Below are 72,089 nucleotides of genomic sequence, written 5' to 3' on the forward strand. Positions count from 1 at the left end.
CTTACAATGGAGATATTGTCTAACATGACTACGATTTTTAGCATATATACTGCCTTTCACAGAAACACCATCAGGCCCAGTGACCTGCGATGCTTGTAACCCTTTTCTACCTCGTATAATTTTGAATTCCACCACCTCTCCATCTCCCAAGCTTGGGATGCATTTTTCAGGGTTATTCTTTTTAATAGCAGTTCTATGCACGAATATGTCTTGCTGGTTGTCACACATTGTTATAAAACCATAATTTTGCTTAACATTATACCATTTTACTATCCCTAAGATCTTAGTTACTATGATCTTTTCCTTTTCCGAGTGGCTGCTGTTTTCTGTCTCGCTGCGTCTTTGCTCTCTCCTTCAGTCGCTCCCGTGTTGGAATTGTCGGGGCTGCTGGTGCCTGCGTGCTCTTCTCGGGGTCGCGTTCGGGGCTGCGCGGGCCGGGCCGGGCCGCGCCGCTCAGTTCTCCGTGCGTCGCCTCCTCTGGTCGCAGCTTCGCTGCCGATGCCGGGCACTGTACCCACGTCTTGGCCGGGCCCCCGAGCGACGACTCCCCCGCGCCCTGCTCCAGCGCGCGTCTCGGCTGGGCGCGGCTCCGCTCCACCGCCACCGCCGCCAGCCGCCGCCCGCGCGCCGCCCTTCTCGGTCGGGCGTTCCCGGGGCTCGCTCCACCACGCGCTGGGCTGGGCCGTGCGGGCACCGCCAGGTCCCGCCGCTCCCGCCGCGCCTCGCTCCGCCACCGACACTGCGGCTCGCGTGGCTCCGCCCGCACGCGGGAACTGCCTCGCTGCTGCTCGCAGAGCGCTCGGTGCACGTGGCCTGGGCCGCACGGTCCCTGCGCCAGGCTTCCCTTCGCCAGGACACAGCTGACATTGCTCAACAGTCTCGGTAACTAAATAATATTCATGAAAATATTCTTCCATCGGCATATATTTTGACTCCAGTATTAACTGTGTCCAAACGGTTTTCCAAAAGCCCTTGGTAAGAATTAAATCCCAAGAAACATAGAAAAAGTTCTTAAACAACCATGCCAGGAAGTGTTTCAGTTCTTTTTGAGCTTGGATCAAGCTAAAATTTACAAATCGTTGTTCAAGAATCATTTTAAGTTTAAGATAAATGTCCATATGCGGCTCTGAGAGCCAAGAGTCTTCCCACCGTTCCTCCATAGTTTAGATATGGAATAGCAAAGCAAAACCAAGAAGAGGAATCCAAAGTTTCCAGGGTTTACTCACACAAATCAGTCGCTTAGGGATCGGGGATCGTTCTGCTCTCAATTCTCCACCATTTGTTGCAGTGCGGATACTGCAACATGCATATATCAAACCAGGAGTCCCGTGGAAAGGAAATATATATGGACAGACAGATTCTTGCTAGATGTTTCAGAGATGTTTATTTCTCCAGCCGCATGGCCGGAGCTCTGCCCAGGAACTGTTCCAGTCACGGGACCAAGGGTCCTTCTGCCCGCGCAGGGGAACACAAACCAACCAATGGGAACGAGGCTGAGCAGGGGCAGGGAAACTCCGTGTCTGTGCCCTCAGGGCCCCTCTCCCAGGGCTACACGGCGGGGGAGGGACCCCAACAGTAAAGTACACAGACCAAGGAAGAAATAAGAGACACTACTAATAACTTATCTAAAGCTGCTGAGCTGACACAGATGGCCTGGAGACATCTGAATGACAGTCAATCTCTTTATACTATAAAAGCCCAATCCCAACTTTTAAAAATAGGATTTTCTAACATACCCTTTGGAGCGTCTGTGCAGATTCTTTCCTTGAGTGGGGATGCCCCTCAAGATTACTTCTTGTGACTTGTCCACAGTCATTAGTATGTAAGTAACATCAATCTCTTCTTAATAATTGTTTTTGCTAGCTTTAATAAAATTGCTTTAATATAATTGCTTCAATATTGCTTCAAAATTGTGCATTATACTATACTAGCTCCTGTACTCTGTAGTAAATAATTCTGATTAAGTTATTTTTGTCAAATCACTATCATAATAAATATTTATATAAATATATCTTAATCCTGTGTGAGAAAGTTGTAGAAAGGTTCAAACACAACTCTGGAATTCCTTAGACTTAAGCTGTTGACAGTCTGGGGCTAAGATTGGATCCAGTTGCACCTAGGCTGCTCTCTGAGAAAGAGTTGAGAAAGCAAGGGAGTCCTTTCTGCACCTCATACCTCAGCAGAAGGGCTCTTCTGATAAAGTTTGTCTGAAACTCCCATTCTGCCCTGATGCTGCAATCCTCATTTATTGCAAAGCAGCATAAAGTGAAAAAGACACTATCCTTCCTACCCCTAGTCTGCTGGCTGTGTAGCCTATAGGACTTGACCTCAGAGAAGAAAATTCATCATTCCTTTTGTTATTAGGAAAATATAAATGTTTCAGGAAAGGTCCATACAACTCATTTGTCTTAGCAATATCCTGCTATTTAAGTTTGTACAAAGACAGTTTTCAAACTATTGCATCGAAACTCATACATCCTTCAATGTGTCACACCTTTATGCCATTGGGACTGACCATGGGACTTTTCCATTTTCTGTTTTTTTTACCCTAGGTGGTTCCCCTCATTTATTTAGCCCTTTGCTCTTACCTGCTGGCCAATCCTTATGAACTTCAGCTTCTCTTTTACCTCAGGTACATAGCATCAGCTTTGATTCTGTGTTTCATGATTCACATAGGAACAATAAAAATTCTGCTGCTGTGAAGAAAGTGCAGTATTGTTTGTGAAGAGGCAAAGTCCACAGCACATTATAAATGATAGGTATGTTCATTTTGTGATTGTTGTCAGCCACTCCAGAAAGGAACAAATATTCCATATGAACCCTTAGTGATGTCACTGCTTTGAAAACTCCCCTCAAAATTGCACTTGGTACCTATTTGTGTGCAGCTGGGTTGACTGCACAGAGCCATCTTCAAGGTATAAGCCATGCTGATAGGAGTTGATTATATTGCATATTGCAAAAATACAAAAGACAAATGTGTCTAAATATGATATCTGTTTCTGTGGAGAATTCAGGGGAGGTATGAAGGAATTTATGTTGTTTCCTTTCCTTCTTCTCCATGTCTTCATAGGGTATCACTTTTAAAACAATGTGTTTAACAATTAACTGGCATTAATTTCTTCTACGACTCTCAGAATTATTGTCAGATCGTAACAGTCCTCTGCAGGAGCTATCACATTCCCTGTTTTACACTTCTTCCAGGGAGTCTGTGTGGTTCAAAAGTTTATTGACAGCTATGGGGAAAGAAAATTGCATCTCATGGAGATCAGATTCTCTTATGGGATCAAATTCTAGAAAAACAGTCAACTGTGAAGTCACACATGTAGAAGCAAAGACCATGGGATATTTTTATAAAAACCAGTAGTATTTTCTTTGTAAGCATTCCTGATAGGGTTCTCAAGGCAATACTACTGCCAAAAGCACTTGTGCTTGGGAGCAAATGAGAGAATAAATGTCTCTTTATCTGCAAGGAACACTGCAAGTGAAACTGCTCTTAGAATACGGTGCCCAATTCTAGCACGTATGTTTTAGAAATGTTCTTTAAAAATTGAAAAGGTGTGAAAAGAGGCAATAAAATATTTTTGAGGAATATAGATTCATATGATAATTCACCAAAAGGAGATTGAGAGATGACTGATGATACAGCTTAAGTACTCTCACTGAGGGGAAAAACTAAGTTTAAGCGTTGTTTCATCTAGTAGAGAAGACAACAAGAAGGATCAGTGGCTGGAAGTCAACGACAGATCAGTTAAATTTTTAAGTAGGTGACATCTAGTTTTCTTTTTTTAAAGGTGAGGTTGTTAAACTCTTGGGAGCATTCATGAACTGCCAACATGTTACTGTATGCCCAGTGAAAACTTACCAGGAAATACAGTTAGAGTGAGCATAAATTATGCTCTAACCAAATATAAGTTAATGAGCTCAATTCAAAACTAAGTAGATGAAATTTAAGAAGTTCTAATGATCCCTCTGGCCTCAATCTCTGTAAATTTTGAGTGCTAATTAAGTAACAATTTTTCCTGAGTAAGGACTTCAGTATCTAGCCACAAAGTAAGAACACATAAATTCTTACTGCCCTCTAGAAAAGATATTTGCCTGACATGGGTAACTGTATGCTGGCATGTTAGAGAATTTGCATAGCTGTTCAACACACAAAGTCTTTGTGAGAACATCTCTTTTCTAAGAATAAAAATGAAAAGCACTTGCCACTTGAAAATTGCAAGAATGTGATTTGAATGCCATTAGGGGATGTTCTCTCACATTTTATATTACAAGAGCCAAATGTGTAGCCCAGGAACTCTGCTTGTGTTATGTTTGGTTTAGAAAACTGAATATAGATCCCCCAGGCACTGTTTTTTCAGGCGATCCCATGTGAGACAGAGCAGCGGTAGAAAAGCAAAGCAAAAGCTCTTTCTGACAGATCCTCTCCAGAAAAGTTTTTCAACTGATAGGAGAAAGGGAGAGTCTATGTTTAGCTTCCAAACCAAAATCCGATTGCTCTGTAGTTTTCAGGCTGTTTGGCTAGGCCACTTTCTTTCCCACTGAGAAACACTCATAAAATGCATGTGGTTTATTTGAAGAGTAGTGTGGAAAACATTGAACATCTGTCTCCCATCTTCTGACAGGCTGTGTAATGATGTATTTCAACAAAGTGGATTGCAAAATTCATGATCTCAACTTGAGCTATTTTACGCTGGCTATATCTGTGCAGAGAGGAATAAGTATGAGAAATGAGTAATTTTCATTTTAAATGATCTTGTTTTCAATTAGCCTTTGGGAGACCTCCCCTATGTATTGACATAAGTGTTTTTTCCTAACATGTCAAAATGATTCACTGCATTGAAAAGAGAACTTAGGGATACAAGTAGAGGGGACACATGGTCTTGCAAAGCTCCTCAATAAAGGGGCGTCCATGGAGATTTCACTGGAAAATGAGGAGATTTCCTCATTTTGAATAAAAATCCTCAGTCTAGAATACCATGAAAAGAGAGTTTTGTGGGTCATTAACATTTTCCTCTAATTTTTTTGTTTTCTCTTATTAGCTTACTCTGTACCTTTGAAATTATGAGTTCAGATTTTTGAGCTTCAAATCACGTAAGAAATAAAAATCCAGACATGGAGATGTCACTTCTATTTGACTTAGTTTATGCTTTTTATCCCCCTGATTTTTTTCTTTCCCCTTCTCCTTTCTTTGCCTGCCTCCCAGGTCTGGAATTTCAGCATATTTTGATGGTTAGGTACTTCTTTTTTGTGCATGATATTAGAATCCTTCTGGGACAACCATGTATAGTCTCAGAACCAACACAGCACCATTTGCCTTAACACAGTTTTATTGCTGTAGCTGTATCCAGAAGCTCTCACTCAACTTCTTATCCATGTGTATTCCCCATCTTTGTCAAGGCTTTCAAGATAACCCTAGTAAGAATCAATATTTGACTTTTAGGGTTACATCTTCTGTTCCCATTTACTGAACTTTAACCCTCTTTGAATGCCTTCATCCTATGCCTGAAATGAAAAAATATCAAGCTTGGGAAGGCACAGGCTAGTATAGAAGAACACGTATGTCCCAGGGATTTCCCTCTGCAGGATATCCAAATTTTTTTCAGAAAAGATTCCTAAGGCAACTTTTAAAATCTGATATTGCTGGCCCATCACCCATGGTTTTCATCTTTTTCATTCATGTATTCCTTCTTTCTTGGGATGTCTTAGAGTCTCAGTGTCTTAGTCTGTCTTAGTGATGTGAAAAGGTATTCCTGAATAGAGTGCTTTGGTACTATTTGTTGGTTTTTCAGCATTAACTAGGACAGACTTCTACCTTGCTAATGCTCATTTGCCCTGTGATGGTATCCTTTCAGTGACGCAATTGTGTGACTGAGGAACCAGGGGAGGGTTGGAATTTAAGTCAGTGTGATTGTTAAGTCAGTCAACACGCAGACTGTATATGGAGGCATGATTATGATCACTTACTGACAGCTGTTGGGTCACTGGAATGCCTTGTATTGCAGTTCAGTGGTGTACTTTAAGAGCTAAGTCGGATTTTTTTCGGATGAGCTTCCCAATTTAGAGACTTTATGCAAGACAGCACAGAATGAACTTTTAAGGCAGCACACAGTTCAAATTACTGCAGTAATGGATCATCTGAAAAGGTGTAAATCAAATTCCTTTTTACTTTTGGAACTCTTAATACCACTGACATTGTAAAAGTACAGACTGAGTCCACCTCAGCAGGAATAAGTTGTACTTTCTTTTGCTGCAAGACTCCTCTTCCTGCTAAGTTCCCAAAGTGGGATTTTTTTCTACTGGTGATATGATGTCAACTCAGAAATGATGGTTTCAGTTCAATATTGAAAATACTAGAAAATATATCTCTGATTCTCCTACACATGTTGAAACATCCAATTCCGCAGGACACCGGATCATTTGGTGTATTTGCTGATCTGCCAAGTGATGAGAGAAAGATGTGATTTCTTACAACTTCCATTATCTCTTCTTCTTTTGTCCACTGGGTGCTGGAGGCAAGTCAACCATTAGCTCCTAGGATTTTCTGTAAACACATGTGGCTTTCATAGTGATATTTTAGGATGAGATCATCATAGTGGCAAAAGCATAGCACAAAATCTTCCTTGTCACTAAACATACTATAAAATGTAGATGATTTCAGAGCAGGCAAGCAATTAAAGAAAAAAAATGGTGAGCTATTTTTAAACGTCTGGATTTTAATTTTCTGTTTCTTGTCTGCTATTTTAGCAGCCAAGACTGGAAGGTAGCAATTGCAGTGCTCGTTTAAATGATGCGCTTTAAAACAGCTGGCAATTGACTTCAACTGTAATTACTGGCTTCTTACCAGTATTTGCAGCTGTATAGTTAAGATTGGTGCTTTGAACCTCATTTTTGGCATTTATCTATATTGTTATATTACTTTCTTAATTACCTTTTCATCAGTTTTATTTAGATCTTGCACTGACGTACAATTACTTGAACCCAAAAATTCTCTATGGATTGATTTCCATAAATTACAAATATGTCATGTGTTATTTTACCAGACAAAAGGTCAGCAAGCCAATTTTTTCCCCCTGCTAGAGAATTTGTTAGAGGTTGTACAATGACCCTCTGCAAAAGTCTGGCTTGGCTGTTTGTCACAGTTTAGCATAGTTTGGGTTTTTAGTTAAGGAGGGCTCCATCAGCCACGGAAGAGATTCTTTTGCAAAGAGGTGCTTGCAGCTTCCTCTAGACTGACAGAACCAATCAACTGGCTAGTTTGAATATTGGCAACTCTTTTAAGCCACTTAAGAAGCTTGACACGTCTCTGTGATCCACATTTAAGAACAAACAAAGCCTGGGAAAGCTCTCTGGCTTCCGGCTTTTGGACAGGTAACTGGGGGCCCGTGGCGCGGCCCAGCGGGGCCGGGTCGGCTGCAGCACGGCTTGGCTGCGATCTCAGCCACTTCTGCCCACTGGACACCCAGGGCAGCCCCTCAGTGCGGGCTGGGCCGGCCGGGAGACAGACACCCTAGAGCCGAGCGGCCCTGTTCCACCCGCGGCCCTGCTCCATGCAGGCGGCCCACAGCTTGGCCAGCCCCTCCCAGAGCAGCCGCTGAAATAAAATGCTACACAGAAACGAGCTCCGGCCGCCACCTGGCAGAAATTAGGTGACCAACAGCAAAAGGCGAATTCCAGCTGCAAGGCCCAGGTGAGATTAACTCTCTTAGTGCTGTAAGATTCCTCCAGAACAGATGAAGCCTGCAGACACCAATTCTCTCCCAGGTCAGAGGAAATGGAAAGGTGAATGCATGTGAAGAAAACACCATAAAGACACCAAAGTCAGTGAAGAAGGAAGAGCTGAAACCCTGAGGGAGGAGAAAGAGGAGATACTTCAAACCTAGAAGCTGAAATTCTGTTGTAAAGCTATGGTGATGGACTATGATACATCAGAGTACCTGTTGTAATTTCATGAAAGCATGGGGGGCTGGGACGTTCAAACTGCAATTGTGAGCTAAAGTATCTGTGCTGAAACAAGCAAATGTTGAAGTAGCTGTGATCTGGTGAGAAGCTTGAACAGAGAGAGATTAAATTGATGAAGACCCTTGCTCCCAGGGAAGAAGAAGACCTCTGTTCCTAGAGATGAAGATGATCCCAGAGATAGATGAAGAGAACTTTTTGCTTCTGAACAGCTCATCCTTAAAATAGTACCCCATTTGCTCAAGATTGAACCCTCAAAAGCAGTTGTGGGGAAAGCTGTAAGTCGAAGGAAGGGACTCTCACATGCGAGCAGAGAACCATCCTGGGTGGCTGGCTCGTTGTGATACTGAGCCACGAGAGAACTTCTTGTGGAGATGTCTCCATAGCATGAGCAAGAGAGACTCCTCTCCCTAAGTGAACTGAAAAAAGAGATTATTATAGAGGTGGTAAACTGACTGAAAATCTCAAGGGTTGTCTTTTTACATTGTCAGTGGGAGAAGGGAGAAAGGTGGGGGGAAGAGAAGCGTTCTGAAGTTTTAGTCTGACTTTTTTTCTTTCTTTTAGGTCTGTTAATAAACTTCTTTATATTCTTTTAAGTTTTGTGCCTGCTTTGCTTTCTTCTAATTCTTATCTCACAGAAGCAAAATAAGTAAGTAATGGATATTTCGAACCAAACCACTACACTTAATTGGTGTTTCCCCCCAGTTTACGAACTGAACCTGCTACACTGTTGTAAATCTTTTCTTCCATTCTAGGTAAAATTATGCTTTGGCTGATTGTGGAGCAGAATAAAAACCCTGTCAAAAAAAGCATTCAAAGTTTTCTAGCAGTTCCTAGTGGACATGCTGTGAATGACTAACCTTTGCAATAACTGGTAAAATAGGAGCACACACACAATTGTTTTGAGAGATCAGTGGCACAGATTGATAATCCTCTTTTAAAACATTTTAAATCTGCTCTGGTTATTACTCTGTTGTTATCTGCTGAAAGCTTGGATTCACTGGACTGAAATCAGTCATGTGAGTGAGGAATTCAGGATCAGACCCTGTAGAGACAGAAAATTATTTTGCTCTCAGCTGATTAAAATATCTTTGAGTACAAGGACTAGGTTGAGAGGATATGAGTTTAGAAAGAATAAATTTGTTGTTCAGGCATGGGAATGCAATTCAATTTCCCATTCTGCCACTCAGCACCTCAATTCCTGAGCTCTCCTGCTGTTGAATAGATAATAGCACACATTCATCCCTGCATTTAGTACGTGCATGTACCTTGCCATGCACAGTGTGTGCTGATCTTGTCAGCCGAATGTGTTGATATAATACAAGTGACAACACTGATAGCAGTAATAGTGGGGAACAGGGCTGACAGACCTCGTGAGGAGCAGAGCCCCGAGAGGCAGGGATCCCCTCTAGCAGGTTGCTCTTTGCTCTGTACCAGCAAGAGATGGGCAGCAATGTCAGAGGTGAATGAGAAGAGAATGGAGGTAGCCTGTGAAGGCTCCCAAGGTAAGCATCTTTGTCTCCCCAGGGCCTAGGTGTGATGTAGCCACATGCAAATTCAGTGTTCAGCTGCTTCACCTTGAAGAGGCTTGTGTTTCCTTGTCCATGCTACCTCCTGTGCTGACCTGGGGCATCAGAGTCACAATGTCAAGACAAAAAGACCATGCAGATCACAGACAGCTGAACAACGAGTCATGGTGTTTCTGCCATTAAAAAGTTCTTTATTTTAATTTCAAATTAAAATAAACTGTATTGTTCACAGGAATTTCTTTTATTTCTTTCATCAACCCTTTGGCACTTAAAAGCTTCCTTTGTTTTATAAAAAGCCCAGATGCTGATACAAAATCACAGTATTAATTGGCGTAATGTCTGGATGGTAAAATTCTGTGTCACCGACAATCCTGTCTTCATGGCTTGAGTTCTGAGCTTAGAGTCCTGCAGAGCAGATCAAAGTGCCAAAATGAGCCCAGTGGTGGAGCGGCTCTTAGTTGGAGTGCTTTAAAAACCTTGTCTTGCTCTGAGTGACAACTGATAAAAATGTTTTCTCATGCCCCAGAAGCCTGACATTGTCAGAGGTCTGAAGGATGGTGCTGTGTTAGTGTTATAGACCTGAGCTTGGCCCTGCAATTGCTGCTGTAACAAGCAAGCTGTGAGGCTGCCTCTGACGCCTCTTTGTCTTCCCTGCTCTGGCGAATCTTTCATGTGCTTTTCTCCCTGATTTTCCTCCCTCCTCACTGCTTTACTAATTAAAATTCTAATCACTCTGACAGCCAGAGCTAGGGGGAAAAAAAAATCATTCTTCCATGCTGCAGAAGGTAATTTCAAGGTGTTTTAGCTGCCAAAGAAACGAATGGAAATTAGACAAAGAAACTGGTTGTCAGAAGGGGGTGAGTTAGCTGCTGTGTGCCCTTCTACCATAATAAAATATTAAACTTCTGAAGAAAAAAAGTAAAACAGGATTCATCCTATACATTATTGCCATATATTTAGAGGTAATATAACCTAATTTACCTTTCTGAATAGAGAAAGCTTTTGGTGTGTTTATTAACATCAGAATAATTTACTTACCTTGTAGTGAATGCAATGTCAAACATTTAACTTGGTTTGATGTGTGATTGCTGATGATATGTATTACTTGCTTTTGCAAGTTGTGGTTAAGAATATTCATTTTAAATGTACAGCAGCCTGCAGACACTTATTTAAAATGATAAATAGTTCTTGTTGCTGTGCTGTGTGGTTCATGCTGCAGATATTGTGGTACTAGAATTTATAAAATGGAGAATATTATCATGGTCAAATCTCACCATCTGCTTTTTCAGGCATTTTTCTGGCTTCATAGAGGTAATTTTTAGACTTACATATTTCTTCAAAGTGTATGCTTTTGTAACACAGTTTAATAACACACGGTTGTTTTAAGATGCAAAAACCCCCCCCGTGGTCTCTATTGTACAAATATATGGGCTGAAGATAATGTCTCAACTGTTTGCAGCAATTCAAATTGCTCAAATTGCAGCTCAAATTTAATCCAAAGTTTACTGAGATATCAACAAATATATGGCTCATTTCTGTTGCTATTGTTTTGTTTCAGCACTGATAGTCTGGAGTTAGAGGGTTTTACAGGGAGTTTAAATCTCATGGTATTTAGAGCCAGGGTATTTCAACATGTTTGAACCTTTTTTTCTTCAGCCTCTGGATAAAATGGGACAAGGGAGATGATCATGCTTTGAGTACTGGGATTTTGAGTGCTCTGCTCTTTGTGTCAGAACCAGTTTTGGACAATGTGGAAATGCTTCTGCAACCCCAGCCTTGTAACCAGAAAAGCCATAGAGTTTGGTCTTTCTGCCTTGCATTTGTAGATGCTTGCAAGGGCGGGTGTTTCAGGAAATGCATATCCTCTTCCTTATCATCCTCCCAACCTTTTCATAAACATACCATGACAGAACTGTAACACTTACTTCTGCTGTTTTGACAAGTCTTCAACAACTTTGTTAGAGTCCGTCATTTGTCTTTTACTGATGGATGAAGAGGATCCTCTACTCAAAGCTGTTTCCTTTTGCTTGTCATTCCCACAATATTTTTTCATTTGAGTGAGATTTCAAAGCAAGTGTGGCTCCCAGTTTTATCTTGAAAATGCCAACTGACTACTGGACCTTTCACTTCTGGAACAGGTACTGTGTGATTGAGATAATGCATGCTCGCTATAATCACTTTTTAAAAGCCCTCATGAGACCTTTGTCCAAATCCAGCTAGTTCCACTTGAACAATTCACTCAGCCAGATGAAATTTTACCACAGCTACATAGTTGAACATATTTTTAATCAAGAAGCAGCAGTCATTGGATGTACAACACACAGTGGTATTGAAAAAGGAATTGTTCTTCATGCTGCACAACAAATGTCTTTTATTTCTGAAGCTGTTTCATTTCCACTGAAAAAAAAATTGTGTGGAATCCTTTACTCTCCCCAAGGATGAAGTGAAGCCATACCTAGGAAAACGTAAACCACAGAAAAATACTTTTTTTTTTTTTATATTAATTTATAAACCAGTTTATACTTTTTTTCACTCTACTTGATTGTCCCCAACACAATATATCAAAAAATGAGCATAAATATGCGTACAGAAGAGGAGCTGGGAAACTGAAAAAACTTAGTTATGCGAACCGCTTGTTTTTAAATGAAAGTACTAACATTGACACAGGACTTATTTTACTTGGAGAGTTGCTGATTCTGCCCTTACATGCAGGTTTTACAGAATGGATGTGTGCAGTTACCTTTGAAAATGTTACTTAATAGCGTTAAAAGTGTGGGAAGGGTTTAGATCATACCTTTATTGAGGACTCAGCACTATAAGTTAATAAAAAATCTCTGTGTGGGAAGTAGTGATGTGCTTTTAGGTGAAAACTACTGAAGTTATTAAAAAAAAAAAAAACAAAGAAGGTTTGATTTTAAAAATTAGCCATGATTAAGGAAGGTGCTTATTTTGACTGATCTGATTCATGCATAATGAGTAAAAATTGTCATTTACATTAAAATAGCAAGAATAACAGCCACTGAGCTCTGGGCACCTCACTCACCTCTGACATTACAGTTCCTCCTTCTAACAACAAACTCTTTCAGGTTTGCCTCTGAAATAAAATCATGAATCCTGCTTAAAGAATGTTGATTATGCAAAACCAAAGATTTTAGGAGAATAACTATTTACCAGCATTATCTTCTTGACACTCTCAGCAAAATGGTGTGGGTGGTGCAGACAACTGATGTCAACTACAAAATTTATTACAATAGATCAGGTTCTTAGATGGTGTAAATCTGACATTGATGTTGTTTTTACGTATCAAATATCAAATGAGGATATATTATATTTGTCTTATGGATATCAAAAACATAGTGTATCAAACCTTTAAAGGACAGCTATGTGTTAAATAGTAACTGAGTAAAAGTGATGGAGATGCTTTGCCTTGGAAAAGGAGGGTTTAGACTCACTGAATTCTTAACCCAGAAAGGTGGAAAAATAACCCAGAAAAGTTATAGAGAAAGAGTTTAAGATTAAATTTTGAGATAACAGCAGAGAAATCTTTCAAAAATGTTGGTCAGCTTGGCATTTCCAAGGAGATACAGGGACACAGGAGGTCTAGGGATCCTAGGGACCTCTGGTGGTCATCTTTCCCAGCCTGATACTCATAGCTGGGAAAGATGAGGCAAGTTCAGTAAGTTCAGCAAGTCAGCCATGGCCTTATGGAGAGCCTTGGAAGCTTCAAGAGTGGAACTTTCACCTCCTCTCTGCCTCAAAACTCTGAGCTTACAGTTGCCTTTCCTTGTAGGTGTGCCTGAGCTGTGTTTTTATGGGGTGTTCTGGCTAGAGCTCCCTCGGTCCCTTTGGCTGGAGACCTTCCACCTTTGCATAAAATAAAGAAATGGTCACTGAGCTAGAAACAGGAAATGAATCTCAGCAGTGGTGGCTGGGTCCTCAGTCTAATGAGTATTTAATTTTTTTATACACAAGGAGAGAATACCTACACCATGACTTGAAAGGCTTCTCCCCTTTGAATACCCTTGTGGTCTCTTAGAACAGAGGGATCTAAATGCCTTCAGGCAGAGGTGAGATTGAACCCATCCAGGACAAAAGCTCTAATCACTGAACTATTAAGTAAAACAGCTACTACAGTTCCCTCCCATTCCTAGAAATCATGTCATTTAATTGCCCTTACTTTTCTTCTGAACTGGCCAGAAATTGTAAGTTTCCCTGAGGGTAAAATATAATATGAGCATGAAGACATATGGGAGGAGGGGGAGCAGGGGACCAGATTTGCAGGATAGAAAACAAAGAAAAAATAGTTCATAGGTTTTTTTGAATGTATCAAATGATCTTTTTTTTGGTTCATTGTTTGGCCACCCATCTGAAAAATCAATTATTTGCACAGTCATAATCAGGGCTACTACTATATCCATACCTTCATAAAAAGAGACAGTTGCATAATGAATATTTAAAACCTGCCTTTTTAAATATCATGTGTAAGTTTTCCTCAGTATCTGAAGGGATGGAGAATGAAATCTGCAGATTTGTGTCAAGTGGCGGTTGCAAGAAAGGATTTTGGCAGCATTTCATGCAGCAGTTTCTGAATTCTCCATCCCTTCATTTCCTCTCTCAGCAGCCAACAAAATGAGTTGACACAAGGCAAATGCCTGCCAAAGAACTTTAACAGGAGGCAGTTTTTAATTAACAGGGGCCAAAGAAGGTGATAACCCCAAGGGTAGCGGGGAGAAATTAACATGGAAAAGCAGTTCCACGCTTCCGTGGGTCCCAAAAGGCCATTCGTATTAGTGGTGTCTGTTCTGATTGAACCTTTTCCATGTCTTTTTATTGATTCCCTTGTCAGAGTCTAACAAAAACACTGCTGGCCGTCAGTTGTTTGCTTGTGGTGGCAGCTTATGGCTCCAAACAGCTTCCTTGTAAAACATTCAGCATGGCAAGGTCTGTCACTGTGGTTAGCATTTCCCAGAAATTATTAATTTTCTAAGACCTAGAATAAAACCCAACAAAATTAAAGCTAAAGCCTACTGAAATGAAAGAAGTTCAGTTCACAGTTTCTCTCCAAGTAACTATTTCATCTTATTAACTGTTTGCCTGGCTTAGAGTAAAATGTTTTAATTATTAACCTTTTTAAAGTGAGATTTCAGAGCAGATAATCATGCTGGCTGTTTCAGAAAGGATTTAGCCATTTAGCATACCTGGCACTTGTGGAAAGTTATTTTTAAAAAATAATATCCTGTGGATAAATATTTCAAGTTTCTCTTCCTGGGATGAAAATGAATAATAAATAAAGCTTGTAAGAGCTTGAGGAAAAACCTGCACAGCAAGCAAATATAAATAAGTAAAAAAAGAAATGTAGTAAATAAATGAAAAACTGGCACCTTTATGTGCATCAGCGCCTGATCCAAATTCAACTAATGCCAAAATGTGGAGGACCATTCTTTACAACATCTCAGGAAAATCCATGCTTATTTTTATATATTTCTGCTGCACAGTCAACTCCAGATAATAAAGAGCATAATTCAATAATATTTGAACAACTTTATAGAGGAGTGCTAATGTTTCCCTTCCTGCTTCTTAGAGACATAGAAAAAGGTTGTCATTATAGGAAAAGGAAGTACTGTTCCTATTTTCTTCTTCAGAGTTAGGGCCTAAATGTTGATGTTCATTTGGTTAGCTGACTTATTCAAAGAAAGTGTGGTTATCCCATTTCACTGTCAGCCTCAGCCCTTCAGACACTTTAGCTGTTTGGGTACACAGACCCTGTCCCTGGAAAAGCATGCACAGCTCCCATTGACTTCAGTGGCAATGACACCTTTTTCAGGGAAAAAAGTTGGACTCTGTACCACACCCTATTTTCCCTTCAGCCCTCTTTACAATAGGACTGGAGACTGATTGTTTATTTGCATTAATTTTTTCCAATGTTTGCAGAGTGCACTTTACCAGGAGTGCACATTAATGCAAAAAAAAAAAAAAAAAGAAAAAAAATCTAGTCTGAGATCAAACACTCAATCATACATTGCATGAAAATATTTAAGACAAATGAGAGTGGGAAAAATGCCAGTGAACTTATTGGGGAAAAATCCAGTGCCCACAGGAGATGATATGTACATCTATTCAATTGGACATGTACACATATATGTAACATGTTTGAATGTTTCATGTAATGATGCCCAAATGATAACCTCATTTGCAATTGGTTAGAAATGTAAGACATTGAAGTATTTTATCTTGCATCTCCCTTTTTAAAACATCATGTGAATCACAAATAATCTATATATTCCCTTGGCTGACTGCAAACATGCATTGGATAGTAAGGTCTCAGTGAAGATATGTTCACTGAGATTACTTGCTAGTCATAGTTTCTTTTCATTGCTCACACTATATTAGCTGATAATGTTCTCCTCTCTGACTGTTTGACTAAAAAGCCAAAGTGGAAAGAACGCAAGAGATAGTAAACCATGAATAATTAATCTTTCAGATTGATTTTCACTGTATAATCATTGCTAGGATGATGTACTCTATTTTCAGGAGCTGGGAAGAATGGTAACTTTGTGCTCACACTTTTTCTGTTTACCAGGTTCATATATGTAAACATTTTAACACAAGAAGATCTTATGTTCTGCAAGAACACCATTTTGTATCAAAATAGATTAAAATGTGCCGTTTGAATATTGCAATTTTTTGTGTTAGTGAAAACGAGACCTGGGCCATCCTTAGACATCTGCTTAGACATCAAGTAACCTGCTTGATGAACCAGATGTCCTTTAATGACCAGGTGACCCACACAGTGGATGAGGAAAAGGGTTAGGTGTAGCCTACCTGGACTTCAGCTAGGCCTTCAATGCTGCCACCCACAGCATTCTCCTGGGAAAACTGTCAACCCTCAATTTGGGCAGGTGCACTCTTCACTGGGTTACGGACAGCCTGGATGGCTGCGCCCAAGGATAATGCAACCGGGGGCTTGTAATCACAAGCCCCGGCGTGCCCTCGGGCAGAGGGGACGCAGCGTTGGCCTCCACAGCGTCCTCGCAGGACGGCTCAGTGGAATCAGCGTGGGATGGGTGTGTGCGCTGGCTCCTCCTCAGAGGAAACACGTTGGGCAGCTGGTGGATTAGGCTCGCGTTAGCCTGGAGGCAAAGAAGGCGGGAGGGGCTTCTGGTGTGAATTCCAACAGGTTTATTTGCAGGAGGGATCAGGGACCAGCAAAAAGCCTCGAGAAGAAGTAGGCTCTCCCCTATATGGGAGGGTGGAGCAAGGGGGGGAAAGAGAAAACAACCAATGGGGTACAAGCAGAGGGGAGGATACAATTTTTCAGAACAAATGGGGAAAACAGGGAGGCAGGAGTCATAACAGGGAACCAATTAATAACTAAGAAAGGGAGAACTTTCTGGAACAGGGGGAGGTAATTTAGGATTGGGAGCCACCCAGGGGGAGGTAACCTAGATCTCTTCTGGTCCGCCTTCGATCCACTGTCCTGGGTGGGGAAATCCACCCAGTGGATGGCCCTGGTTTGATTGACATTTGATGGTTTCAGCCCGAGAGCAGACTGAGCCACCCCAACACAGGGAGTGGTGGTGAATGGAGTTACATCCAGCCGGTGGCCAGTCACAAGGGGTGTTCTCCAAGCTCATTATTGGGGACAGCCCTGTTTAATGTCTTTATCAACTACCTGGATGAGGGGATCAGGTGCACCCTTACTGAGTTCACAGATGAGACTAAGCTGGGAGGATGAATTGATCTGCTAGAGGGCAGGAAAATTTTGCAGAGGGATCTGGAAGGCTGAATTGATGGCCGAGGTCAATTGGATGATGTTCAATAAGGCAAAGCGCTGAGTCCTGCTCTTGGGTCACAAAAGCCTCATGCAGAGCTACAGACTTGGGGACAGAGTGGCTGGAAAGCTGCCTGGTGGAAAAGGACCTGAAGATGCTGGCTGACAGTGGCTGAACATGAGCCAGCTGTGCGCAGGTGGCCAAGAAGGCCAATGGCATCCTGGCCTGTATCAGCAATAGTGTGGCCAGGACCAGGGCAGTGATCATCCCCCTGTACTCAGCACTGGTGAGGCCACACCTTGAGCCCTGTGTCCAGTTTTGGGCCCCTCACTACAAGAAGGACATTGAGGTGTTGGAGCGAGTCCAGAGAAGGGCAGCGGAGCTGGGGAAGGCTCTCAAGAGCAAGTCTGATGAGGAGCAGATCAAGTCTGATTGAGGGAGTTTATGCTGGAGAAAAGAAGGTTCAGGGGACACTCTATCACTCTCTGCAATTCCCTGAAAGGTGGTTGTAGCCAGGTGGGGGTTAGCCTCTTTTCCCAGGCATCTAGTGACAGGATGAGATGACAGAGCCTCAGGCTGTGCCGGGGAGGGTCAGTTTGGACATAGAGGAAGAATTTCTTCACAGAAAGTGTGGTTAAGCATTGGAATGGGCTGCCCAGGGAGGTGGTAGAGTCAAGAAACAAATGTGTTATGGTTATGGCACTGTGTGTTACTGTTTGGTTGATATGGTGGTATTTGGGCCAACGTTCAACTCAATGGTCTTGGAGGTCTTTTCCAACCTTAATGATTCTATGATTCTATGACCTTCAACCCATTCCCAGGACTGCTATAGTTTAAGTAGCTATTGTTAGTTGTTATAATTTGTAATTCGGCCTAAGTATTATTACAGAAGAACTTTCTGAAAATCATCTTGAACAGTGTCATTAACTGTTGATTTCCATTAAATTGCATATTACTGCAATCACTATTGATATGAATATTTTTTGTACTGTGATTCAGAAAACATAACTCAGAAATAGATTAGGATTGGTTGTTTATCTCACATAGTTGATTAAGTGTGCTTTTAAATGCAGTGTCCTTTTCTTGCTCTTTTTGCAGGTATTTTCACCCCCTCAGAAAAGATCATCCAAGGTAAATGTTGTCACTGATGCTTTGCTTGCCATGACTAAAATGGCTAGGTTACACAGCTATGTAATAAGGGCTGTTTGTTTTTGGTTTTGTTTTTTTTAATAGAAGAAATGGTAATTGACATTAAATAATAGGAGCTATGGTAACAAGACTATTGCAGCTAGAGACTGCAGATATCAGCCATTGTACACTGGAACCCATGAGACTTCATAGCTACTCCTTGTTTTGGTAATACATATTCTGAGAGATAGCCCTTTCTCAGACCAAAGAAAAGGGAGATGTTGATGTGTTAGATTTTATTTTTTTAAAGTCTTTTCTATTTTCCAAATAAAAACCCTACATGACTTCTAGCTGAAAAAAACCCCCCAACATAATGCATCTAGGCTGGCAGGTTTTTTTATTATCTCCATATGTCATCATTTAAATAAAGACAATGAACACTGAGAAAATATTAATCTCCTCTTCCCCCTCTTGAAAACAAATCTCAGAGAAAATACTGACAGATGATATTTTAATTTGTTTGACCTCTAAAGTGATTAAATAATTATGAAACCTCTTCTCTTTAACAACTGGTTGAAGTACTTTATATTCTTTCCTCAAAGAGTAGCAGTTTCCAGCTAGTAGCAGTGTGATTGATTTTTCCATATCAGATACATTGTTATGGTCTATTGCTTCCATAGCAAACCTATAACATCTGTCTTCAAACTCAGGCTGTAGTCCTGCACTACTCAGTGATACTTTATGCAACCACATCCTTCCATTATAAGAATGAGTGGATTAATATTGATTTTTCCCTCTTGTCCAAGACAGAAGGTCCGTCTTAACAGCAATAAATTACACAGCTGATATATGAGGACATGCTTGGTCCTCCTTGGTCTTCATACCACAGATTATTACTTTGCCTTGAAACCAACTTCTGATGTTTTTAACCCATTACAAGGCTGAAATTGAAAGTTGTCTCCAGGTTTAAATACTTGTTTGGGTTATGTTGGCAATAAAAATTCACAGTCACCAGTCCTAGTAACAGCTCTTAACTCTAACCACAAGTGGCAGGAGTGATCTTCCAAAGCTTGCGTACAGGCAGCCTTCGAAATAAAACTCCCAAGAACAGCACTAGAGCAGGAATGCCAAGCAGTCAGAACTGACCACTTGCTCAGAAAGAAAGTCTAATGAGCACAGTAACAAAGAGAGTAACAAGGTAGTACTGAGTAGCAGACACAGCATTGTTGTGAGGATGCACTGAATTAATGATACACCTTTCATGAATGTCATGCATTATACTGCTGTCAAATCCCTCTAGACTGGTGAAACTTCTCACAGTTTCATTTCCCAGCCTTACTTGGCTGATGAAAGGACACTTAAAATACATTTTCAGATCTAGAACCTGCAATGGGGAACAAATCTTCAGGAAATTAATTGTTAAGTACAGACACTTTAATGGCTCCTGCTTGATTTCACTTGAAACACCAGATTCCTCATGGTGTTCTGCATACTTTGTGGTGTGCTGCTCTGGTACTGGTTGGTCACTCTTGTGCTTTTAAGCAATGTTTCATTAATATGAGTTTTACTTTACTGTGTTTTTCTGATTCATCTGAAGTATTTTTGCAGCAGGAAAGAAATTTTTAATATGCTGATAACATGTACAATAATAATTTTTCTAACCCAGTAACTAGAGAAGTTGAAGGCTTGTCTATAGAAAGTATAAAAAATGGGTAAAAATGTATAATCTAGAAAAAAATCCTAGTCCAATTATTTTCGATCTAAAATGTACTTTTTGCTTTGTCTATTGGGCTCCTTTTTTTTTAAGCACCTATAAACTTGTCTATTAACCGCTAATTGCATGTGGTCAGAAGAAAAATCATTCTAGATCATAGCTTTTCTCAGACTTCAAGTTGTGCTAATGGTTCAGCACTTCTGCATCTGTTTATGCCAAAATTACTCTAATAGCATTTACTATTTGTGACTATTAACTATAGAAGAACTTGGTCAAATATTTCTTAATAAATCAAAATTCTCCCAGATAAAATAATGAAAGAAACAGCAGAAAAAAAGACCATCTTACCAGTTGTGTCTTTAACACAACATAACCATATAGAACAGTCCTTTTAGAAAACTGCATCTGTAACTTGGAAAGGGGTTCTCATCAGGAATCATTGGCTAGAGCTGATAAATATCAGCTACAAATGTCTCTATTAGAATATGAACAACAGGGATAGGAAACTTTATTCAAAATACACACTGGAAAGCTATATTCAAAATATTTTCAAATGTATATTCAACATATTCAAAGCACATCTGCTAGAAAAAATCCTGTCCTAGAAGGAACAAAACCATTGGTTAAGTTCTGCTAAAGTACTATAGTGATAACTAAAACAAAAAACACTGAGCCTGTAGCAATTTTAGATTTTGCAAAAGCCTTGTCTAAGCATACCAGCAGCTTTCCTGAAGACAGTTCTGAAGCTTTACATTCTCTTGAAGATTTTCTAAGCAGTTAGGACAGCAGAGACAGAAATCTTTTCACTAACTGAAGAGAAAAAAACCTTTTGGAGTGGGCTCAAAGTTCAAGCTAGCAAAATATATGCATGTGGTTGGAACATCTCATCTCAGCTATCTCTGAATTCACTGGTGGGTGGAGAAAGGAAAGAGTAAATGAAGAGAAGTTACCACCAATGTGAAGGGAACATGTTGTTTTAGTTTAACATGAAAGTTGAAATATTTTATAAACGAAATCACTGTATACGAAGCTGCCATAGTTTGAATACCACTAATGTGATAAAGGTTTAGATTACACTCCTAAGCAGGCAAATTTCACAACATTTTTTTGATGTGTTTAGACTCTGATTTTATTCACAAATTTTTTGCAAATGAGTTTTTCAATCATTTGCTGTTTGGAATTTCTTGACAGTGTTTTATGTGAAGAAACTTCATTCATTGTATCATGCAGATTTTTTACTGGCAGCAACTATTTACATATTCATATTTGTCCTGTAATATGCATATTGCACAGGTGGCTACCCTTATATCCTAATGTGGCCTTCTGAGCTACCTAGGGACATAAGCGCCTTCCCTGTTGTCAGGAAAGGGCTAGAGATATACTTTTCTTTTTTATTCTTCCTTTTTTTGAAATAAACTTATTATCATGGTGCTTGAGTGTTTTGTCCTCATGGCAAAGTGCTAACAGCTGCTATTCATGTCAAAGTGGTTCAAATGGGACCTTTAAAATGTTATAATTTTCTCATTTCCATTAGAAAAAAAGATTATTTGTATACTGATGTACTCAAGATTTGAAGACATCTTGCTGACTGACAGGAGTGAAACATTTGTCAAGAAAAAAAGATTGGGTTTCTAAGTTTTTAAATAAATATATTTTGTACAAGGACAAGTTTTGGGGGAAGAGTCCTTTTGGTTGGGCCTACTGGTGTACTTAGAAAAATAGATGAGATCTGTGGTACAAAAAAATCTTTCCTATGCCATAAAGGTTCATAGCATGTTTTTAATATGTATCTTGATGACTTCCTTATGAAAGAATGGTTGGAGCTAATAATTTCTTGGAGGGGTGAAAAATGCCTCCAGTCTTTTTCCCTGCAGGAGTATTTTTTTGTTTCCACTAGAAATGCAGTGGGTATTTCCTTCACAGTAATTCAATAGTGTGATTTTGTATTTGATTAGTATGAAAAATTATTTCAGAGAAGAAGTCCTGTTTGAAAAGGTATCTGTGATATTTTAAAACATTATTAAATAATTCTTAAGAAGACATATATTATCCTATTAGGTTACATTTTCCCTCAGTGTTACTAAACTCTTTACTTATTACTTTATCATGTTGCATAAACTGTCAATATTCATAGCTAAAATCTAAAGTGGGAAAGAGTGACATATGAGAGAAACCGATTTCTCTCTGCAATCATAGTTTCAAAATACATCCAGCTATTTTTATTGTTGTAATTTGTTTTAAAATATTTAAAGCATTAGTACATGAGATCAAGTACTACAATTTTATGAGTCTCATTAGAGCCTTCAATCGGTGAAAACAACAAGGCTGGGGTGCATGAGGTGCATGCTGCTGCTCGAGGGCAGTGCAGAAACTGAGTGTTCTGAGGCAGATATAATCTATCAGGTTATGAAGAGGAGCAACGTTTGTACTCTTTTTCTAGCCAGGGAAGAGTGAAGGTTCTATGACTTCAAGTTCCTTTGATTTTTATCCTTGCACATCAGCTAAAGCCAACCCAAAACCCTTACTACAATCATTCTCCTGGTAAAGGAGTCTGGGTCCCTTGCATTTTGTGCAGTGATAGGCTCGGACTAGATACCAAGGGCTCATCTCCTCCAGAGGCCCCTCCATGATTCTGTGCAAGCTCCAGCCTTAGTGTGCTGCCACCCAAAACAAGGATTAGCCTGGAAATTTTTATTGCCTCAAATTATTTTCAAAATCTATAAATAGAGGTGGCAATAAGGGATTTTCATATTCATAGACTCAAAGCCATTTTCCTTCTAGCCATGGAAGAATAGTAAAAGAGTTATTATAAAATCAGGTCTGCACTGTGTGTAGAAGTTCTGAAACATAGCTTTTTGTTCCTTGAATAAAATAATTATTTTAGAAAAGTATATTTCATATATGCTTGTACAGAAAACAAAGGCAAATTGGAATATAGCCTTATATATCCTTATTAATATAGCTTCAAGTGTGTTCTTTCATAACAGCATTAAGATTACAAGCAATCTGCTGAAATGTTACAGAAAAACTATGGTAGCTAAGGATTCCTTGTTCCTATGTATTACAATACAATCCTTAAATATATGATCAAATACTACTTATTCTAAGATTTCAGTATGTATGCCGTGTTCAAAGAAAATCCCAGCACAGCTAGAAAAGACCTGAAAGAGTCCAACAACCTCCAAACTTGCTTGCCCTCATAACTTGAATTTGCCATAAGGCAGAAGCTCCAGAAAGAACTGAATAGATCCATTACTTAAGAAAACTTTGAGACAGTTTACGAACCTGGAGTGGTATTTCACAGAAGAAAAAAAACTGTGGCAGATTTCATACCATGTACAGGCTCCCAAAATACAAACACCATTTCCTAAAACAGAATATATATACAAATGCAGACGTTATAAATACATGACTCATATTAATTCAGCACTGTTCCCTAAAATGACCTTGCAAATCAGAGAAGACAGGTTCAATATTCCTTTTGAGAAACACTGAATGTGCCTACATGAGCTTTTAGTTTTCATCAGGAGTGTGCTTTTGAAGCAGATCTCCAGATTGTCTCTACTTGCTGTACTTTGGTTCATAGCACACAGACATCAGCTTGCTCAGTATGGTTTTCTTTTAGATGAAACTAAAATGAAATACACTTGGAAAAGCCACTTCATGCATCCCAGCCACAGCCCAGGAGAAATAGTCCTCAAAAAAAAGAGAAAAATTAGAAAAGAACATACAAATCCCCCTGAAATGTGTGCTGAGTGTGTTTCAGGTTATTACCATCCGCTACAGCCCCACAGAGCTGTTTGGTTGCTTGAGTTCTCATGTACACCCAGCCAAAGTTGCTACAGATTGCTGTTGGGGATGTGCACTGCAGCAAGAGTGTATCACTCAAAAGAACAGATCCTGCAGAATATTACATTTCAGAGTGAAGAAGTTTTGATAGGAGGGGGGAAAACTTAGCAGAAGAATATTTTTTTGAAGAAGATTAAAGCTATAGATAGCAGTCAACAAACATTGAAGTGGGGTTACTGTGCATTGTTAATAGCACTGGTTGTTTACAGTGGTAAAAATTTTTCTACTATCTCAAAAACCTGTATAATTTTGAGTTGGTATATTAATGGCTTCTGAATCTATGTGTGCACATTTTTTTAATATTTTTTGAGTTTTTCTTTTTGAAAGGGTGAGTTAATATTTTTGTTAATTAAGACAAATAAGAATAAATTGTTGGCTAAGATATTTTCTGTAGTGTAGCTGCTAGGATTAAGATTAAGTGGCAAGTGGCTGTGTGATACAGCAATGTGTATGAATTTGCATGGGTAGAAAGGAGATGTGTCTTCTCCCACACACCTTTAGAGAAGGAGTTTCTAGAGAAAGCCAAGCACCTTAAAGGACTTTACTGAAAAATATAGCAGTAAATGTGAACATCTCTATGAGGTTTGCCACGATTGTTAATTATGCCCCACTGAGCATGAAAGAAAAGAGTAAGAAAGAGAATAAATACAATTATAGGGAAAAATCAGGTGGCTTTTGTTTTTGTAAGATTACCAGTATTCTGTAGTATTCATGGTGAAACCCTTGGATTGTGTTCAATTCTCATGCTGCTCTTAAAGGAGACAGACTGTTTGTTCTGATCGCCCGAGTAAGTTCCTGGTTCATCATGAGGTGGCCTTCCCATGTATGGTCATAGAATAATTGAATGCTAGAATGATTTGGGTTTAAAGGGAATTTTAAAATCATGGTTCCAACTCATCAGTATGGGCAGGGACACCATCCACTAGACCAGGCCCCCATCCAACCAGCCTTGAATACTTCCAGGGGTGGGGCATCCACAACCTCTCTGGATAATTTGTTCCAGTGCCTCACCGCCTCCACAGCAAACAGTTTCTTCTTAATATCGAATCTAAATCTACCCTCTTTCAGATTAGAGACATCTTCCCTTGTCGCCTTGGAAGAAGTTGGTCTCCAGCTTTTTTGTAGACCTTTCTGGACGGCTGCGATAAGGTCTCCTTGGAGTCTTCTCTGGGTTGAACAACCCCAGCTCTCTTAGCCTGCCTTCAACAGAGGACATGATGGCAAAGCACTTCAGTTTGCTACACACTTGAAGTAGTGCAACTCAAAACACTTGTTTATGGCTTTAAACATCTCTTTCTGCCACCTGGCAAAACTACCTTACTGTCTAATCTTGTTGGGAATCAGCATAGGTACAACAAGATATCATTTCTGCTGGAGTGGGATGTTTAAGTGATTCCCTGTCATTAAAGTCAACAAGGTTAATTATAATCATCATAAGATGCAGCAGCACCGGCTTTAAATTAGAGTTTTTCTGTCTTCTAGGAGTGGCTGATAACTACAACAAGGAGGAATTAAACTGAAAGAGGCAGGAGTTGGTGAATACTATATGCAATTACATATTGTCACACATAAGGGAGAAAATTACTAAAGAAGAAGACAGATCCAGGGTGAATATAAATGAAGCATGATGGCTTAAACACTGTGAAATTTTACTAAATCATCAAGACTCATCAGAAAACTATTCACTATTAGGCAATGGTCAGCACTGTTAGGAATCATTTGGCTTTTGGAGCCTTTGGAAATCACTATTTTCTAATAAATTTCTTACTAGTCTGGCTCTCCAAAGTGAGGTGGCATATTGTGCATTTTCTGAACCTTGCAAAACTCACCATGGCTTCTTCCAGAACATTTTAAAAGCTGTGGTACATTGAGGTGCAGTGTAAAACAACAGAGTACAGCAAACCCCAAAAGAATTCCACAAACACAACGACAACAAATCGGGGCACTATTTTTAATAAGGTACTTGACTAAAGTGATGTTGTTGTTGACACTGGAATGACATTTCTTACTCATATAGTACAAATGATTTGCATTTAGATTTTACTAAATCCGCTTCTACTTTCAGTGACACATCCTTGCTAAACAAGCATCATAGAGAGGAGACAGTATTTTGATTTTTGCTTTTTTTTTTAAACTCTTTGAACTTCAATGCTGTTTTTAAGAAACATAAAGAATTCTTCTAGTTTATTGTTTGTTTGCTTTTTCCATATTGTAGTCATTAGGGCAAATATCTTGGCTCAAGTTAAATAAAACATTTAGTTGTTATCTTTGGCAGATGGATATTCTTGATGGTAGACTGAATTTGAGGCCCTGTGCTCAGAGTTCAGAGGTCATGTGAGAATTTGTTATGCTTTCTGGTTAACTCAACAAAATAAATGAATCTGGTAAAATTCTCATGAAGTGTTTATTTTTTAATGTTTCTATAATAAACAATAAATTATAATTTATGAGGCGTAATTGAAGAAAAGTCTAGAGGAAGTTGTGTATAAGATTAGGGGATTATTAAATCAACTTTATTGTGTTTTCAAATCTTAAAATATTTTACAGTTACAATAAATTGAAAGTGCTATTAACCCAAAAATTTTAATAATTTAATAAACATTCTGCTGTAAAGCAGGGCATATGGCCAAATCCCAGAGTGATTTGTGCACAAAGTATTATAATAGTAATATATTTTTTTGTCTTTACCTAGATAGTGGAAGAGTAATCTCTTATTATTCATAACACATGGTGATTGGTCATTAGTTTTAATGAACTGCATCTAAGAACTTGCAGGAGTTAGGAGGATAGCTGACATCCCCCTCTTTTTTCTCCATCTGTTGCAGGCTGTTAGATACTGCTGTTGACTACAAGGAGGGAGCATCACTTACTATCTCTCTTGAAGCATGTTGACCTTTTAGGCTCTTGCCAAATGGACTGCAATGTCAATATACATCTTATGAGAGACTGAAGGCAATTATTCATCTCTCAGTGCTTGCCCAGAAGGAAACAAATAGGAAAACTGTGAATTTATTTCTCTTGAAGGAGGATGAGACGGAACAGAATGAGAAAGCAGCTGCTGCAATTGGGCTGTGTGTGAGTGTGTGCATTCCTTATTTTTTAAAAATTATTATTACTATGTTTTGATCATTACCATGAAAATTGTCTGGGGGAATTTTTTTGCACATAACCTTGGCAAACTCTGTCCTGACAGTAGAATGTAACACAGTGAAAAATCTGAGATCTTCTCCAAGAGTAGATGTTCAGCACTGGATGGTGGGAGCAGTAGGGTGAAAGAGATTCAGTACAGGACTCTTACCAGATCTTGATATGGAAGGTCCAACAACAAATGCTGTAATAAGGTAACTGTTTTAATAGGAGGAGGAATGCAGATACCCAGCAAATCTTAAGTCCCTTCAGTTCCTGGGCACCCTGAATTTGTGCAGTATCAGTTGGAGCCCAGACAGATTTTCACACATCACACTGTTCAGAGCTGACCCTGTCCATGAAGGAAAGCTCTCCCTTTTGGTCATATAATTTCTTCACAAGCAAACAACTCTGTTCTAAAGAGAACTTCTTGCAGCCTTTTTAGGTAAAGGTAAGACCATAAACATTGTCCAACAAACAGTACCCAGTGGAAGCTGCCTACAAAATCCTCTCTTGCGATGTGTAGGCTTAGTTTATGCTGCAGCCAAGGAACTTTTGTTGCACAGTACAGCCCTGAAGGCCTCACCTTATGTGTAGCTCAGTCCAGCACAGTCCTGCACAGTCCCATGCTTCGTTAGGTTCTCTGTTCTGTTTATCACTAGTTCCTTACTGTGCAACACTCTCCCCATCAGGATCAATAGAGTAGCTATCCAACAATGGCATAACAGACGGTAGAGTTGCATGTAGTGTGACATCTCCATTTGTTGACAATACAGCACCTAGGAATCATAATTTATTTTAATAATATCATTTATGAGAAATATTTCAATAATATACTGGGGTTTTTTTCTGGAAATTCAAGTAACTAAAATAAAAAGAAATCCCTCATTTTCTTCTACTTCTCCCACGCTAGAAAGACTCTACAGATGAGATGGACGAGATTTGATCCAATTTGCAGTGACTTAACAGAGAGTTGTATGATAGCTGATAATCTATATAGACTATTTGCATCATATACAATTTCAAAATCTATTGAAAAGATATGCATATGTGCATTAATTCATCCATTTTTTTGCAAAGGGAGAATCCATCTTCTTTCAGATTATGCTTATCTCATGTGAAAGGAATCCTCATTTATTAGTGGATAAGACCATGTTATCAAGTGACTCTTTCTACCTTTGAAGAAATTTGATTGTGTGACTGTGTATATATATATATATATATATATATATATATATATATATGTGTGTGTGTGTGTGTGTGTGTGTGTGCACTTCAGATACATTTTGACTTAATGAAGAGCTTAATAAAAATCAGCATTCATAGCTTCTGTGTAGTCAGATAAATTAGTAAATGCACAAACTGAGCTCTTATGTATTATGCAAAAGATTAGTTCTAAGATTTGCATAATGTGCTACAAACGACCTACTGTTTCAAACAGAAGCAACTTGGTAAAAAGTGGGTTGAAAGCTGAAGTGACGTCAATGAAGTAATTACTCCTAGCTTGGCACATCTCATTCATTGTCAAAAGTTCAAGTCCCTGTAGCGCTGAGAGAACAGCTAAAAGACATTGAAGGCAGGTTAAAGCAAAAATAATACTGTGGCGGTGCAAGTGGCTCCATCCACTCTGTCTCCTGAGGAGAGAATTCAGACAACTAGCTGTGGTGGTCAGCAACCCAAGTTTGGCATGTAACTTTCAGTTACAGTGAGAACCCATGATTCCCTTGTTCTGTCTTTTGCATATTTTCCTCTGATTGGTTAATGCTTCCCCCTCAGTGTTTTATGTATGAAGTTATGTATATTCATTTCCCTTCTTTAAGCTGTATCAGTTGTAGAAAGTTCTTTGTTCCTCAAGGCCCCATTGGATCCTCCCCTAAGCCCCTCCTATGTGTTGTTCCCATTGGTTCCCTTGCTGTCAACCCCGTCTACTTCCCTTTACCCCATTGGCTGTGATCCCTCTCCCGGCCTATTTGTACCCAGAATAAGACCCCCAGACACTGTTAAGAATTCGGCTCTTTGTTCCTGTCCTTCGCTGGAATAAGCCTGCATGGAACACAAACGAGAGTCCCCTCTTTTTTTTTCTCTGCCTGCGTGCCTGCCAAACAGGAAGATACAGCCCCTTTTGGGTGAGGAGCTCTATCACTTTTCATTGTGTGTTGGGCACTGAGTGTCACCTTCCAGAGGGCTTTCAGTGTTGACATCTGAGCTTCTTTGTGTTGGCACACAAGGGGTATACTCACTTCTGCCAGCTCACAGCTGCAAACCCCCTCATAATACAACAACAGTCAGCAAGGAGGACAGATAATGGTCAGTGCTATGGGGACAGCAGGGATTCTTAGCTCTTCAGCATCTGATCCAAAATCCCATTAAAATGAAAAGCAGTCCTTGTGCCTCCTTAGAGAGTGTTATTATTCTGAACCACAAACTACAGATCAGAGTTATGAGGTTGTATTGATTCAGACCTGGCTACACTGTTAACTAAACCTTAAATCAGTGCAATTTCTGAGAAGGGGGAAAATACTCTTTGCTTACAAATCTTGAAGTAATTATTTAGTGGATTCACTACATGAGAAGCAGCAACAGCCTGAATTTACGTAACGAGTCTGATGATACCAGGGCGCAGCAGAGAGAGTGGAGTGGAAACGCATAGACTCCAGTCAGTCCTTGGTTTGGTTTCATATGTGGTCAAATCCCTCACTTGCTCTTTCCTTAGGTGTCAGGTAGTAGAAGTTTTTCTGAAAACAGTCTCACAAAATTTTGTCTTGCTACAGCAAAGAGCTTACAAGCACAAGTCCATGGCACTAACACAACTCAACATGGATTTTCTGAATCAGCATTGATCTAACAGTATTATTTTCTAGCTATTTCCTATATAGGCATCCTATAGTGAAGGCATTTCAGTTCCTACACACTCCTGGGGGTCAAAAAACGTTTTGAATTGGTGCTGTTAATAGAATTTCTTAACTTGCTCTCAAACAAAGGATAAAATGGGTATAGAATGGTTAACTCCAGATTGACTGGGGCATGTGAACAGAGCAATTAAAAGAGATACATACCACCACTGACTGCGCAATGGGCTTCTCTCTGTCACATGCTGGAAGAAGCACAAAGGCATTTTGTGTTCTATGTTGGCCAGGCATACAGGTACATAAATTAATTTACTGTAATCTTAATTTAATTTTTAAGGGGATTCTTAATAAATTTTTTAGATAAATCAGTCAATACACAAAAGTATTGTTGCTTTACTTATTTTGGTCTTATTGAAGGGAAAAAATAGCCATAAATGTTTTTTTACTTTTGGGGCAAGAAGAGTTGGCAATCCAAATAATTTTTTGCTGAGGCCATCTTAAATTATGGTTTTCTTAGGGTAGAATAAGGTCTAATCCATTCTTGTAGTATAAAAATGTGGGCTGCACAAGTTGAATTTCAGTGTTGCCAATTTGTGCAGCTTGTTAGTATTGCTCTTGTAATGTCTGACTGTTCCAGTGAAGCCTCAGGCACTAATGCCATGTGAAAACATAAACAAAAAATTAATAGGTCTTCAGGTCACAGAAAAGAATCTTTGAGAATCAGACATACTTGACGAACTGAAAAAGAAGTAATTTTTGTGGCTGGGGGCAGAAAGAATGGTTGACCAGCAGTGTGGAGGGGCTGGGGGGGGCATTACAGCTTCCAGAAGAAATGGCTGCCTTGGGGTGTCTGTGGTCACTGCCGCACGGGACGATGTGTCCTGTGCTTTGCTTTTACAGCACTCTTAATGTGCCATGTGTTTCTATCGCCAACAGGGCTCTGTTTGGGAAGCCTTGAAGAGTTAAGGGCCTGTGCATCCTCCAGAATGGGATCTGCACCCCAGCGTGACCACCCAGGGCTGGTGAATGTGTTAGCCTGCATGGTCTGTGCAACACTAGCACTTGTTCCTACTCTGATTTCTGCTATTCTTCTGATTTCTTACACAGTGCTGCTCAAATGATTGACTTTTAAATAAAAGCCCTGTGTTGCTCAAAAACAAATGAAAGAGTGAGAACTCCTTCCTTTCATTAGCACACACAGGCATAGATGGAATAAATGAAGCAGCTGCTTTCAGTACTGAGATACCTGGGTTTTATTCCAGCCACTTTATCAGGAGGAAGATTATGTGCTTGAATGTCTTGTTAAAACCTCTTTTGGGAAAAAGAAACAAGAAATTGAAAATTGTATACTTAATTCAAAAATTTTATAATTTCAGTGCTTTGATCATCATGGGGGAGTAGCAAAAAAGCAAGTAGGGTATCTAATTATGGTAACTGGTTTCAGAGACTTGGTAACAGCCACAGGCACAGTGGATTGAAGTCAGGTCATTTTTATCAATAAGATAAAGTCTCATTGTTTCACTAGGAAACAGTGTTTGCAGCTATCTTATGACAGCCAGTGTTCTGTCTTAATTAGTAATATAATTTCTACTTCACCTAAAACAGCTGAAGGGTTCTCCTGGGATCTATTCTTGGATACAATTTTGTTTAATCTTATTATTAATGGTAATGATTTTTTTTTTGCTTGGATTATGATCTGTATGCCAATGATTCCATTATTTAAACAAATAATTATTACACATTACAATTCCATTTACTGCATGACAATAACAAATCATAGTTAGAGCTCATTCAAAGTAAATTAGTTCTAAAACACTAATAAAATTAATTGCAAGATGCTTGATTGAAAAATAGAAACAGCTAAAACAGGAGCTCTTTATCATGGTCTTTGATAGTATATTACTTAGTGGAATAAAGCTACTAGCCTTAAATATCTTGGTGCTTGTTAGCAAACAAAGAGTAATTGAAACTTGGTTGCTAAGAAACATTATTTCTCATTGTTGACAATCATGATTTTCTTTGATTGCTGTTTCTATTGTTGTTCATTACACAAGCTAAATGTTTTCCCATAACATTGTGAAAATATGCTTTGGATTCCAGTTGTTCTATGTGATACCACTGAGTCTGTTTAAAAAGCTTCCAGCAGCATGGTATGCTCCTGGAAGAGTGGTGGTGTGGGATTTTTCTGTGGTAGATGTAAATTTTTGGAACGCAAAAGATACATGAATGACAGCTGTAATTGCAGTCCAAGGTTAGCAATGCTAACCTTCTCTCATATACTGCAGGTGGAAAAATTCGTAACCATACTTTTCTTGATGTCTAAATGTGTTAGCAGCAGCACTAGATGCATTTTTCAGATGCTAACACTTGACTTTTGGGAAAGTAATTTTAGTAATCTGAAAAGGGGTTTTATTTTTAAAGTATTTTAAGTCACAAAAAAGTGGCTTTAGTTCCCCTCAAACCATGAATCAAATTCCATAAAAAATGTAGCCACATTTGTAGCTGGAAAAGTATTCTTTGGCAAAAGTCAGAGCTCTTTGATTGCTGATGCAGGCAGCCATCTAGAATTCCTTCTCCAAGCAACTCTGTTTGATTAGTCATGTAGCTGGCAGATTCTATTCCAAATTTTTTTGTGATTAATGCAAGGGATGAAAAATTAACAGCAAAAAACTCATCCACGCTAGTTGATTATTTTGATCCATTAAATAGGCAAGTTCTGTTTTAGGCCAAATCTCTGGTCTGTGAAAATTAATACTCAAATGGGAAAAATTAAAAAAAACCCCACCAATTTAAAGTTTTTAAATTGTAGGGAAAGAGGCTTGGAATAAAGACTTGCACTATGAACTAGAAGAGTCAGTGAGGGTTTTGTGTTCTCCAGCAGATGAGTGATTTTCCTTGTAGAGAGCTATGTCATATCCCTTTTTTCTTGTCTGCTGAGGTGTCTTTTAGCTATTAACTTCCTTAGGATGGCTGAGTGTTGCTTATGCCTCTAAGAGCAAAGAGTCCACAAGTGCAGGAAGTGCACACTGCAACAATTTACATGACAGGATTGGTTTACAGAGCAATTTACAGCATAAATTTTCAGACTGGGAATGTGTGCTTTGGAAAGACGCCAACTGCAGTTTAAGGAGCAAGGACGTATTACCAATTTTATTTTGACTACAAGTTTTTTTTCAGATCAGGACTTACAACCTTGTGTCTGTGAAGTACCCTGAAAAATTAAGTCAGAACCCATCCGAGCACAGAGCACAACTGTTACATACATCAGTCCTTGTGCTGTAAAAAAAACATACATCATAAGAGAGATGCTTCTGCAGAAAGAAAGAAATGAAATTTGTGTCTGTGTGTGTGTGTGTGCATATGTGCCTGATTATCAGTTTCACATAGAAACTCATTGTGGCAAAGTGTGTTGTCTGCTGTAGTCCTCTAAAGATTGAATTTCCATGCTGAAAAGTATGAGGTTGAACTCTTTCAAATAATTTCCGTGTCTGAAGGTATTTTTTCACTTTCTGCTCTGAAAAGCTAGTTCTTTTCATTTGTTTAGAGAGGGATAGCTTCTGCTTCTTGAAACAGCTGGGAAGTAAGGTTTGTATTTATTGTGTAAAAGAGGAATATGTGGAAGAGCATCAGACTTCTTAATTTTCTTCTGAAAGGAAACTAACTTTTGCAATGCATCTCAACAAGGATATCCTTTGTGTGTTTCCATGTGTAGTAAATATATGCTGATGTTGATAAAATCTGTTTTCCTAATGAGTGTTTTAGTATTCTTTTGTTCCTTTGTATTAAGTTCCTATTAACTGGCTTACTGTTTAGGTACTGTGACTAATTCTTGGTTTCTAGTACCTAATTTGATTACCTAATTAATGGTTTCCAGAGTTCCAGAATGATGGTACTTTTATAAATGCAATGCAGCTACCACTGTTTTTGAGTGTGGCAGGAAAGGACTGAATGTCAGTCAAGTTTCTACTGAAATATTTTAAGAGAAAATCCTAAGAGAAGAGAAAGAGAAGAGAAAGAGAAGGATAGAAGAGGAAACCTACAGCTGAGAAGCAGAATTTGCCCAGCAGTCAAGGCAAAATTTTAACAGATTTTATGTGATCTGAATGAGGCAATTACATATTTAAAGGGAGTTTCTCTGTTAGAGTAAGCCAGACTCTGTTTCTCTTGAGAATCCCTCAAGTTTTCAGTCTATGTATTCTACATGTGCTGTACGATTTTGCACCATACAGGAGCCAAGCTATAAATTCTGCTATTTGTTATCTGTGTGGAATTACAGAATGTGAGGCTACCTAGTCTTTTGGGATTTTATTCATTCAAGAAGAGAAAGTGTATTCATAAAATCTAGTCTCCTAGTAACAATGAGGAAGTACTATCTGTGTATGGAAAGCAGATGAGGCTGGGGTCGGTGACTTTATGACAGCTATTCCAGTATATTTTATTTAAAAGGCAAAATTCCAGAGATTTAATGCTTTTGAAAATAGTGCTATGTAAAGCCTATGTTTTATGATGAACACAATAGAGGAACATCAGTGACAGCAAAGAGTGATTTTAATTTCCTTAAATATTCCCTCTTTCCATAACAGTCCCTGTGTCACATCATCCTTATAAACACTGCTGGAGTCCCACAGTAGGACATTTACTCTGGAGAGATGTTTGTCACAGGTCTGCTGCGTTCAACTCAGGAATTCAGTTGCATATAAAGCAATATGTTGAAGGAAGGCAGTTTGGAAAAAAGGGAGGAAGGCTTGAAATGGCCTCAATAAAACCATCATCTTCTGCAGGTTAACTTCCCCCAGGTAGTAAGCCTCTCTAAGCAAAAGAGAAGACCAGAGACATTAGTATGCTGAATCCGTGCTGCAAGAAGGATTATAAAACAAGATGCTGAACAGATGTGACATAATAGGAGAAGTCAGTGTAAAGAGGAGAGGGAAGAACACATTTTATCAAGCTGTGCCACATGTTTTGTGGAAGCTGATACCTACATCAAGACTTGACCCACCTGACATTTCACCTCTATCCAGGTGTTTGTTCTCCAGACGTGGTGGTTGTAGGGGGATGAATGGGTACAACTGTAATGTGGGTAATTTCTGTATTTGTGTTCATAGTCATATTATGCTATCTATGAGACCAGTATTGATGCTTGCATTCCCAGTTTACTTCAGAAATGATCCCATTAAAATCAATGACCATATTGGTCCAATTCAAGGGAAAGGAATCTGATGTCATACCAGTTGAGAAGTGTGTATGACAATTCAGTTGCTCATGAAAGAAGCACCAAGGGCATTCAAAGCTGCTACCTGAAACAAGAAAGCGAGAATTTTCTGCCTTTTTCATGAACTAAAAGGAAGATTTTTAATATCTAGACCCTCATCTAGTTATGATGCTGTGCATGATAGTATCTGTGGGCACTGGATTACATTTACTGTGCTTTCTAATTACTCATTACACATACACTCTTGTAAATGTCATTACACTTTTCTGGGTGGTGATGGTAGAACACGTCTGGGCTCTCTCACCCCCCAATGGCTATGTTCAATGTCCTCTCCATACTGGTTTGAAAAGAGAGTTAATCCTCCAGCAAGCCTCATTAAAAGAAAAATCTTAGACCTCTTAAAAAAAAAAAAAAAGAAAGAAAAGAAAACAACTGTCAGGGTCTTAAGTTTGGGGGATGGTTTACAGTAGCCTGAAAATCTTGGAATATTTATGTGCATTTTATTCTGTGTATGCACAAAGCACTTGTCATTCTGAGTCAAGAGAATGAGATGTTTGAGTGCTATGAAAAATGAGACAATGTTCTGCTACCAATGTTTGCACCTTTGTGTTCCGAGTGCAAAGTAGATGTGGCGTCTTACCAGCCCAGATGGGTAATGTTTTATTCCTGCATTATAATAATAAAAGCACCTGTGAACAGCAGAAGGCAAAAAAGTTGTAGTGTTGCCAGTTCTTGAGATGTAACTCTGAGCTTCATGCTTTTTTGTTTCTTATGGTGCCAAAAGTCAGAAACTTGACCTTTATTTGGGAAAACTTTTAAACCTTATTTTTATAAAAAGGCTCTTGAAAACAGATGGAGAACATATATGAACTATATGTTCAAATGTCTCTCAAGCCACATACAATGAAACATCATCTAACTATATGAAAAATTTAGGATTAATAGTTTGTTCAATGGATAAGATTCTTCTTTGTATTTTATTTTTTATGATGGGGGTTTTTAGTGCATAAATTACAAGGCTGAGGCCCTTAACTATTTTATACATTTTTATTTTAATATGTCTCTGTTTGTATCACATTTCTGTATCTGGCATAGTTCCATACTCAGTGTTTGTTTCAGAACACTTACTTGGGCTTCAGTCAGTCCTGAAAATCCTTTTGCATATGTTTAAAGTTGAGGCATATGTGCATGTACTCAGTTACCAGGTGTGGAGATACTATTTGGTGTGAGTAAAGTGTTCAGGAGCTGTATATTGCCTACTACTTATATAACAAAATGGCTTATGCCTCCGACATAAATTAGTCATCCAAATTGTGGAAGTCAGAACCTCACAATCCCTCAAAGTCAAATTTTGATGGAGTCGGAATCCCGCTCTGGGATATACAATCCTCTATTTGTAATGCTTTGCACTTCCACTATTTCTTTGCACTTTCACATAAATCTTTTTTGGATACTGTTTATATTTTGGGTTTCAGATATTTTAGTGTGGCTGTAACTTTTCATTTGCACCACCTGTTTTTCCAGGGAAATATAATTGGTCTATTCCCCTTTGCAATATTCTATATTTTATATTCACTTTAGCTGCCTGCCTTTCTTCCTCCACCCCAATAAATTCTTTATTGCAGATTTTTTTTTTTCTCAGAAGCTTTCAGATTAATTGTTTCTGTTTTAAAGAAATGCATAAAACAATAATTGGTGACGGCATTACTGCTTTCAGTTTAAAATGCTACTAACTAGAATGACATTCATTTTGCTGGCAAAAGTGAGGTAAACTAGAAATTCAGAATAAAGAAGTTATTACTTTTTTTTTTGTTTGTTTGAGAAAAAGATTTTTAAATGCTGTACACTATAACCTATCAATGAAAAATTTTTATCAGTGAGGGCTTTTATCCGTAGTGAATAAATGTTTCAGGGTAAGAGGTCAAGGACAAAGACCTCCCTCAGCTGTCAATATTCAGGCAATTGATCTTCTGCTTTTATTTAATCTCACCAGCCATTTCCCTTCCTTTCCTCCCCTTTCCCTCTTTTTTCCCTTCCCCCATTCTACTCAGGGAAACTAAATGTTCCTGCTGCCAGCAGAGCTTAGTGTAAGTGTAATATTACATGAATCAAAGGCCCTTTAGGCCATGATATAGACTGGTAATTTATTACTGAAGAACAGAGGCTTTTTTGAAATTTCCTTTAGTTCAGGCAGATCACTATGAATTAACTAGGCAAGAGGGCAGCAGGTGCTCTCATTAAATTTACAGTCACTGCCAGCAGACAGGGAAGCATTTAAAAAAAGAATATGCAGCTGTGCTGACACATGTAATTGCAACCATCCAGAGACTCACAAGATGTGTGGGGGTAGCCACAGACTTTTGGTCACTGTGCTCGAGCTGTGCTGACACACAAGGACCAATGCACATTGTGCTTGTGATTAGGTCCCTAAAACGGCAAATTGCTTTTACTAGACCTCCAAATGTTGTGTGAGAAACAAATGAACTACTGGAAGGGCTGGGCTTAGTTGAACCTCCCAGATGAAGTGACCTTGAACTTCAGAGAAGTTCATAGCCTGATTGCAGCTTTGTGGTTTTGGCATTTCTCCACTTACCCTTTGTGAAATAACAGCTTCAACAGATCTCTCCTTGATCTATGTTCTTGGCTCAGGTTCTTCAGCCATCAGATAGTGTTTTGTATATAACTGCTATTTGAAACTAATGAAATGACATTTTTTGCAGCACCAAACCTATATTTTCCTTAAAGGAAGGGAAATTCCATGCAAAGCTGCTCACTAACAATACCTTCTTAGTTTTGCTTTGTAATTGCTTATTACAAAAAAAAAAAAAATAGTATAGAAATGCTTATTTTGCACCCCAGACATTCCTTGGGGAAATGCTAAGAAAGTAAACTCTTGGCATTGATCCAGAGCTCCTTTTAGTCAAGACTTCCATTGACTTCAGTAAGGTTTTCATCTGGCCTTTAAAACCTAGTTTTAACTGTAGACATATGTGTTTTGTTTTCATTATGAGTTTTCATGGAAGTTTCACACACATGTCTAAGGTTCTGCACTGACCAGAGTCTTATGCCTTGTTATCTAAGTTCAAAACAATCCTCAAGTGCAAATATACTGGTGTTAGTGCTCTGTATTCAAAATATGTTGTACTTCGTCTATGGCTGTGCAGCATATGGTGTTTGTATACTTCATGCTGTTACAAAAAATGTGCCTATTTTTTTTATTAAGTTTCTTTTCAAAATATTTTAGCTAATAAAAACCTGAAAAAGTTAGTTTGATTGATTAGAGAATTGCATCTAAATTATGTAGTACACCATGTGTAACTACAAAGAGATAACCATTTTTCACTTTGACGTCTCTTCCTTTCTTCCTTCCTGCCTTTCTCCCTTTCTTTCCCTTTCTTTCCCTTTCTTTCCCTTTCTTTTTCTTTTTTTCTTTCTCTCTGTCCTTCCTTCTATATTTTCAGAGTGCCTAAGTCAAAGAATACAGTATAGGTTCAAGTTTTTAGTTCCATTTAATCTTAAAAAATAAAGATGCTTCATATTGCACTTTTAGTGTTTCTGAGCCCTAAGGAAAATAAAGGGAAATATCAAGACAATTCTTCAATGTTTTTCTATGTGTAAACTTCTTTCCAGAATTTTAAGTCACCAAATATCTCTATATACAGTCATCTCTACAAGGTTTGAAGACAAAGTTTCTTCTCTCGTCTTCTATTTACAGTTTCCCTGGATTCATGAAACAGTCTGATGCTACAGAGCTATGAACAAACTACACCACTTTTAATAGAGCCATTTATCTGCTTTAGAGGAGATTAGCATGCAATCCCTAGAGACATTTCTCAGCTAATAAGAATAAAATGAATGCTACTTGAGCACCTGTAATCAAATTACTTTTTATTCCCTGAACCCTTGACAGACTCTGCAAGTCTTGTAGTTTCCTAGGTGGGTCTAGTAGTGTAGTACCGGGGTTTTTTCTTTCCATCCCCTTACATTTCACCCACTCACCAGCCATCCTTTCTTGAGAGAAAAGTGCAACTAACCAGCCAACCAAAAGACTCCACTCATGATGCAAATCCCAGCATTTTGGAGGGATGAATCTCCCCACCAGCCATTCCTCTACAGGTGTCACAGGCCAGTCTGAAGTGCTGGTGGAACAAGGACCAAATCATTTTATATCTTGTTGAGGAATGCAGACTGCAGACTTGACTGTCCCCAGACAGCTGTCGCAGTAAAACTGCTGCACCTACAAAAAACCAAAACCAAAACAAACCCAACCAAACAAAAAGTTTAATCAAGGAAGGAAAAAAAACAATTTCTGTCTCTCACAGTTCAAAGGAAAAGCAATGTGTAAAACTAATTCTGTTCAATATAACTTTATATTGGGCTCAAATTTAGTCTGATGTTTTCAGACAGAATTCAATAGTTGTAACGCAAAATACTTAAAACAGGTATTCTGAGCTTGTTATATGTATATTTGAAAATTAAATGGACCTTAACTTGTATAGCTCTGATGAACTTTTCTATTGCCTCCACAGGAGGAGATTTGGTTTCATCTCATCATACCAAAATGACTGAGCTATGACACATAGATGCATTTTCCAGACTGGGAAACAGAAGTTATGTTTTTGCACAAGGTTCATGGGTTCTTCAAGCTGGAAGCCCATTTAGGTTTATTCTTGTCCCTCTGAAAATGAATTAATTTAATTAATCTTATATGTCTTTAATTAACATTATTGCCAATAAATTTGCTAAATTACCAGGAAGAAAGCCAACAGAACAGACACAGAATACTGCTAGATAAAAAAAAATGGCAAGTACTAACTGTTGGTTGAAAAGTTACAGTATAAGCAGATGTTCATGTCAGGATGTCTTTTCATGGATTTCAGATCAGACATGATGCCAGCTTGATACCAAATCTTTTATTCTCATCTCACTCTCTGTAATCTCTCAGCATGGGATTCCCTAGCACTTGTGCTGACACTATCTTCACAATGTCAGTCACACTCCCATCTCAGGTGAAACTGATCAGAAAGATTCAACTGAAAAGGACTTCTCCAAGAGTCTTTGCATTTTGTAAGGACAACTTCTCATGGTCTGTTTAGAAGAAAGAGAAAAGTTTGTTTGCTAGGTGTGGGTCCTATAATTAGCTTTGAATTTAGTACAGATGAAATCTGAAAATCTACTCCTGCTCCCTACAAGAGAAGCTATGTGGGAATGCCTCAGCTGTCTGGAAAATGATAGTATAAAGAAGGAATTAACAAATACTCAACAAGATGTCTGCATATCATCTCAATACCAAAAATTTTTAGTGGTCTGTTTTATTTCCACATCTTAGGTATGATTTATAATTCCATTTTTACATTAACTCATTTGATGAAATATCTGTTGAAACAGTGGCTAATCTGCCATCTAGGTTGTTTCCTTCTTATAATTATTTGTTAATTTTAAAATCTTTTTTAAAATTTAAGATGCATCCTGTACAGTGAGCAGGAGTCAGAGCATATTATCAGCAATGAGCTTATTTACATAACAATGAACTCAATATCTTAATGGCTGTTGAAAACAAATGAGTCCACACCCACGCCAAAAGTCAAATGTGTCCTACAATGAGAGCCCTTTTGATGGGAAGCTGCAGGAAATCTTTGCTTGGTGTTTTTGTGTTTTTTTTTTTTTTTTAATGGAAATAAAATATTTTCCTGTTTATTTTTTGACTATTTTTAGCTATCTTGAATCCCTTTTCTCATACTCTGGGTCGTGCAAATTCATACAAAACAAAGGGAAAAGGCCTTCAAAAAACCTTGCATGGTCTTCATTATGATCAAAATAATAGTTCTTGAAAGCACATGCTCACTCCTAGAATGTCTTTTAATGATTTCATGATGTAATAGTGGTCTATGAACATCAAAATATATCAACCTGTTAATAACTCTTGAAAGTTTATTTTACACAATTTAATTGGAGCTTAAATGTCCTTGATGAGTCACCTGTGGTATTGAAAACCTAGACCAAATATTGTTACAAGTTTATACAAGAATTTAAACATTACCAAAATCTGGCAAATTTTTTTCACTGCTGTTAGGTGAAGTTCTGCAGTTCGAAAGCCCAGTTTGTTGCCAGCTACCTCTTTACAGTGTCCTGAAATTTCAGTTTGCCGATACTGAGATTTCCTTTATAACAGAAACTAAAGCCATTTGCCATGAACCTTTACTAATTACTGTCAAATACAAGAATCTGCACCCAAACCTGCATTTTTACGTGCCTGCTTAAACAGAACATTTATCTTTACAAATTTAATGTAAGACACATGGCATTTAAGACATTTAAGACACTTTTACTGAAGGAGATCTTATCATCTGGCATGCACGTATCCAAAGGAATATCTGGTTGCCATCAATTAATTTAATTTTTTAACAGACATTACTGACAGTTGATTTCAGTGATTAGCTCTTCAGATGCTTAATGTTGAAGTGACAAGGGTTTTATTTATCAAAAGCACACATTATTTCCTGAAGGCCATACTCTTCCCATTATATTTCTCATACACATGGCTTAATTAAAATTTCTTTTAAAAGTATCTATATGTATGTTCTGTGCCTTCTCTCCCCCTGTGCAAATGAATATCATGCTTTCATGTCTTATTTTTAGGGTTTTGCTGAGAACAACAAAACAGAATAGACCACCATTAATGAGGTGCAATGTAACTCAACTGAGGGAATGAGCCTCCAGATGTTCTCACGTCACTCCATATCTAGAATAAGTATGCTGGCATCCCTTCATGTTCCTTTGATCAAGAGCTTCTGAATGCAGGGCTGCCTGATTGACCTCTAACCAAGGTCTGCTCAACGACCAGAAATCACAATATAGCTTACTCATTTTAACTGTTTTTATTTACACACACCACCTCTGTCTATTTCTCACTCTCTATGGCTTTTCACTTTTCACCTCACATTGGTCATTCAGAAAAGGTATATCAATTTGTTTACCCTATTTTGATTTTCAGTGTATTTTAGTTAGACTTTTTTTTTCTCCAGCTCCCCCATCAAGCATATTAAAGTTAGGGAACAAAGTAAAAATCATTGTGGTTTAATGAGTTTTTAAAGTCAAATAAGTAAACTTAAATTTTAACATAATTCTAACAAATTGTATGAACAAATTAATTTTTTTTTACATTTAAAATTAAAAGCATAATTTAAAGCTTTAAGATGACCAAGTATGCTAATTACATTTTCTTTGTCCTATTTTTTGTATCAGTTTAACTGCAGAAGAGTTCCAAAATACTTTTTTTTCTAGTTGTGCCAGGTTTCCACATAATCACCTTTATAATCTGTGAGATGCAACCAGACAAGAAAACAGAGGTTTAATTTTTCTAGTTGAAACTCAGTGAAAGATTTCAGGCTCTCATCTAGGAGCTTAATAACAGTCGCATTTCAGATCCAGCTGAGCAAGGGATATTGAAAACGAAGAGTGCAAGAATTGTAGGATTCAGTGGATTGCAACAGTCATATTTACCAGATGTAGAAGGGGGAGAGCACCAGGAAAAGACAACGATGGTTTCTTGCCTTGAAGCATACACTAGCACTGTAAAAACATTCTGTATGACCAGTGTGAAACAATATGATGGTCAATCAGCAAATAAGCTGACTTGCTTTTCCCCAAAACTTGAGAAAATACTAATATATTTTTAAAAAAAACCAAAGAGGTGGTTGACACAATGTTCATGTTGTGGAATATTGAATAGCTTAGCCTGAAATGAACCAAATTCTGGTGTTCTTTTTTTTTAGAACATACTTTAAATAGATGATGTATGTCACTGTCTCATTCTAATACAAATACCTGTGTTAAAATACACATTTCTCAGGTTTATAAGTTATTGTAGGTGACCAAGAAGTATCTATCTAAAATGAATAACCAGTAAGTCATCTCTACTTTAGCAGATCTAATGTTGCATTCTTCTGATATGATTCTTTCTGTGAAAGAAAAAGAAATTTAAAAAATCATGTTGTAATGCCTTGTCTCAAGGGACTCTGACAAAAGGAAAAACAATTTCTTGCTTTTCAGTGGAGCTTCAGTTGAAACTGCCTAACAAATGAAAACAACAGTCATGTTTATATTTGCTTATATTTTTGTCCATGATGACAAAAATTTGAATAACTGTTTGTTACTGTGCAGTATCTCTGACACATAAAATTCTTGAAAACATGCTGAGTCTTATCTAGTGGGTGTTATGGTTGGCAAACTTTGAAAACTTCACCTCTACACAGTGCTTGAACAGGGCACAGATCTGGTGCGAGCAGTGAAACAACTCCCCTCAGTGATGACCAGTGAGTAGGGGACACCTCTGAGTGCTCACAGTTTGAGTCAAGGCCATCTGGGTGCTAATTAGATGTATTGAATCTTATTTAACATATGCATGAATGTATGATGAAAGCTATCAAAGCCTATTTCAGCCTGCCTTTGATAAAAATATATTGCTAAGTAATTCTTTCTGAGAAAGCAGGTATTTTCCTTGGGAATTTGGAAGACTATTGTAATATACCTTGATATATTGCATAAAGCACTCAATGGACATTGCAGATGGGGCAAGGATAACTCCTCTTGCGGCAGGAGATTGCCTTGCCTTTAGTTCTGATGAAGGGATGAGGTTTCAAGGGACTTCTTGTACCTGTGTTTGTTCTTTCCTTAGGTTGTGAATAATTCTATGCAAATTGAGAAGTCAGCATCCACCACAGCACCTGTTCCTGCCATGTGTGTGTACTGGATAAATGCAGGTGTGGGTTTGCTCAAATACATATGTTTTATCAGGAGTGTTATGCTCATCACAACACATTGTCTTCTATACCTACAGATGTGGCCAGAAATAATAGTGTTTTGAGTTCATTCAGATACATGGTTTGTAGTTCTAATCATGTCTCTCTCTCTTGCCCACTCTCTTCCACTCCCTCTTCCCTGACCTTTTTTTTTTGTCTTGTTAGTCCTTCTATTTCAGCCATTTACACTGCTTCTATAGATAGACGTATGTCATCTGCCATATGGGCAAGTGGTGTACTAGCCTATCAAAGTCTCCTATGGCTTTAATAGAACCTCAGCAAGTTCAATTCCTACTTTGGCAGGGGATTGTTTCTCTTCAGTTGGTTGGTGAGGTACTAATGCAGAGTGACGTGACTTAATTTCTGCTTTTTTAACATCCTCACACATGAATTTCAATTGCTCCCTAGCTGGCTAGTCTCTTTGATCATACTTGGCCCCTCTACAGAGCCTGTGGCATTCCAGCTACAAAATTCTACTCCAGAATGGATTTGGCATCTCTTTGGAGAGTGTCTCTGTTCTCACTGAAGTACCTGTCTCTCTCTTTGTTACGCACACACACATATATATGGTACTCTTTTGGACACACATTTCATCTTAATAGCATCAATGCATTGAGGAAGCAGATGCAACTCCTCCTATGGTATCTGCCTGTTCTGACAGAATGATAGAAGTGAGACCTTTATCATAAATGTCCTGTATTTTTTATAAAGCTAGAAAGTAAACCTTGATGTTTTATTTCATCTCAAATTATTTCTAGTCCCTACCTCAAAGCCAGCACACACTTGCTTTGATTAATGCTTTTTATCAGACTAAAGATCCTTTATTCTTGTTCAGTTGCCATATTTCTGGGCTGCAAAACTGTTCTTCAGTCAGCTATGTACATAAAAGCACAGAAAATAGGACTTGAATACTAGTCTGTTCTGTGCCTCATGTCAGGATGAACCATACCAATCTGTTTCAAAAACTCTCCAGTGATGAATATTTGACTATCTCCCCAGGCAATCTGTTCTAGTACTTCACCTTCCTTATCCTTAGGAAATTTTTCCTAATGTAATTTTTTGCTCCCTCATGCAATTTAAGTCTATTGCCTCTTGTTCTAACTGCCATTGATGTGGAGAACAAGGTATTCTCCTCTTCTTTTGTCTACCTTTTTTAAATATATGTGAACACTGCTACCATGTTCCCCTATCAATTTTATCTTTGAGCTAAGCAATGGCAGTTCTTCTAATCTTTCCCAATGGGTCATGTTTTCTAGACATCCGATTATTTTCTGTTGCTCTCGTCTGGCCTTTTCAACCTTTTTCCTTTAAGACCTTTTTTTTGATTTTCTTTCTTCCACATCCCACCACTCCACTCCAGACTCCAACATACACATAGACTCCTATGAGGAGGCTGAAGGAGCTGGATATGTTTAACCCAGATAAGAAAAGGCTGGAGGGATCTAGTTCACAGAATCACAGAATAGGTCAGATTAGGAGGGACCACAGTGGTTCATCTGGTCCAACCTCCCTACTCAAGCACGGCCATCCTAAAACACATTGCACACATTGTGTCCAGATTTCTCTTGAATATCTCCAGACAGGAAGAATCCACAAGCTCTGGGCAACCTGTTCCCGTGCTCAGTCACCTGCACAGTAAAGAAGTTCTTCCTCATGTTCAGGTGGAACTTCCTGTGCATCCGTTTCTGCCTGTTGCCTCTTGTCCTATTTTTTGGCACCACTGAGCAGAGCCTGGATCCATCCTCTCGACACCCTTCCTTCAGCTACTCATAGACATTTATGTGGTCCCATCTCAGTCACCTCTTCTTGAAGAGGAATGGACCCTGCTCCCTCAGCCTTTCCGCATAAGGGAGATGCTCCAGTCCCTTAATCACCTTCATAGTCCTCTGCTGAATCCATTCCAGGAGCTCCATGTCTCTTGTACTGAGGAGCCCAGAACCTAACACAGCACTTCAAATGTGGTTGCTGTCTTCAATGACCTAACACTATGGTAGAGAAGAGAAATTCTTCTAAGGTGTATAGTGAAGGGATGGGAGACAAAGGTCACAGATTGAACCAACAAATTTTAATTGAATATCTAGAGTGAGAATGGTCAAGCATTGAAACAGGAACTCTGAGAGGCTATGAATCCTCAATCCTTCAGTATTTCAAAATTCATCTGGTCAGGAATTTTAGCAATCTGACCTGGCTTGGAAGCTAGTGTTGCTTTAGTCGGAAGGCTTGACTAGATGACCTTGATTGGTCCTTTCCAGCCTAAATTATTCTGTGAATCTGTGTTGTCTAAAACTGATCATGTTACACTGTGCATCAGTAATGCCCATAGAGGTAGAATCACAGAATTACAGAATAGTTAGGATAGGAAGATAATTTAGTGGACTCTGTCAACACAGGGTCACCAGGACAGCAGGTTACATGGGAATGGGTGGGTTTTGAATATCTCCAGAGAGGGACACTTTATGACCTCCCTGGGCAGTGTGTTCCAGTACTCTGCTACCCTGAATGTAAAGAAGTTCTTCTTCATGTTGACGTGGAACTTCTTGTGTTTTAGTTTGTGGTGATTACTCCTTGTCCTGTCTCTGGGCACCAGTGAAAATCTGGCACCATCCTCTTGGCACCTGCATTTGAGATATTTGTATGTATTTATGAGATTCCCTGTTGGCCTTCTCATCTGCAGACTAAACTGGCCCAGCTCTCACAGTTCTTTCCTGGTAAGAGAGATGCTCCAGGCCCATCATCATCTTTGTAGACTCCACTGGACCCTCTCCAGTATCTCCTTGTCTTTCTTGATCTGTGGAGACCAGAACTGAACACAACACTCCAGATGAGACCTCCCTTGACCTGCTGACCATGCTAGTCCTGATGCATCCCAGGACACCATTGTCCCTCCTGGCCACAAGGACACACTCATGATCAGCTTGATTCCCAGATCGTTCTCCACAAAACTTCTCTAGTAGGTCAGCCCTGAAGAAGGTGAGGGATAAATTCTGTAGTTATAAATTATAGTCCTCTCAAGTATCTCTAAATGATACTTGCCTTTTTTGCAATTTTATTGACTAAAGTTCTTGATTTCACTATAGCTCCCAGACATGCCAGTAGGACTGCTGTCCCAGAGGCTTTGCATCATTGTTTTATTCAGCTGATTCTGACTACTTAACTCACCTAAAACTTCGTTGTTTTTTTGCATGCCTTTCTTTTTTTCTTCAGTTAGTGAGGATTCTTTTGAGTTTGAATCCTGCCCTGCAGAAAGTTTGCAGTCCCTACCAGATTTCTTAGTACAGGTACTTTACTGAACATTTTTCCTCATTTAAATCATTAATAAAACTGTGAGATTACAGTAGCAGAATATATACCTTCAGCTTTAGTGAATCCCTTCTTTAAGACAGAGAACAAATAAGTGCTGTCTGAACACAGCTTTCTAATAATTTTTGCATCTACCTTAAGCAATTTCATCTCTATGTTTTGCAATCTTGCTATGAGCATGTTATATGAGATAGAGGTGTTCTTTTTGGTCTGGTTTAGTTTTGTCTTTTTTGTTTGGTTTTTTTTTGTTTGTTTTGATTGGGGTTTTTGGTTGGTTTTTTTTTTGTTTGTTTGTTTAATTGATTGGTTTTGGTTTGGCTGGTTTTGATTTTGTCTTTTTGGTAATTTCTGATGATGTGGGCAAGGTATCTGGCTGGTTCAACTTTTTTTCATCAGAACTGAAGCTATATGTTTGTACTAAAATTATCTGTATCTTCTTTTACTTTTAAATTACCCAGATCTGCCTTTGCCAGTTTCCTGGTGCCCTTTATGCCTTCCACAATTTCTTCATGATCCCAGATGATTCTGCTTCCCTGTGAACCAAGAATGGTAAAACATATCACAGCTATATATTAAAAATCTTTAATTTTTCTGATAATTTATAATATTTTCTTTCATAATTCCTATTATTTCTCTGCCTTTTTTGAAATCCTGCAGTTAATTCATGTGAATGAGTTGCTTGTTGGTTTAACATGTTCTGCCTTAATTACTACCAGAACCATTAGGAAGTTTGTATTTTCCTAAATCTGGGACTTGCTTTATTTCTTGAGACACATATCAATATCTTCTAAATCTTTCCTTCTAACCACATGACGCTTCCTAACAAACATCCGTTAGGTCAGTTAAATCACAGCTTTTATCTTAAGCTAAGTTTTATACATCTTCTTGATTGTTTCCCAATCTGTTTCCAGAGGTGCACAGAAATCACAAACATATAACTGTGAGTTCATCCGCTGAACTTACTTCCCTTATACGATGCTGCTACAAATAACGTTATCCTTCTTGCTTTTAAGTGACTGTACCCAGAGTGTTGTGTTGCCAGTCAGTCACAGCTGAAGAGCTTCTTCTGTAAAGCTAGTGAATGTCATGCAATATGTGTAAACGCCTTTCATGCCATAGAAACCACCATCCAACAATGACTTATGGAGCATCTTCCCGAAGTCAAGGAAACTAAAGCCCTCCTGGTGAACCATCTGTACAACCCTGCTTTCATCTGTAGGATGAATCTGTCCTGGTTTGATCCTTTGACCCCTGATAGAAGGATTAATGAAAATACCGTCTGAACCTCTGACTTCTTCACCCTTGCTCAGAGCCTCATTGTCACTTTTGATCCATTTAGAGGCATTCAAAGCAGTATTGTTAGCATTCGGGTCTTTTGTTAGATCACATTCGCTTCAATAGCATATGCGATTGAATAACCATTTCGGAGAGTTTTTCTAAGAATTTGTCATTAGTCTTTGTGCAATAATTATCTGTCCTTGGGGACACTGCAAAATCTTTTTTACACACCAACAGTATTGTAAAGTATTATTTTTTGGTCTGAACAAGTTCATGCTTTGTTGATGTAAGAGTCCTTCATTAAAAAGCCAAGACTGTTTTCTAGTAGTTGTTCCTCAGTAGTTCCTCATTGTCAATGTATGAGAGCTGGCTTGTTCTCACCATGAAATGTCAAGATGTGACTGCTATAGCTGAGTATCAGGGAGATTGCAAAACCTGAAAATTTCTTGATTTGCTTTTGTGGAGATAAGCATCAGGAGTGAAGTCAAAACAGAGAAGTCATAAAGTCTCCCAGGGATAATATCTTACCTACTTTTAGTATTATTTGCCTTATTTTTTTAATCAATTTCTTATCTATGTACTGACTGTAGCAAGCAAATGTGGGAATGGTCATGCTGATACCAACATCCTCTTCACATCCATGATCCAAGCAGATTTGGTTAAAATGTTGACTCCTGCACATCCTGCTCTTACTTCTTGCTGGCAATCAAAATTTGGCTGTTTCAGCAAACGACATAGCTTGTTGCAAGTATCTTTGTGCTGTAAAGCATTTGTTGCTGTGGTTTTCTAGCTACTAATTTTTGCCAATATACAGAAATAGAATATATGTGAATTTTTCTCCACTTGTAATAATGATGATATCAGGGAGTAGGGACAGAATAGTCAATCAATTATTAAGGTTGAATTATTTTAGGAGGATTCCTGAATCAAAGGGAAGACTTTTTGTTTAGGGTTTAGTTTTTAGAGACTTCATCATTTTCCAGATGATACAATTTATTTTAGAAGCATCATTATTTTTATTTTCAATACTAAAATAAAGTTTTTAATTTAAAAAGTATGGCATTTTTCTCTTCAATATATCTTAAAATGTTAAACAAAATGGCTCATTTAGGCTCGAGCCAGATAAAGTTTCATCCTTCCTAATAAAAATAAGAATCAGATAATTGATAATACCAAAGGATGAGGAAGCAAAAAAAAAAAAATCCAAGTTATTCTAATTGAGATATTTCATTTTCATATGTCAAAGGAAATGAACTAGAGACTGTTTATAAGATGTGAATTAGGAAGGGAATATGGTTTTGGTTGGGAACATGTTGCTGCTAGGTTAAAGGTTGGACTCAATGATCTTAGAGATCTTTACCAACCTTAATGTTTCTATGATATGTTGGTCTATTGTGTTATATTAGGGCAGAATAATTTTAGTTCGATTATATGGTTATATGTCTATTCAAAGAGTAACCAGTTGTGCTAGGTCTAAAAGACATAAAAATGAGGAAGAAATAAAACTGAAAATTACTTTAATAGTTGAATTTTGAATAACCTAAGTTTTCTCAAAATAAGTTCATCTGTTGCTTCTGAAGAGAGATCTCTAGGGCAGGAGCAGGGATGCTGGTCATTCTAGCTGGATTTGCAAGAGGGGAAAGCCAACAGACACCTGTGACAAACAGCATTGCTTCCTGTGTCGTAGGTAATACTGAATAGCTGTGGAGCAGATTCGTGAGATATCGCTGTACAACAGACATCAGGAGGTATGCTACAGGCCATCAAATTACATGCAAGAACAAGATGGCAGCATGTGAATTTTCTATCTAGATAGTGAAGGAGGAAATCAACTTACATTACTGGGGGGGAAAATTCAGTCTGATTGATTTAAACTGAATGAGGGTAGTAGACTTAGATTAGATACTGTGAACAAATTCTTTAATGTGAGGTTGGTGATACAGTGAAATAAGTTGCCCAGAGAAGTTTTGGATTCCTCATCCCTGTAAGTGTTCAATGTCAGGTTGGAAGGGGTTTTGATTCTAGTCTAGTTAGGTTTTCCTGGTCTAGGGGACGGTGTCCCTACCCATGGTGGGAAGTGTGTGTGTGTCTGTCTGTGTGTGTGTGTAATTAGATGATCTCCGAGGTTCCTTCCCACCCATGCCATTCTGTGACTGACATTTAGGTTCTAATGCTGTCATGGCATAAGTTTCTCAGAAAGGTCTAGAAGTCACTACTGATGATTTGCTAACCTAAAAATAGCAACATTCAACACATGGAAACTTACTCATCAGCGTAGCAGAGTTTTAAAAATAGTACATGTTTAAATGCTGATGCATTTCTTCTGGGCAAAAAAAAAAATGATGGCTAAATGCCAGTGTTCTTCTTTAAATGAAATATCTGTATGTCTTAAAGAAGATAAATACAAGTGGTAACTGAATCCTGCCATGAAAGTATCATAGCACATGCTCCCAAACTACATATCTGGCATTGGCACAAAAGCAGGACCACTTAAGCTATAAAATAACAGAAGGTAAGTAGAAATATCATTTAGGGTTGATCATTAAACATTCAAGAAATATATAAAAATACCATTCAAAATGCACAGAAAGTAGGAGACAGAATTGTAAAAAAATTGACTGGAATATATTTTAAATGAAATAAACTGTGTGTATAAAGATTACAAGGATCAAAATGAAGCTTAAAAATTGTATTAGTAATTTTCACATGGAAATCACAGAATACCACAGAATATTCCAAGTTATAAGGAACACACAAGGATCATCAAGTCCAGCTCTCAGCCCTGCAGATGACATCCTCAAGAATCACAGCATGTGACTGTCAGTAGTAAAATAGAGGAAGTGTTCAATAAATACTAGGTTGCAATCAGCTATTGTACATCTGATGGTAGTAGTGGACATGATAAGATTTTTTCCCATTCTCTAAGTAATTCTGAAGTATTTTAAGCAGTTAAACCATCAGGTCTAAAGCATTTGAAGAGTTTTAAAGTATTTTGAGCAAGATTGATGTAAAAAAACTGGCTGGTGACCTCTCTGATCCATTAACACCAGTTTTCCATATTTTTTGAAACACAGGCTGTTCCACAGAACTTGAATAAAGCTAATTTTAAATCAATGCTTTTAAAGGTGATTTTGATGTTGTGCATAATTAAACGTTTATAAAATAAAATAATAGATTAGGACTTGAAGGAATACCAACTATGTTTTCCAACAACACTAAATTGGGAGGAGATGTTGACTCCCTCAAAGACAGAAAGGTGCTGCAGAGAGACCTCAACAAATAAGAAGGCTACAAGGGCAATCACCACCATATGAAGTTTAACAAAGGCAAGTGTCAGACTCTGCACCTGGGACTAGGCAACCCTGTTTGTGTGTATAAAAAGGGGAACAAGAGGCTGGAGAGCACTGCTGTGGCACCCCACCACCTTTCAGAAAGGGCCCTGGGCATCCTGCTCAGTGACAAGGTGAACATGAGTGAGCAGTGCCCTGGCAGCCAGGAGAGCCACCCGTGTCCTGGGGTGCATCAGGCACAGCATCACCAGCCGGGCAAGGGGGGGATTGTCCCCGCTCTGCTCTGCACTGGGGTGGCCTCACCTCGAGTGCTGGGGGCAGGTCTGGGTGCCACAACACAGAAAAGCCACTGAGCTGTTAGAGAGTGTCCAAAGGAGGGCACGAGGATGGTGAAGGGCCTTGAGGGGAAGCCGTGTGAGGAGTGGCTGAGGTCACTTGGTCTGTTCAGCCTGGAGAAGTGGAGACTGAGTGGAGACCTCACTGCAGTCTACAACCTCCTCATGAGGGCAATCAGGAGGGGCAGATGCTGATCTGTTCTCTGTGGCGGCCAGTGACAGGACACAAGGAAACAGCATGAAACTGAGGTCAAGAGAGGTTTAGGTTGGTATCAGGATGAGGTTTTTCACCCAGAGGGTGGTTGGGCACTGGAACAGAGTTCCCAGGGAAGTGGTCACAACACCAAGCCTGACAGAGTTCAAGAAGCTTTTGGACAATGCTCACAGACACGTGGTGTGATTTTTGGAATGTCCTGTGCAGGACTGGGAATTGGTCTGTAATTCTCAACATGGGAAAATCTTCCTTGCTGCAGACCTTCTCCCTGGTTTCCTCATCCCTGCCTTGACAGCAAAGTCTGAAGAAAAGGTGTTCAGCATCTTTGCCTTCTCTGCAACATCTGTCTCAAGGGTTCCTATTGTATTCTCTACTTCATTTTCCCTAGTATTCCTTCTGTTGATGTATTTGAACAAGGCCTGCTTGCTGTGCTTGGTAGATTTAACTCTAGAGGGGCCTTGGTCTTCCTCACTGCATTTCTGCATACTCTGATACTCATCCCTTCTTTCACCTTGTGTATCTTCTGCTGACATCTGAGTTTTAACAGGAGCTCCTTGTTCACCCAGGTCTCAGCCATTTTTACTCAGTTTTTTCCCTGTGGATGCACTGTTGCAGTGGGGATCCTGCAACACGTATATATCAAACCAGGAGTCCCGTGGAAAGGAAATATATATGGACAGACAGATTCTTGCTAGATGTTTCAGAGATGTTTATTTCTCCAGCCGCATGGCCGGAGCTCTGCCCAGGAACTGTTCCAGTCACGGGACCAAGGGTCCTTCTGCCCGCGCAGGGAACACAAACCAACCAATGGGAACGAGGCTGAGCAGGGACAGGGAAACCCCGTGTCTGTGCCCTCAGGGCCCCTCTCCCAGGGCTACACGGCGGGGGAGGGACCCCAACAATGCACCATTCTTGAGCCTGGAGGAAGTGACCCCTGAGTATCAACCAGCTCTCTTGCTGTTTTCATATAGAGCTTTATTGTGTTTTCAGATTTTTCCCATTGTTTTCTAAAAACCACCCAGTTGCAAACACATCCACCTCTGTGTCCATCTGCTCTGTTTTCTTTTTTCCTTTTTGTTTCATTGTCCCTCTCCACACCCTTAGTTTCTGATTTCAGGAATCTGCAGGAGGTCATTGGGCTCAATGTTGACCCCACATTCAAGTACAGAAAAAGAGAAAGAGTCAAGACAGTGGCATATTTCAAGCTTCCTTTTTTTTCTTTAAACATATTCACATTCTTTTTGGTAAATACTTCCTGAAAATACATTTCTCCACATTTCTAGACATAAGACTGTACTAAGTAGGTCTTTAATATTTATACCCATGTTGATAAGCTATCTCTTGTAATTGATATGGCCAGTATATTACACTAAGTAACTTTCAAATAGGCATATTTATTTTGGTGTTTGGAGAAGAGGTGAATTTTATTTGTAAAATAAAAAATTGTAAGATCCTTGTAGTACAGAAATATCCCATGTTTTTTTCTGATAGTATGTGACATAATATCTCACTGTAGACCATTATTGGCACTTATAACTATCTGTTTGCAAATTTCACTTTGTTTCCTATTATTTTTGTGGAGTTCTATGTTGTTTTTCCCTTTGTGTGTGAATTTTTTTGCTTCAACATTATTTCAAAGAGGTATCTTCCTGCATATCATCCTGATGTACAGTTCGAAGCCAGTTTTAAAAGAGGCTAAAGTTTGCAGACATACTGTTTTGTTTTCTTTGGAACAGTTTGCAAAGATGTCAGCAGATTTGTAGGAAACAAAGCACATGAAGGAGTAAGGGGATAGTTTTGATCATTGCCAAGAACTAGTGCAGCTTTTGGAACCCCAGGAAAAATAACCCATCTGTTTATCTAATGCGGCATTTAAAATTAACATTACAAATCCTCTTCCTATTGTTAGTGTTATTATGTCTCTCACTGTCTTGTCAAAATCATTCAACATGCAGGAAAGGAATGGAGAAATTTATCCCAAAGTAACTAGAAGAATTCTTAAGAATTCAATACTTGTCTTAAAGAATTAAAAATTATGTATTTGGAAGAGGGGCCAGGCAATCTTCTGCAGAGCAGCTCTGATAAAAAATTCTACTTTCTTCAAATTCATAAACATTGTAAGGGTCATACCAATGTTAAATAAAGCACAGAAATTTATTTTTAAGTAAATAAAATGTGAATTTCTTCAAATATCTTGTTCTGTTCAACACACCCCAACTGTATCCAGGCTCAGTCACTATGCAGAGTTCATGCATTTGAATGATGATAATCTATATTGCTATTGTAGAGTGAAGTGCACATACATAAATGTGGATGTAAGACTCTTTTGTAACTAAATACAGTTGGGGAAATGTATATATATATTCTATTATTATTCTATATTCTTAGTCTGAAAAGACAGGCAATAATAAGGAGATGGTCAAGCAGACCTAACCAGGTAGGAGCAGAATTTTGCAGTCATACCTGGTGTTTCAGAAGTTTGTAGAGGATGGAGTAAAAATAGGTAACCTGGAGGAGTCAAATATTTTTGTGAAATTAACTCAGTTTAATACTATTTTTCAAGCATTAAAAAAAAATTTACAAGCATTGCATACACCTACATATGTATTCAAGCAACTAGCTGATCCTTTCGCTTCGGTGTTTGCCAGTTTGCAGCTATGTGTTTTATTTTCCATGTGTTGATACAGATTTAAGGAGGCAAGCCTTTCCTCTGCCCTTTCAATAAAGGTTAATCTCAGCTGGGTATTTCCTGAGCTCCAGGCTCTGGGAAATGAGCCTCCTCAGACTGGGCAGTGTAAGGAGAGAAGATTGTCATTGTGGGGCTGCCATGTATGGCATCTCTGGGATTTAAGGGGAATTATTGAGAAATGGGTAGTGAGTCTAGAGAGGGTGGCTGTCAAGTATTGTCTCTGGAAAGCATGATTTTGTGATAGTTAACACCCATGGACAAACTCTTCCTTTTAGAGGCATGGTCTAGCCCTTAATCACTGCACATTATAAGCCCGAATGGGACCATTCCCAGTGCTACACACTAATATTATTTATTAGAAGGCCCAATAAAGGTTTCCTCTGTAGCCAGGCTCTTATTGCGTGGTGTCATTACACAAACAAGATTTGGAAGACTGCTTCCACTTACAGACACGTAGCAAAAGGCTTAATCTGAGAGGCCCAGTAGTATGTGATTTTAGGCTTTTTTTTCCATCAACATTATAGCAGACTAAATATTGAGGATGATTCGGGGACTAGAGTGTTTCAGCCAAAAACATTTCGTGCAATAAATTATTCTCCTGTTTTCATTCCTTCACTTTAGAGACTTGGAAGATTGGGAGATTTTATTTTCTCTCTCTTTTTTTTTTTTTTTTTTTAATTCTGTGGAGTCTGTACCAGCATCAGCTTCCCATATGTTAGAGGCATCTCAGGGTTTATTAGTCAGCCTAGGTCAATTGAGATTTGCTGTATTTGTTTTCATAAAAGCTGTGTGTACTATATACTTCTTGAACTGGAAATCACACAATGCTTCTTAGTTGCCTTCAATCACTCGCAGATGCAGAATGGTCAGACCATTTCCCTTTAAATTGACCTGAGGGATTAAAGGAATTCAAAGGAATTTCCAGCTAACTAGTACCTCTGCTTTCCCTGACTTTATTTCTTGAGCCTTCGAGGTCAGAGTCTCTGGTAACTTAATCTGTCTCTGCCTCCCCCTGATTTGTTCACTTCCTTCCTTTTGTTTGCCTCCAGACCAGTAACTGAGTAGCCAGGATCAACTCCTATGTTTGTGTGCTTCCAGAATATTAAACCAAACAGTTGTGTAAATCTGGTGGGAGCAGGCTGAAATCCTCCTTCATAGCAGTTTACACCCTTTAATCTGCAGCCATTGATAGGCATAGAATTACCTCAAAGGTAGATGTGAAAAACAAGCCTGTTGGCAGTAGTTTAAATGTGCCATGCAAGGATCCCAGCTTCCACTGAAAAAAACCTATAGGGATTGCAGAAAGGCTGAAAACTGGTCCCAGTATAGCAAGTACTGGGAACAAGTGAAGGTATTTCAGTGCTCATAAAAGCTGTCCTGAAGAGAAGGATTGAAGAAGTTCTGACTCACAGTAGAAGATGCAAGATCCAAGGAGGGGAAGGGGGAAGTTGGGAAGAGGAGAGCAAGGCCACAATCTGCTTTCAATCAGGGATGGCTAACGGCAGTTCTGCATCTTTTGTTGGTTTTTGTTTCAGAAACTGGTCAGGAGTCTTTGTGTGGATTGTCTCAACTATCAGGGGACAGGAGCTTACTTAGCAGGTGGCCATCTGAAAAGTGGTTCATGCTTTTAAAAATACCTCTAACTCTTTTGTTCTCTGCCTGCTGCCATAACTTTGGTGTTTCTAGTTTTGACATCTGCTCTTCATCCAGTTACTCATTTTGACTAAGTACTAGTAGGGCATGAAAGGGCTTTCTTTCAAAGACTTTATGTGTCATTACTTTGCTGACTGCCATCTTCTCTATAAATCAGTTTCTGTTTAAAAAAAAAAAAAATTAAAACCCAAACCCAGCAAACTTCCAATCAGATTAGTGATTAAAAAAATAAAAAAAATAAAAGTTTTGTCTTTTGCTTTTCCTTGAATTTTTTAACATGAAAAGTACTCATAAAGAGTATTGATTTTAAAAAAGGAGTTATTTAAAAAATCTCACAATCCTCAATATGATCAAGGGAGTAAAAGTCTTCAAAATATGATTACGATTTTTCCAAGAAAAACAATTATTTTTGGCTTGTGTTTGCCAAGTAAAGGAAAACTAAATCTCTTATCATTACTAAAACTGCCACCTTCCTGTCCAATGTGCTATGGTGATCCCTCAAAAACTAATTTAAATGCTATTTTACCTGCTATCCTGATTAAAATGAGGAAAATAAGTAAAATATGAGAAAAAAATATAATGCATGATTGTCCTGGAATAATGTTGGGTTTTTAGATAGCAAGCAGTTGCCACTTAAAAGTTATCACTTACGTTATTTCTTCATTGTAACCAGACACACAAATTCTGTGAGGATGGAACAAAGCTTGAGGTACCTCAGAATCCATCTAAAGTAGTCAGAAGTGTTTCCAGAAGTTTTGTCAATATTTCTTTGGAATTGAAAGAGCCTGAGGAAACTAAGAAAAATGTTAAGTTTTAGAAATCAATGGGATCTAAGAACAGATATGGAGAGAAAAAGTAGATGATGAACTCAAGGGAAAAAATATGTCAGTCTGGTTTTGAAGTTCAGTCTTATCTTTGTTCAAGCTTTTTCAAGTTTTAGAAAGGAGGAAGGAAGTGTTAATGAAGCTGCTGTATCCACAAAGCTGCCTTCTAATCCTGTGTCTCCTTTTTTCCACTGCTCTAGCGAGTGCTCTGTCCTGTCATTTATTGCTTTCTGGTGACAAGAAAGAAATTGATTATATAAGGTAAATAAAACCTTAAGTGTGTGAAATATTTTTCTTCATTTTCATATAGGCGTCTTCCCATAAATTGTACAACAATTGTCTCAGATGAAATTCAAAAATCTAAATTAGCTTCAGAGTCATTGTGATTGTATCTAGCAGCTTGTAGGAGTTTATATTCTTTTGGCTTATCCAGGATGCACATCCTCCTGAATCAAAAATGCGGTCTGTGGTTCTTTTATATGAAATTTCTCCCATGTTATACTGGTGAATAAGGCACGATTATTAGTTCCCTCAGCAGAGAGGGATTGGCTGTTTTCTCCCATCCATCTCTGTTTGGGAAAGAGGTATTGGCAGTTTAATAGAAGCAATCTCTATCGATAAGACTGGGAACGGAAGTTTGAAGGGGGCTTTGGAACAATGATTTTACTGAGGAAAAATATGGGGGAATTTACTTGGCCCTTAGAACTCCAAGGCAGCTAGCAAGCTGTTACAGCCAAAGCAAGAAGCTGCACACCCATAGTTGTGCCACACAAATGCATCAGGTGGTGATCTAAAAAAAAGTGTAGTATGAGACATGTAGAGAGAACCATCATATAAATTGCAAAAATATGTATTTTGTAGTGTGCTATATTCTTTTGTTTAAAATGATACAACAGATGGTGGTACATTTTTCCAAGTCTTCAGGGAGGCTAGACTTAGATTTCAGGGCAGGCATATTTTTTCCGTTATTCAGTCTACATTTATTTTGGCTTCCTTCCATCTTCTGACTCACATGTTATACCTTCATGGACCAAGAAGCCTGTGCAGCTCCACGCTGCAGACCACCATGTACTCTCTGAACTTGTTGCCTTCGGTAGATGATAAAGAGGAAGAAGGGCTGGAAGGGTCACTTATAGTCAGTCGTTGACTTGAATAATTTTGATGTCTCCCTGGTGCCTGCATCCTGCAGTTAATCATAGCAGTATTTAGCTGATCTTGCTGCATTTTAAGTCTGTGAAAATAATAAAATTGATTTCCGTAGAAGAAAGATCAGGACCTGTGTTTTTGATCATGCTGTTTAATCCTTCATTTTTGGAAGTTCTCTGAACTTTCTCTGACATGTTAGCAACTTTCTGTTTTACCCGAGTTGCCAAGAAATTAATATTGATGTTTGAGTTCAGTCACACTGCTGCTATACAGAGAACTGTCACTTCTTTTATATGAGAAATGATGGCTTTTTCATATGGTTTCATAAAGTGTATTGATCTCTTTTGCCACCAGTTTTCTATTACAAGTTCTTTGCTAATTTTGACTTTCTTATTAGTCTTCTTGCGCTTTTTTTCCTTCCCTGTTTTGCAAATACCTCCCTCCTGCTGCGTATCTGTTTCAATTTATTTTCCCCCTGACACTTTAACTTGTCTTTTTCACAAGACTCTCATTTTGTGACTTCCTGCCTATATTTCTGACCCCTCTAGGACACTTTGGTTTATGATTAAACAAACCTGTTCATAGGCTCCATGAAAGACGAGACTATGCATTTGTAGGTTTATTTTTATTGAATCATAGTGAAAATTGCACCTTGAGGAAGGGCTTTATTACATTTAACTACTCAGCCAGGATTTATTAAAAATAAACAGTATAGGAGTCAAGACCTTCCAGATGGGATCCCACATTAAATTTTGCTTCAAAATAAATACAGACTTATGCATTATCTGCTTGTAATTCCTCTGATTAATGAATCTTAGACCAGTCTCGATTAGTTGTTCATTATTTTGAGTTCAGATACTCCAAAAGTCTTTGTGTACCATGGATTTGAACAGGTTGAGTGTGGTGACTGAAGAAGAGTTTCCCTTCTCAAGGCACTTTTATGTGAGAACAATAATTAAAAACATGACATAGGAAAGAATTAACCTGTGCCTCGTGCTCTGTCATGATTAAGATCATTATAGCATTTCTGGGGACTCTGCCATTTTTAAGCAGTCTTAGTTTGTTGTCCTGCTGTGCTAAATAGGTAAACTCTAGCTTGGGGTCAATATCTGTGGGAGTTGAAGGACAACTGGATCTTTGCAGTGAAAGCATCTTTTATCAGATCCTAACTCACAGATTATTTATATTGTAAGAAAAAAAAAGCTGTATTTTTCCCCTGGTGTGCTGAAGAGTCAAAAAATTCCAGTTAAAAAATCAGTGGTTTGATTTTGTAGATTGTTTATAGGAAAAGAAAGTATTCTTCATGTTAGTGGAAAGGTTGCGCTGAGCCAGGTTTTCATGTGTTGCATCAGTGTAATGCTAAACAAATTCTACTCATTCTAGTGCAGTGACATGGGATTTTTGCTGGATTCACACTGGACTTAATGAGATCAGACTCCAAATTTCCATTTTTTAATGGACTTTAGGGAAAGTATTGAGACCATCTGAAGGATTTCTGCTACACACATAGACTGTGTATATGTGGCTTATTTTTTCTTTACTTGTGCATATGACAACCTTCTAGAGACAATAGCAGGGAAAAAAGTCCTTGACAGAAGTGATTTACAGGCAAAGTACATTTTTTTTTAAATTTCTTTTTTTCCCTAACACTACAGTGTTGGTAAAGTTTAAATAAGCATACTGCACAGCTATAGAAGAAATATTCACAACTGTATTACATCAAAAACTGGAGCTCAGGCAAGCTAAAATCAAAGCCTGTGTCAAGTACATCAAGATCACCATCAGGCTTTGTCTGCCTGCTAAAAAGAGCTTACTCTTGATAAAGAGGAAAAAGGCAGGAGGAAGCAAGATTTTACACTCATAACTCACATTCCATATCACATAACAGCTGCTCCAGGCTTTGTCTCATCCTTTAAATCTATTCTTTACTGAGGAATGAAAGAAAGGAATGAGAAATCCACAGAAGGAGGTGTTCAGTGCCTACACAGAGAATCTCTCTATGCTGACAGCTTACTGTAATGCCATTTAGACTTCCCCACCCTCAGCCAAGGAAAAAAGAACATGGCTGTGTGCTGTGTGTGCCTTCCCCTTACCCCCTGCACACTTGTGCTCATTACACCTCTTTCTTTAAACTGCTGGCTAGACAGCTGGCCATGCCTCAGAGGAGCGTGGGGTAAGGGAGCATATAAATTACTGTTGCATTTTATGGCCAAGATAAACTCAAACTGCAGGGTTATAGCCTGAACTGACACACAAAAAAGAGAACCTTGCAGACCTCTGAAAAGCAAAGGGAAAGAAAAGGAAAGTAAATGTATTTCAGCAAATCTACCAATGGTAGTGGGGGTGAGGAAAAGAAAAGACACATAAAAGATAGATCTTCTCTAGGTCTAAAGAGAAGAGCTAGGTTAATAGTTCTGTGTTTGTAAGTGTAAATCTGTAATTTAAAATTAGTACTTGTTAAGAAGCTTTAGGCTTCCGTGTATTATGTCATCACTGTAGATTTCAAAGATGGCAAAGGATATGGGGTGGTAATTTTCATATTGTGCCTTTTATTAAATGAGGTTTAATACATACTCACTTTCAAGTAGGTCAGTGCTTGTACAACCTTCCCTGAGCAGGTTGGTCTACTTGGATCTCTCTGTGCTGGCTCCATGCCTCCCACATGTGATAGGCTATAGCCTGCTATTTTTTAAAAAGGATTCAAGATACATCTGAGTGTGAAAGAGTTATTAAGAAATAAAATATAATTTAATCCATGTTAATTTGTGATTGACTTTACACAGGAAAGAACAAATAGCAGTTCCTAATTTCATGGAATCACAGAATGGGTCAGGTTGGACAGGACCACAGTGAGCCATCTGGTCCAACCTCCCTGTTCAAGCAGGGTCATCCCAGGGCACATGGCATAGGATTGCATACAGACAAGCATGAATATCTCCACTGAGGGAGAATCCACACCTTCTCTGGGCATCCTTTTGAAGCGTCGGTCACTTGCACAGTAAAAATGCTCTTTCTCATGTTCAAGTGGAACTTCTGTACATCAGTTTCTGCCTGTTACCTCTTGTCTCATTGCCTGGCACCACTGAGCAGAGCTTGGCTCTGTCCTCTTGATCAGATACTCACAGATATTGATGAGTTGTCTTTTCGTCAGGCTGAACAGGCCTAGCTCCCTCAGCCTTTCCATTCATAAAAGAGATATTCCAGACCCTTAATCATCTTGTTGCCCACAGCTGGACCCACTCCAGGAATTCTGTTTCTCTTGTGAACTGAGAAGCCTTTCACTGGACACAGCAGTCCAGGTGAGGCTTCACCAGGGGCTGAGCAGAGAAGCAGGATCTCCTTTGACCTCCTGGCAATTCTCTTCCTAACACACCCCTAGACACCATTGCCCCTGGCCACCAGGGTACTGCTGGCTCATAGAGAACTTGTCCACCAGAACCCCAGGCTCCTTCTCCACGGAGCAGCTTCCCAACTCCTGTGTATTTTCTGCCCAAACATAAGTTATGACAGGAGGTCTTTATTCATCCACGTATATATCTTGCCTTCTTTTCCCATTTTCTTGCTCACTGGGATGCATTGTTCTTGAGCCTGACTTGGAACTCCCCTCCGTGCAGGGCCTATTCACTTGTGATTCTTCCAAGAAGATCCCTAACGAGCCTAAGTCAGCTCTTTAGCCTCAACCAATCCACAATCTCATGGCCATTACATTCAAGGCTGCCCCCAACCATCACATCTACAGCAAGGCTTTCCCTCTTTCTTAGTGTAAGTTCCAGCAGCATATGATTCCTTGTGGGATCCTCCACTGCCTGTGTCAGGAAGTTGTCAATACTTTCCAGGAAACTCCTGGACTGTTTGTGATTCACTATGTTTCTTCTCCAGCAGATGTTAGAGTAGTCAAAGTCCCTCATGATAAGCAGTGTTTGAGAGGCTTTATTTAATTCTGCACCCAGTGCTGGTCAGGTTATTCGGAGAACACAGGATTTGTTGGAATGCCAGCATGGATTTATGCTGCAGCCTGTAATACCAGGTGCCAATTCAGATAGTTGTATATAAAAACTCCAGTCCATTACCTCACTCTACTGTAAGTATTCCCTGGGAGTGCCACATAGTTTTAGCAACAAAGAGAAACTGAAATCTATACAGCTTGGCTCCTTTCCTCAGGAAACTGTGCTCCAGTGCCAGACGACCAACAAAATAAGCACTGGGCATACTTGTTTTCAAAAACCTATGGACTGGAGCACAGTGTGTGGTGTGTAATACTGCTCTGCTGCAAGGAAACATAAAGCATGAAGCTTTATCTTTTGGCCAGAAACCCTGGGACCTGTGGGAGACCACAGTCTAAATCAAGAATCAAAACACTTCCCCAGCACAACTGCAAATTGAAAAGAAGTCCTTGTACTGTGCTGGCAAATATACAGATGGAGGATGACTTCTAAATGAATAAAAGGTTCTCAGAAACACTTTGTGACTTTTCTAGGTGAAAAAAATAATAATGCCAGATAGATATTTGTGGTGCTTTTGTGGACGACTAACAGGTCAGGAAAAAGCATTCAAGAAAAGCAATTGTTTGTTTGCTGTATGCTAACAGTATGATGATGGTCACTTAAATGTGATTATATTGTATAAATAAAATGTCAGAGTGAGGCAAAATATTGTACACAATTTATTATAATACAAATTTTACAAAGACAAGACATAACAGTCAACACTATGCACTTCACATTACACACAGCACAGTACTCTCTATGGCAAGATGAGTGACTGAGTTTAAGAAAACCCTTCTGATTTCTGTTCAAATGTTATAGCACTATGTCATGGTTACAGGAGAAAGAGTGCCAAAGGTGTGACCAAACTTTGTATTCTGCACCCATCTACATTATTCCTGGCAAACTGTTAATGGTGGGTTGTTTGCAGCAGCTGTCCAGTGCACACCCCACCCCTCAGGCTATGAGCTGGGTGTTAAATGAGATAAGGAAAAAGAGACGACCCTGTGAGGCCGGGTAATGTTTCTTTTCCTTCACACCAATGACTCAGCCCATGTAACTCACTCCGGGGAAGCAGCAGTACAGTCCCACCCATCCTGAGGGGGTCGTCTCTGCTAATGGGCCATAATGAGCTCAGTGGCACCAGCAGAATAGACAGCTGCAATGACCATCAAGGGCTCCAAAAATACCCTATGACTCTCAGGATTACATCATTCCATTGTGATACTCCCTGCCCTGAGGGAGGTACTGAACATTCCTGCCTGGACTTTGAGGGTATATAATCCTGGGGTTTGGGAACTGGGACACCACGGGACATCCAGAGGAGGACCCAAACTTCCACAGGACCACCACTTTGACAAGACTGCAATCATCACTTCAACAGCACTGAAACCACTGCTTAATTGGACAGACCACCACCCTGACCAGTAGGGGCCAGGTTGTACGCCGTGGTTTTAAGCCAGTTTTCTTTATCATTGCATTTATGGTAATCTTTCTATTAAATTGTAACTCTCACTTGAAATCTCTCACAAGGTATTTGTGTGGCATTAATTTCTCCCACTGGTTTACTCTCAAACCAGCACACACTAGCACTTCAAATAAGTTCAAATAAGGTTCAAATGTGGAAATATGCTTCCTACCAAAACCTACCCAACAGAACTGTTAAAAACATTGCCTCTGAGCTGTGGACACCATTTATACTGAGCCAGATGTTGAAAACTTCAGGCCTTGTATCATGGTCTTCTGTAGATGAGATACAGATTGTGCCACCCTCCAGTTTTCTCACCCCCTGGGCTCCCACACAGAGTGCACAAACACCAGGAGTGAGCAGGAATATCCCCTGCATTGTGGGGTAGAATAATTAATATTTACATTTAATAAATATATCTTTATATTTCTATTTTAATTTATATTTAGTTTACATTAAAAAAACAGAAACCAACAAACCCCAAACAAACAAATGAAACCAAAAACTAAATCAAGCTTTACTAACATTTAAGTTGACACCAGTGTCCCCATTTGCTCTGCACTTCAGAGCATCCTGTACCATACACAGTACTGATGACGGGGGTGCAGAGGTGTCTGCAGCGGTGCCCTCTCTCACCTGTTCACTTTCAATATATGGTCATGGTGTCTGACCTGCCAGGGTAGAAGGCTCAGAGGAGATGGGCCAGGGCAATGTGTCTGTGAAGCTCAGGGAAGAAGGTAGCCTGGGACTGATCACAAGAGCTGCAAAGAAGCTGACTTGACCTCAACATCAAGGGGATCTGAGAGTGACCTTTGCTGTAGATCAACAGCTATCAACTGCCAAGCGGTGGCCAGCCAGTGTGGAAAGGTTTCTCTGTCAGTTCATTCAAAGAGTGTGAATGTCTCCCTGGGTTAGGCAGGCCAGCATGGGGGAGGAGAACAAGGGGTTCAGCCCAATATTGAGTATAAAAACTTAACAACCAATAACATAATTTCATAGAGAACAACAGGCTTGAGAGGCCTTCTACTCAACAGATGCCTTCCCAGAAACTGGAGATGGCCAGTATCATGTTGAATACATTAGAGAGATTTGCAGTGGGATTCCAACTCATGGTTAAACTGTTTGTTGCAGTTGCTACATACATTTTCCTAAGTGTAATTTACATTTGTATAGTGTTCTGTAATATATTTTGTATCAGTCTGCTAAATCAGAAATTTCATGTAACACCAAGTATCTTCAAAAAAGTAAATTTGCTATTAAACGTTAGACACTCAATTTACAGAATATCCAAAAGAACCTGGTCAGAGAATAGTGGAGTCTGACAAGAAGGTTCCTCCAGAACATCAGGAATGTGAGGGTGACTGGGCACTGGTTCAGGCTGTCCAGAGAAATTGTGGAGACATGCTAGATCTGTATTGACACAGTCTAGGGCAATTGGCTTTAGGTGGCCCTGCTTGAGCAGGCAGACAACCAGGTGCCATCCAGAGGTCCCTGTCAGCCTCAACCTTTCTGTGATTCTCAGAGACCATGACTTGCCTTGCAGAGTGACATATTGCTTCTCTGCTCATTGACTTGCTAAAGAGAGCAAGTTTGTATTTTACAGAGAACTTGTCCACTCCCGTCTTAATGGAAATATAAAACTTACGGTACTAACCCTATATTTTTTGTAAGGGGTAGATTGAACCCAATTGCAGATTACCTGTCACCTTCATAATTATGACACTTTATAAGAACAGCTTTTTATGTCTAGAGATTTCTCAGAGTCTAGCATAGGACCTCTGCAAGGTCCTAAACTGAGCACTGATATTTATATTGTTGCAAGTATGTGACTGGACATAAAAGCCATCGAAGTACTGTAATCTGTTCTCAGTCTACAATAAAACAGTGTTCATACATCCTTCCTGCTGTCTGTCATGAATCATGATTGTTGACAAATACAGGTAAAAGGCTTCACAACAATGAATACAAACAGATTATTCCTTTCTGGCTTTTTTTATCTGTAAGCCAGTTACATAATTAGAGTTCTGTGGCCATGAGATCTTCCAGTCATTAAGAGGCAGCTAAGAAAAATACTTTGCATTAAAAAAAGTATACAGGTTGTCCATAATTCCTGGCTTCTCTCATTAGATTATTTTCATTATAAATAAGCAGTAATTCTTACCCAGATTTCACTGTAAATTCTATATGTGAAACAATTATTAAATAGATTAAAATTTAGTGGCGTGATAGTTAAGAAGTACTTCAAAACTAATGTTGATAAGGTTCTAATACTAACTCTGCTTTGGAGATAGGCTTCAAATGACTAAATTAGGCTTCTGATCAATAAACAAAAAAAATACACATTTCTGTTAAATTATTAAATTTTACGTCAGGACATGTTACATAGTAATACTGTGAACTATTTTTGCAGAAAAAATATAGAACAATTCTTCAAAGGATATTTGAATTTATGTCATGATTTGTTCTGCTAAACATTAGTTTCATTCAAGGCAGCTTTTAACAGTTCAATTCTTTCAACATCTAAACTACTGCAGTAGTTTTTTGAAGACAATACTGCAATCTAAAGGATGTAGTAACATGTAGCCTTGTGATTGAAAGAGATAGACTATTGCCTTAAAAAACAAACACTCCTATATCTATTTTATTTCGTTTGAAGCTAGACATTTGCTGGAGTGTCTTTCACATGATAATGTGTTTTCAAGAGATGTTGGCTTTACAAAGGCTCTGGCGACTCATGGAGCTATTCTCTTGAGAAAGCACTTACTGCCGTTGACACCAAGTAAGGCATCGAGTGGTATCAGAGGTCAGATATGCTTCCAACTTTGCTGTTAAATATTAGTTCTCTCATCAATGCTTCATATATTATTCCTACAGTTGCTCTCTCTTCCACAAATAATCTCCATTTTTCCACAATTGCACCCTATCACTCTGTTTTTTCCCACTTGTGCTCTTTAGGTTGTGTTGTGTCATATGTGTTTCCCAGTTGAATGTCATTCTCTTCACTCAGTTGACTTTTCTAATTGCATACGAAAGGCCAAAATTATGGCTTTTTTTCTAAATTTATTTTTGTTTATGGATTTTAGTTTACTGAGATAAAGTCTAGAGGAAGACCAAAGAGGTGTTGTTATTGTAAAGGGCTGACCAGTTGAAAATCAAAGCATTGCTCTTAATTTTGGGTTCCAGCCTTCCTGGATATACTAAATTTATTTTGAGGTTATTTCTGATGAACTTACATATTCCATCATCTCATCTTTATTTTGTGTACATGGAAATTATTTGATTGGTTCTGATAGTAATACAGTTTTGGCAGCAACTTTCAATAACATTTGCACTTTATCCTCTTTACAAAGGAGAATAAGAGAACTTTAATAATGTGAGGTTATCCAAACGCCAGCATTATTAAAATAAACAGACACTGTTTTCTATTTTAATGTATTAATTTTAGTCTATTTCATAGGACATGGATAGGCAGCTCACCTGGGCTCACAGCGTAAAGCTCCATTTTTCCTGTCTGTCACACCATGTGAGACAGTGTTAAGTATTTCTTGTTATTTGTGTAAATTTTGCAGATGCTGTAGAGTGCTTTGCCCCCATAAATGGTAATGATAGAGAAAAGAATGGTCTTAATGAAAAAAGGCACCTGTATAGTAATGTATGTTATCTTTCAAATAGAAACGCAGCCTTTCAAAACAAAAATGTGTGTAGTCTCTGAAATCCATCCTAGATGAAACTGTGCGTAGCCATAGCCAAAGTATATCAATCAATTCCTTGCTGGCTTTTCTTTGAAAAAGAAATAAAACAGGAAGCACACAGAGTGTGGATCAAATTGCTGGAAGCATGGAGATAGATCAATTATTCACCATTTATTACAAAATAGATCAACAATTCATAATATAGGTAAGATAAATACCTAAATCATGGTTATTATACATGGATTTATTTCTGTCTTTATAACATTTTGCTTTTATCTGAGACTTGTAAAAGAAAGAGGATATTTTTATGTGAAAATTTTACTGGGGGAAAAATTTCCATTCCTTTTTTGGTTATTTCATGTACCTGAGATTTCACTCTTCCATAAAATTCCTCTGGAATAATGGAAGTTTTTCACATTGAATCACACAAATGTTTTCAAAGCCACTTCTGTGTGAAATGTCATGCTCTGTAGTTCTGATGAGACACTTAAGAGGAATTGTGGCCACATTTTAAATATCTGTCTTGACGGAACTTAACAGTAAAAGTGAAGAAAAGATCATTATCTAGACCAACTGGCTGTTGAAATGCTCCTATGTATTTCTAATTTGCTGCAGGACTGAAAAAATAAAAATCACTGTTTTTTAAAGAAAGGAAATAGTGGTCCCAATACTCCAAGGGAAAATTAATGTATGACTTATTTGTAAACAGAGTGAGATGATTTCACAGAGCCTTTTCTGCTGATAGATCATCTGCCAGAGCGTGAGCTGCTAAGTTCCTCAGGCTGGAGAGAAATAGGGATATACTGTGATTGTTAGGCAAGAGGAAATTGAGCCCAGCTTTCATTTCTAAGGATTTTGCTTTCTGTACATAACTCTTGAAAAAACTGGGTGTTCCCTCTTGCTTCTCAGATGAGAATTTTTGTTGTGGTTCATGTAGGAGAGGGATGCTGCAACTCTTAAAGTGAAATCCTCATTCCACATTGGTGGTCCCTTTCCTGAGGGATTAAAGGGTTGGAATGCGAGGAAAGAATCCTAAACCCCCGCTTTCTAGAAGCATTGCAAAGAAATTCCTTGAGGCAGGCAAGATCAAGTGAAAAAGGTTTGCTCATAGTCAGACAGCAAGCAGGAAGGGCCATGCTGCCGCTGCTAAACATCAGAGCAGATCGTGGTTCGTGGAGTCTGTTGGGAGGTAGGCATGCTCCTAGGGCTGCTGTAGATATGCTGATGACCTCTCCAGGTCCTGGACCAGCAAAAATGAGTCTGAAAGCCATCCTCCCGGCTTTCTCCTCCCTTGGTTGCAAGCTCTATGTTGCTGCCTCTACAAGAAGTGGTTGCAGAGGAGATCTGAAGTAACAACAACCAGCTTTAACTGACTACACTGATTGAACAGGTTTGCACATAAGTAAGTGCCTCTCTAGCTGAAGGGCAGGAGGTGGGATGCAGTCCATCAGGAAGTACCAAAACAAACAACATACATAAATTCCTAATGTGGGAATCTCCAAATGCTGTATGAATCACTCTGTTAAACAGCTCTTCCTGAAGTCTCAATTTATGTTGTAGTTCATGCTCTAAATAATTTTGAATCAGTCTGAAGATAAGACACCAGATTCATATATACAGAATTAAGTTTCCCTGGCTTTGCTGAATCACATTAATCTGTCCAGTTCCTCCATTTTGCCACTTAATCTGGGATTTAACCAATATGTATAAAGTATCATGGCTCAAAGGTAAAGCAGAATTTTAAAGCAATCAATCTGGCTATTAAGGACTCCAATTGACAGTAGAATAGGGAGAAAACCCCAATTAATAGAGATTAAAGACTTTCTGAAATCTTTTTGAATAGACTGGATTATTATCTACAAAAGACAAATGTTTTGAATAGAATTGCATATATTCTTCACAGATTACAATGCTTCTGGAAATTGTAACCTCTGTCATTACCAGATCATTAAGAAATACTGTGTTGGCTGATGCCAGGATTGATTTTTCAGTGCTGATCTGAAATCTGTGGTAGAATGTAAGTGAACAATAGGCAACGACATGCAAGTGGACAGCTGTGCAACTCCTAAAGCTGCATGTTCTGCTGCTCCTGGGGTTGAAGAAAAGACAGCAAAACCTGTAAGATAAGTATAGTGATGTTGTTTGCAACAACAGTTGGACACAAAAGCAGATAATAAGTTTTGAAGAGATTACTTTATTTCTCAAATTTATTTCCCACAATTTATGATCGAGTTTGCAAATATTAAATAATGGAGCTGTAACAGGGACAGGTCATTGTCAAATCCAGAAACTGTATTTGCATACATATTTGCACTGAGTTTTCCAGTGAGTGAGTCATTACAGTTTTTCAGAAGCTGTGATACCAGGCAGAGCTTCATGTGGAAATCAGACTTCTTTTTAAAAATACATTTGTTAAGCATTTCTTCTTTATATCTGATTCATGCCTCAGTGGATGTCATAATATTTAAATGGTTGCTTACTGTTCAGAGTGTGTAAAATGCACATCTTGGGAATGTACTCAGTCACTTGTGCTGAACTGTGAAGCCAAGGGCAAAAGGCAAGAGTGAGTTTCCAGGCTGAAGACTAAACTGCTGGATGACAATAAAGATGGTGTTGGATACAGGCTCACAGCACCACTCTTACATCTTAAACAGATCTTTGTCAGGCACAAGATCGCACAGTCCCCATAGTAATAATAAAGCAGCACGCCTTCTGGTTTTTACACACTTCTCTCTTTGAAGACCTGTTTGTAGGAGGCAAGCCTTCTGACAGATTTGACAAATTTTTATTACTGAGTGTCCAGCATAAACAGTTCTCAAAATACTCAGAGAAGAGCAAAAAAAATCTATTAAAAAACACAGAGGCGCTTTCAGACCTAGTCAAGTGAGATTAGTCAGTTTAGTGAGGCTGCTTGGCTGCAGTCATTAATTGAGAGCCAAGGGAGATATATTCTACAGAGAGCAGAGCATTTTACAGCATATCTTGTATAAAACATGTCCTGGTCAGTATTAACTCCCAAGCCTTGTTAAACAGCATAATTGAAAGAAAAATGTCACATAATTTTGCTCCTAAATAATTGATGGCGGCTGAGCACTAGACAAAAGGCCTGGTTCTCCCTCCCCTCTTTAAGACTCTCCAGGCCATGTCTGCAAAAACCTGCCTGCAGTCAATGGAATTTATGGGGATGTAAAAATATTGTAGCTGATCAGAGAAACAGGCTGAGTACATGCCTTCACAGCTTTTGTTTACTACACTATTTCTATTGAGTTTTCATAGCCCCGTATTCTTTTGCTGAATACACAGATATATTCAAGAGAGTTTAGAAAAATACCTTAAAATATAAAAACACTCCTGGCTTGTCTATTGTGCCTAAAGAAGCTTATGACAAAGAAATCTGGGATCAACTTTTCTGTTTGCTAACAACAGAAGGGAAAATCCACAAAATCAGATTACAAGCCAAAAAAAAGTGGTTTTCTTTTATGAAAAACAGATGGACTTTAGAAATAGAGATTATAAATAGTTCTCTTTTTTTTACATAGGAATTCTGAAAGCAATTAATTTACCTACTTGGAAATAATTTCCTCTAATGCTAGGAGGACCTTTCCAATACTTTGGCTTCACAAAGAACCTTATACACAGCATGCAATTCATACAGAGTTATGAAATTTTGCATAATGCAAGTGACACTTCTTCATCTATTTCCATCTTTTTCTTTCTTGTGAATTGCAGTTGTTACATCTGTAGCAGTTTCCATAGTAACACTCAATTTTGGACTTTACTAAAGGGTGGGAATGACTAGCTTGAGAATGATTGGCCAGGAAATAGGTTTAAAATTAGAAAACATTTAGGGTCTATTAGGGGGTAAAAGCCCAAAAACCACACAACTGAAAAACTTTGAACCCTTTCCAGCCCCTTACAATTTTAACCTAGCCTTCCAAAACTACTCCAAACAGCAGTTCGGAACACATAAAACGTTAACACTGTGACCTGAGATTTGGCAGTTTGATGAGACAGTAGTTTCTACTGTGAAGATTATGGCACTGTAACTTGGTCCTGTACTGGTACTCTAAAGAGTCCTGTAATTTCTGCAATCATTCCACTTTCTCTCAGGAAGTGATCTTGCCTCAGCAACATGTGTGCTGGAGTCACATGTGATAGCATGGAGGTGGTCTGGGCAGGCACGGGAGTATGATCTCAGTGTAGTAAGATTTAACAGTTATCACATGGCAGTTGCTCAGGAAAAAAGTTTGTAAGTTACAAGAATGCTTCCCCCCACCT

This window comes from Corvus cornix, chromosome Z (genome assembly GCF_000738735.6).
Source record: "Corvus cornix cornix isolate S_Up_H32 chromosome Z, ASM73873v5, whole genome shotgun sequence".
Lineage (NCBI taxonomy): Eukaryota > Metazoa > Chordata > Aves > Passeriformes > Corvidae > Corvus > Corvus cornix.